We start from the raw sequence: 72,089 nt of genomic DNA, 5'->3' as shown, positions 1-72,089 counted from the left end.
AACTTCACCCCTCAAGGTGCTGAAAACCACATTCAACAAGTTTATTAACCCTTCAGGTGTATCACAGGAATTTTTGCAATGTTTAAAAAAAATGAACATTTAACTTTTTTTCACCAAAAATACTTCAGATCCAATTTATTTTATTTTCCCAGGGGTAACTGTTGTGAATTCTGTTGTCGGGCTCCCTCCTGTGGTCATGAATGGTACTTCGACTGGTTCTGTCCATGGACTTCCTCTGGTGGGTGTTTCTGAGTTTCACAGGTGATGAGGTTAATTCGTTAGCTGCTTCTCTATTTAACTCCACTTAGATCTTTGCTCCATGCCACCTGTCAATGTTCCAGTATTTGTCTAGTTCACTCCTGGATCGTTCTTGTGACCTGTCTTCCCATCAGAAGCTAAGTTCCAGCTTGTATTTCTTTGGTTTGCTATTTTTCTGTCCAGCTTGCTATTTAATTTGTTGTCTTGCTTGCTGGAAGCTCTGGGACGCAGAGGGAGCGCCTCCGCACCGTGAGTCGGTGCGGAGGGTGTTTTTGCGCCCTCTGAGTGGTCTTTTTGTAGGTTTTTGTGCTGACCGCAAAGTAACCTTTCCTATCCTCGGTCTGTTCAGTAAGTCGGGCCTCACTTTGCTAAATCTATTTCATCTCTGTGTTTGTATTTTCATCTTTACTCACAGTCATTATATGTGGGGGGCTGACTTTTCTTTTGGGGAATTTCTCTGAGGCAAGGTAGGCTTTATTTTTCTTTCTTCAGGGCTAGCTAGTTTCTTAGGCTGTGCCGAGTTGCATAGGGAGCGTTAGGCGCAATCCACAGCTATTTCTAGTGTGTTTGATAGGTTTAGGGATTGCGGTCAGCAGAGTTCCCACGTCCCAGAGCTCATCCTTATTATCAGTAACTATCAGGTCATTCCGTGTGCTCTTAACCACCAGGTCCATTATTGTCCTGACCACCAGGTCATAACAGTACAAGTGGCCCAAAGTACAGTACTAATGCATCTCAATAGAGGGATAAGAGAAGTTCTGAGACCATTTTTTTTTTCTTTGCAGTGTGTTTTGTCTCTATTTTCCCCTTTACCTCTGGGTGGTTCAGGACACTGGTGTAAACATGGACATTCAAGGTCTGTCCTCTTGGATGGATAATCTCACTACAAGGATACAAAACATTCAAGATTTTGTGGTTCAGAATCCGATGTCAGAGCCTAGGATTCCAATTCCTGATTTGTTTTTTGGTGATAGATCTAAGTTCTTGAATTTCAAAAATAATTGTAAATTGTTTCTTGCCTTGAAACCTCGCTCCTCAGGTGACCCTGTTCAACAAGTAAAGATCATTATTTCTTTGTTACGTGGTGACCCTCAAGACTGGGCATTTTCCCTTGCGCCAGGAGATCCGGCATTGCGTGATGTTGATGCGTTTTTCCTGGCGCTTGGATTGCTTTATGACGAACCTAATTCAGTGGATCAGGCAGAGAAAATCTTGCTGGCTCTGTGTCAGGGTCAGGATGAAGCGGAGATATATTGTCAGAAGTTTAGAAAGTGGTCTGTGCTCACTCAGTGGAATGAATGTGCCCTGGCAGCAATCTTCAGAAAGGGTCTCTCTGAAGCCCTTAAGGATGTCATGGTGGGGTTTCCCATGCCTGCTGTCTGAATGAGTCTATGTCCTTGGCCATTCAGATCGATCGACGCTTGCATGAGCGTAAAGCTGTGCGCCATTTGGCGGTACTATCTGAGCATGGGCCTGAGCCTATGCAATGTGATAGGACTTTGACCAGAGCTGAACGGCAAGAACACAGACATCGGAATGGGCTATGTTTTTACTGTGGTGATTCCACTCATGCTATCTCCGATTGTCCTAAGCACACTAAGCGGTTCGCTAGGTCTGCCACCATTGGTACGGTACAGTCTAAATTTCTATTGTCTGTTACTCTGATTTGCTCTTTGTCATCCTATTCTGTTATGGCATTTGTGGATTCAGGCGCTGCCCTGAATTTGATGGACTTGGAGTATGCTAGGCGCTGTGGTTTTTTCTTGGAGCCCTTGCAGTATCCTATTCCATTGAGAGGAATTGATGCTACGCCTTTGGCCAAGAATAAGCCTCAGTATTGGACCCAATTGAACATGTGCATGGCTCCTGCACATCAGGAGGATATCCGCTTCCTGGTGTTGCATAATCTGCATGATGTGGTCATTTTGGGGTTGCCATGGCTACAGGTTCATAATCCAGTATTGGACTGGAAATCTATGTCTGTGTCCAGCTGGGGTTGCCAGGGGGTACATGGTGATGTTCCATTTTTGTCTATTTCGTCTTCCACTCCTTCTGAAGTTCCAGAGTTTTTGTCGGATTATCGGGATGTATTTGATGAGCCCAAAGCCAGTGCCCTACCTCCTCATAGGGATTGCGATTGTGCAATTAATTTGATTCCTGGTAGTAAGTTTCCTAAGGGCCGATTGTTCAATTTATCTGTGCCAGAACACGCCGCTATGCGGAGTTATATAAAGGAATCCTTGGAGAAAGGCCATATTCGCCCGTCGTCATCACCTTTAGGAGCAGGGTTCTTTTTGTGGCTAAGAATGATGGTTCTTTGAGACCTTGTATTGATTACCGCCTTCTTAATAAAATTACAGTCAAATTTCAGTATCCTTTGCCGTTGCTGTCTGATTTGTTTGCTCGTATTAAAGGGGCTAGTTGGTTCACCAAGATAGATCTTCGAGGGGCGTATAATCTTGTGCGTATTAAACAAGGCGATGAATGGAAAACAGCATTTAATACGCCCGAGGGCCATTTTGAGTACCTGGTTATGCCATTCGGGCTTTCCAATGCTCCATCAGTATTTCAGTCCTTTATGCATGACATCTTCCGAGAGTACCTGGATAAATTCCTGATTGTGTATTTGGATGATATTTTGGTCTTTTCGGATGATTGGGAGTCTCATGTGAAGCAGGTCAGAATGGTGTTCCAGGTCCTTCGTGCGAATTCCTTGTTTGTGAAGGGGTCAAAGTGTCTCTTTGGAGTTCAGAAGGTTTCATTTTTGGGGTTCATTTTTTCTCCTTCTACTATCGAGATGGACCCTGTTAAAGTCCAGGCCATTTACGATTGGACTCAGCCGACATCTGTGAAGAGCCTGCAAAAGTTCCTGGGCTTTGCTAATTTTTATCGGCGCTTCATCGCTAATTTTTCTACTGTTGCTAAACCGTTGACTGATTTGACCAAGAAGGGTGCTGATGTGGTCAATTGGTCTTCTGCAGCTGTAGAGGCTTTTCAGGAGTTGAAGCGTCCTTTTTCTTCTGCCCCTGTGTTGTGCCAGCCAGATGTTTCGCTTCCGTTTCAGGTTGAGGTTGATGCTTCTGAGATTGGAGCAGGGGCTGTTTTGTCGCAAAGAAGTTCTGATGGCTCGGTGATGAAGCCATGTGCTTTCTTTTCTAGAAAGTTTTCGCCTGCTGAGCGTAACTATGATGTTGGTAATCGTGAATTGTTGGCCATGAAGTGGGCATTCGAGGAGTGGCGACATTGGCTGGAAGGAGCCAAGCATCGCGTGGTGGTCTTGACAGATCACAAGAATTTGACTTATCTTGAGTCTGCCAAACGGTTGAATCCGAGACAGGCTCAATGGTCGTTATTTTTCTCCCGTTTTGATTTTGTGGTTTCGTACCTTCCGGGCTCTAAGAATGTGAAGGCTGATGCCCTGTCAAGGAGTTTTGTGCCTGACTCTCCGGGTGTTCCTGAGCCGGCGGGTATTCTCAAAGAGGGGGTATTTTGTCTGCCATCTCCCCTGATTTGCGGCGGGTGCTGCAAAAATTTCAGGCTGATAGACCTGACCGTTGCCCAGCGGAGAAACTGTTTGTCCCTGATAGATGGACTAGTAGAGTTATCTCTGAGATTCATTGTTCAGTGTTGGCTGGGCATCCTGGAATCTTTGGTACCAGAGATTTGGTGGCTAGATCCTTCTGGTGGCCGTCTTTGTCGCGGGATGTGCGTTCTTTTGTGCAGTCCTGTGGGACTTGTGCTCGGGCTAAGCCCTGCTGTTCTCGTGCCAGTGGGTTGCTTTTGCCCTTGTCGGTCCCGAAGAGGCCCTGGACGCATATTTCTATGGATTTTATTTCGGATCTCCCCGTCTCTCAAAAGATGTCGGTCATTTGGGTGGTTTGTGATCGCTTTTCTAAGATGGTCCATTTGGTACCTTTGTCTAAATTGCCTTCCTCCTCTGATTTGGTGCCATTATTTTTCCAGCATGTGGTTCGTTTACATGGTATCCCGGAGAACATAGTTTCTGACAGAGGTTCCCAGTTTGTTTCAAGGTTTTGGCGAGCCTTTTGTGGTAGGATGGGCATTGATTTGTCTTTTTCCTCGGCTTTCCATCCGCAGACAAATGGCCAAACCGAACGAACTAATCAAACTTTGGAAACCTATCTGAGATGATTTGTTTCTGCTGATCAGGATGATTGGGTGTCTTTTTTGCCGTTGGCTGAGTTCGCCCTTAATAATCGGGCCAGCTCGGCTACTTTGGTTTCGCCGTTTTTCTGCAATTCTGGTTTCCATCCTCGTTTCTCTTCAGGGCAGGTTGAGTCTTCAGACTGTCCTGGTGTAGATACTGTGGTGGATAGGTTACAGCAGATTTGGTCTCATGTGGTGGACAATTTGACATTGTCCCAGGAGAAGGCTCAACGTTTCGCTAACCGCCGGCGCTGTGTGGGTCCCCGACTTCGTGTTGGGGATTTGGTTTGGTTGTCGTCTCGTTATGTTCCTTGTTGTGAATTCTGTGGCAAAGCTCCCTCTTGTGGTCACAAGTGGTACTTCGGCTGATTCTCTCTGGGAGCTTCCGTTTGTGGAGGAAACTGGTACTGCTGCTTCTGAGTTTCCTCCCTCAGGTGATCTGGTGAGGTCGTTAGGTGCTTCTCTACTTAACCCCACCTAATGCTTTGATTCATGCTTCCTGTCAATGTTCCAGTGTTGGACTTGTGTTTCTCTGGATCATTCCTGTGGCCTGCTGCTCTGCATAGCTAAGTGCTTCTTTGCTATTTGTTGCTATTTTTTTTGTCCAGCTTGTCTATTTGTTTTGCTGGAAGCTCTGGGACGCAAAGGGTGTACCTCCGTGCCGTTAGTTCGGTACGGAGGGTCTTTTTGCCCCTTTGCGTGGTTTTCTTTAGGATTTTGTGTAGACCGCAAAGTTATCTTTCCTATCCTCGTTCTGTCTAGAATATCGGGCCTCACTTTGCTGAATCTATTTCATCCCTACGTTTGTCTTTTCATCTTACTCACAGTCATTATATGTGGGGGGCTGCCTTTTCCTTTGGGGTATTTCTCTGAGGCAAGGTAGGCTTATTTTTTCTATCTTCAGGCTAGTTAGTTTCTCAGGCTGTGCCGAGTTGCATAGGTAGCGTTAGGCGCAATCCACGGCTGCCTCTAGTTGTGTTTGGAGAGGATTAGGGATTGCGGTCTGCAGAGTTCCCACGTCTCAGAGCTCGTTCTATTATTTTGGGTTATTGTCAGATCACTGTATGTGCTCTGACCTCCATGTCCATTGTGATACTGAATTGCCTTTCATAACAGTACAGGAAGCCAAAAGTACTAATGATTCTCAATAGAGGGAAAAAAGAAGTTCTGAGACCATTTTTTTTTCTTGGCTTTGTGTTTTGTCTTTTTTTCCCCCTAGACATTTGGGTGGTTCAGTACACAGGCGTAGCGATGGACATTAGAAGTCTGTCTTCATTTGTGGATCAGCTCTCGGCAAGAGTACAAAAGATTCAAGACACTATTGATCAGAAATCTATGTTAGAACCAAGAATTCCTATTCCTGATTTGTTTTTTGGAGATAGAACTAAGTTTCTGAGTTTCAAAAATAATTGTAAGTTATTTCTGGCCTTGAAACCTCGTTCCTCTGGTGATCCAGTTCAACAGGTTTTGATTATTATTTCTTTTTTGCGCGGCGACCCTCAGGACTGGGCATTTTCTCTTGCGCCAGGAGATCCTGCATTGAGTAATATCAATGCGTTTTTCCTGGCACTCGGATTGCTGTACGATGAGCCTAATTCAGTGGATCAGGCAGAAAAGAATTTGCTGGCTCTTTGTCAGGGTCAGGATGAGATAGAGGTATATTGCCAGAAATTTAGAAAATGGTCAGTGCTCACTCAATGGAATGAATCTGCGCTGGCAGCTATGTTCAGAAAGGGTCTCTCTGAAGCCCTTAAGGATGTCATGGTGGGATTTCCTATGCCTGCTGGTTTGAATGAGTCTATGTCTTTGGCTATTCAGATCGGTCGACGCTTGCGTGAGCGTAAATCTGTGCACCATTTGGCGGTATTACCTGAGCTTAAACCTGAGCCTATGCAGTGCGATAGGACTTTGACCAGAGTTGAACGGCAAGAACACAGACGTCTGAAGGGGCTGTGTTTCTACTGTGGTGATTCCACTCATGCCATCTCTGATTGTCCTAAGCGCACTTATCGGTTCGCTAGGTCTGCCACCATTGGTACGGTACAGTCAAAATTTCTTCTGTCCGTTACCTTGATCTGCTCTTTGTCATCATATTCTGTCATGGCGTTTGTGGATTCAGGCGCTGCTCTGAATTTGATGGACTTGGAATATGCTAAGCGTTGTGGGTTTTTCTTGGAGCCCTTGCAGTGTCCTATTCCATTGAGAGGTATTGATGCTACGCTTTTGGCCAAGAATAAGCCTCAATACTGGACCCAGCTGACCATGCGCATGGCTCCTGCACATCAGGAGGATATTTGCTTTCTGGTGTTGCATAATCTGCATGATGTGGTCGTGTTGGGGTTGCCATGGCTACAAGCCCATAATCCAGTATTGGATTGGAAATCCATGTCGGTGTCCAGCTGGGGTTGTCAGGGGGTACATGGTGATGTTCCATTTTTGTCAATTTCGTCATCCACCCCTTCTGATTGGTTTTGTGTAGACCGCAAAGTTATCTTTCCTATCCTCGTTCTGTCTAGAATATCGGGCCTCACTTTGCTGAATCTATTTCATCCCTACGTTTGTCTTTTCATCTTACTCACAGTCATTATATGTGGGGGGCTGCCTTTTCCTTTGGGGTATTTCTCTGAGGCAAGGTAGGCTTATTTTTTCTATCTTCAGGCTAGTTAGTTTCTCAGGCTGTGCCGAGTTGCATAGGTAGCATTAGGCGCAATCCACGGCTGCCTCTAGTTGTGTTTGGAGAGGATTAGGGATTGCGGTCTGCAGAGTTCCCACGTCTCAGAGCTCGTTCTATTATTTTGGGTTATTGTCAGATCACTGTATGTGCTCTGACCTCCATGTCCATTGTGATACTGAATTGCCTTTCATAACAGTTCCTATGAAGGTTTCCTCCCCTAAGTTTAAGCCTCGTTTCATTGGTCCGTATAAGATTTCTGAGGTTATCATTCCTGTGTCATTTCGTTTGGCCCTTCCTGCTTCTTTTGCCATCCATAATGTGTTCCATAGGTCGTTATTGCGGAGATGCGTGGCGCCTGTGTTTCCATCCATTGATCCTCCTGCCCCGGTGTTAGTTGAGGGGGAGTTGGAGTATGTGGTGGAGAAGATTTTGGATTCTCGTATTTCGAGACGGAAACTCCAGTACCTGGTCAAGTGGAAGGGTTATGGTCAGGAAGATAATTCCTGGGTTTTTGCCTCTGATGTTCATGCTGCCGATCTGGTTCGTGCCTTTCATTTGGCTCATCCTGGTCGGCCTGTGGGCTCTGGTGAGGGTTCGGTGACCCCTCCTCAAGGGGGGGTACTGTTGTGAATTCTGTTGTCGGGCTCCCTCCTGTGGTCATGAATGGTACTTCGGCTGGTTCTGTCCATGGACTTCCTCTGGTGGGTGTTTCTGAGTTTCACAGGTGACGAGGTTAATTTGTTAGCTGCTGCTCTATTTAACTCCACTTAGATCTTTGCTCCATGCCACCTGTCAATGTTCCAGTATTTGTCTAGTTCACTCCTGGATCGTTCTTGTGACCTGTCTTTCCATCAGAAGCTAAGTTCCAGCTTGTATTTCTTTGGTTTGCTATTTTTCTGTCCAGCTTGCTATTTAATTTGTTGTCTTGCTTGCTGGAAGCTCTGCGACGCAGAGGGAGCGCCTCCGCACCGTGAGTCGGTGCGGAAGGTCTTTTTGCGCCCTCTGAGTGGTCTTTTTGTAGGTTTTTGTGCTGACCGCAAAGTAACCTTTCCTATCCTCGGTCTGTTCAGTAAGTCGGGCCTCACTTTGCTAAATCTATTTCATCTCTGTGTTTGTATTTTCATCTTTACTCACAGTCATTATATGTGGGGGGCTGCCTTTTATTTTGGGGAATTTCTCAGAGGCAAGGTAGGCTTTATTTTTCTATCTTCAGGGCTAGCTAGTTTCTTAGGCTGTGCCGAGTTGCATAGGGAGTGTTAGGCGCAATCCACGGCTATTTCTAGTGTGTTTGATAGGTTTAGGGATTGCGGTCAGCAGAGTTCCCACGACCCAGAGCTCGTCCTTATTATCAGTAACTATCAGGTCATTCCGTGTGCTCTTAACCACCAGGTCCATTATTGTCCTGACCACCAGGTCATAACAGGTAACAGAAGAAATTGGACCTCAATGGTTGTTGTGCAATTTGTCCTGAGTATGCTTATTCCCCATATGTGGGGGTAAACCTCTGTTTGGGCGCATGGCAGAGCTCAGAAGGGAAAGAGCGCCATTTGACTTTTCACTGCGAAATTAACTGGAATTGAGAATGGATGCCATGTCGCGTATGAAGAGCCCCTGATGTGCCTAAACAGTGGAAAACCCCCACAAGTGACACCATTTTGGAAAGTAGACCCCCCAAGGAACTTATCTAGATGTGTTTTGAGAAATATGAACCCCCAAGTGTTTCACTACAGTTTATAACGCAGAGCCGTAAAAAAAAAATCTTTTTTCCCACAAAAATTATATTTAGCCCCCAGTTTTGCATTTTCCCAAGGGTAACAGGAGAAATTGGACCCCAAAAGTTGTTGTCCAATTTGTCCAGAGTATGCTGATACCTAGTATGTTGGGGAACCACCGTTTGAGCGCATGGCAGAGCTCGGAAGGGAAGGAGCGCTGTTTGGAATGCAGACTAAGATGGAATGGTCTGGGGGCATCACATTGTGTTTGCAGAACCCCTGATGAACCTAAGCAGTAGAAACCGCCACAAGTGACCCCATATTGGAAACTATACCCCCAAGGAATCATGAAAAAAATATTTTTTTCCCCACAAAAATTATGTTTAGTTGGACTCAAAAAATTATTGTCCAATTTGTCCTGAGTACGCTGATATCCCATTTGTTAGGTAAACCCCTGTTTGGGCGTATGGGAGAGCTCGGAAGGGAAGGAGCACTGTTTTACTTTTTCAACGCAGAATTGGCTGGAATTGAGATCTGATGCCATGTCGCATTTGGAGAGTCCCTGATGTGTCTAAACAGTGGAAATCCCCCAATTCTAACTCCAACCCTAACCTGAACACACCCCTAAACCTAATCCCAACCCTAACCATAACCCTAACCACACACCTAACCCAAACATACCCCTAACCCTAATCCCAACCCTAACCACACACCTAACCCCAACAAACCCTTAACCCCAGCACACCCATCACTGATCCCACTCCGTGCTGCTACCAATTTGTCACATACCTGCTCTCAGCATGTGACTTGGGGTTGTCCCTGCAAGGATTAATCTATCTCCCCTCTCTCAGTCCATCATACAATCTCTGTACTATGCTGTAATGGGAGCATAAATCACACACTGACTCAGGCCACACACCTGCTCATACACGCTGCTGCCACTCACTGAACACACGGGCGATGGGTCCCAGAAATTTACTACTACTGTCTGCCACTCATAAGGCTATCACACAGGTTAAGGCTATAGATTCTTTAGAACATACGAGGTTCAACTTGTTAAAGTTTTATGCTTTAATACAAAAAAGGTTCAGTGCTTACAATAAAGAAATAGGTATAAAAATATGGTAATAAAAAGACATACAACTATGCAAAACAGTATAAAATAAACAGGAGAAAACTTTCTGCTCCCTGAGGGTAGGATGAATATAGACTGGATCACATCAGCTCAGCTGCCCCCATTATGTGAACAATTTTGAATGTATACAAGCCAAATTTATAGAGTCACCCTGGAGGTCAGATTTCTAGACCAGCTCCTCAAGTTCATATTCTAATTGCTTGTTTTTGATTGGACCACGGCCACACCCCAAATTAATATATTATTTTCTCTGAGATTCTTTGTGCAAAGCTTCCCACAGATAGATAGTGTCAGGCTATAATTGACATCTCTCTTCCAAAGAGCTGATGGTGTGAAGCGCTTCCTCCCCTTCCTTGTCCTAGGTAGGCCCCCTGGGGAGACTGGAGACAGATGTCTGCTGTCTCAGGATAATACATATTAATACCAGGGTGAGACCTGCAGCCTTCAGGGGACAGATGTTAAATTATTACTAGTCACACAATAAACCTATACATAGTTCACTGCACACATATATATTTATACATATTTCACTACAACCTCTAACTCTATTCCCAACCCAAACCACACCCCTAACTCCAACACACCCCTGACCCTAATCCCAACCATAACTCTAACCACACTCCTAACCCTGACACATCCCTAACTCTAATCCCAACCGTAAATGTAATCCAAACCCTAACCCTAACTTTATCCCCAACCCTAACCCTAGCTTTATCCCCAACCCTAACCCTAACTTTATCCCCAACCCTAACCTAAACTTTAGCCCCAACCCTAACCCTAACTTTAGCCCCAACCCTAACTGTAGCCCCAACCCTAACTGTAGCCCTAACACTAATGACAAAATAGAAATAAATGCATTTTTTAAATTTTATTTTTTTTTCCTAACTAAGGCGGTGATAAAGGAGGGTTTGATTTACTATTTATAGCTGTTTTTATAGTGGGTTTTTATATTTAGCAGCTGTCACACACTAAAAGACGCTTTTTATTCCAAAAAATAGTTTTTGCATCACCACATTTTGAGAGCTACTTTGTTTCCATATTTTGGTCCACAAAGTCATATGAGATCTTGTATTTTGCGGGACGAGTTGACGTTTTTATTAGTACCATTTTCAAGCACGTGACTTTTTTGATCGCTTTTTATTCCAATTTTTGTGAGGCAGAATGAACAAAAAGCAGCAATTCATGAATTTCTTTTGGGGGGGGACGTTTATACCGTTCCGCATTTGGTAAAATTGATAAAGCAGTTTTATTTTTCAGGTCAGTACGATTAGAGCAATATCTCATTTATCTAATTTTTTTATGTTTTGGTGCTCTTATACAATAAAAACTATATTATATAAAAATAATTTTTTTGCATTGATTTATTCCGAGGGCTATCATTTTTTACTTTTTTTGCTGATGATGCTGTGTGGCGGCTCATTTTTTTGTGGGACAAGATGATGTTTTCAGCGGTACCATGTTTATTTATATCCGTCTTTTTTATCGCGTTATTCCACTTATTGTTCGGCAGTATGAAGATAAAGCATTGTTTTGCCTCTTTTTTTTATTTTTTTCTATGGTGGTCACTGAAGGGGTTAACTAGTGGGACAGTTTTATAGATCGGGTCGTTACAGACGCGGCGATACTAAATATGTGTACTTTTATTGGTTTTTTTATTTACATAAAGAAATGTATTTATTGGAACAATATATTTTTTCTTTGTTTAGGATTTTTTTTTAATATTTTTACACAGTGTAATTTTTTTTTTTCTTTGTCCCAGGGTGGAACATCACTCTATAGTGTCAGATCACTGATCTGATACTTTGCAGAGCACTGTGTCAGATCAGCAATCTGACATGCAGTGCAGGAGGCTTGCCGGCACCTGCTCTCAGCAGGCCCTCGCAAGCCACCTCCCTGCAGGACCCGGAAGGACCCCCGTGGCCATCTTGGATCTGGGGCCTGCAGGGAGGAGGACGGAGGAGATGCTTGGAACAACGCAATCACATTGCGTTGTTCTGAGGGTCTCAGGAAAGCACGCAGGGAGCCTCCCCTGCGCGTCACTTCCCTATGCCACCGAAACACTCCAATCATGTTTGATCTGCTGTCTGTGACTGCTCCTGGCACATAGTGCTGGATGTCAGCTGTGATAATCAGCTGACACCAGTCAGCAATCGGGCGCGCTCCCCCCATGAGAGCTGCTGATCGCCTTTGACGTACTATCCCGTCCATGGGAATTAAGTCTCAGGTCATATGGATGGGATAGTGCGTTCAATGGCAGAAAGGGGTTAAGGAGATTCTCAATCCTGGGCCTTTTCATTACTGGCAGACTCATTGTCTCTCCGGTCAGTTTAAGGTTTTTTTGAGGCTTCAGGCCTCATGTATGATGATCTGGATTGTGTGTCCCTTGATGAGTCTAATCTACGTGAGCTCCAGCAGGGAGACCAGCTGGCAAAGGAATTTTGCTCACCGTTCCATAGATGGGCCACTGACACCCAGTGGAACGATCCTGCTTTTAGGAGTTAGTTGACAGGGCCAATCTGAAAGATTAAAAGTCGCACTAGCGCTTTACAAAACTACTGATTCACTGGAGGACACCATGGCTCTGGCTATTCGCATAGATAGATGCCTCAATGACTGACCTGCTGTGAATCAGCCCCCTCCTGGTACTCCCTAAAACTAAGATTCTCCCTGCATGCTCTGAAGAACTGATGCAGCTATAGTCTGAGCATGATTGTGATTTGCCGTAACACGGGGATGTGTTTTTCCTGTGGTCAAAAGGGGTATTTAATTGGGGAATGTCCTCCTTTACTAATGCACAAAAAGCCGCCAGAAAACTTCTAACCCCAGGTTGTGTAGAGGATAACAAACTGGGTGTTTATATTGCCTCCGTATATGTATCTCAGTTTTTCTTACTGACAGAAGTGGGTATTAGTATGAAAACTGACAAAATTATTTATTATTATTATTATTATTATACATTTTTATAGCGCCATTTATTCCATGGCGCTTTACATGTGAATACGGGGCAAATATAGACAAATACATTAAACATGAGCAGATAACAAGGCACACGAGTACATAAGGAGGGAGGACCCTGCCCGCGAGGGCTCACAGTCTGCAGGGGGTGGGTGAGGATACACTAGGAGAGGGAAGAGGCACAAAATGCCTATCCTCTTAGATAGTCAGCCCATATGGTAGATGCTCAGTTCGTACAGTACCTTGGTTTTCCCTGTAGTACTCCAGCGAAGCCCATTCCCATATTTGCAATTGACTCTGCAACTCTCAGGCTGGGAAATTTTGTGCAAGTATTGCATAATGTGAACCTGTGCATAGGTGCTCTTCACAGAGAGCTCCGTTTTTGTTATATCTTGGAAGGTCTCCCTATTCCTATTATGTTAGGTCTTCCCTGGCTAACTATGCATAATCCATTTATTGACTGGCAGACCAGAGAAATAGTCAAATGGAATGATTTCTTCAAGAATAATTGCCTAGGTACCATCATTTCTAAATCATTCCATACCCTCTTTTCTGTCTGATTCTGTGGATGTGCACCCAGAAAAGGGTTTCTAGGAATTGCATCCCCACTGTGTATATGATTGCCCCATAAAACTGCTCCCTGGAGCGAAGTTACCCAAAAACATATTATGCAATCTGTCTGGCAGTGAAATGTAGGCCATGAAGGTCCTTGTTCCCATTTAGTTTATTTCTCCCTGTCCCTATCCTCTTCTCTATTTTGATTGTGCTTTTGTATGATAGTGTTTCCTGTTATTCCTGTTTTGTCTTTGTGTCATGTTTAGTTTACATTTCATTTTTGTCCCATGCCTCATGGGGTGGGGAAGGGGGCAGATAAGGGTTTAGCAGAAGCATAGTAAGATTGGAGACGCAGGTCACTCTTTTCAAAAGTACTCCTGCAACAGAGATAGTTAGGGTCCCAGTTCCAGGGGCAGTTGAGGCTCCCCTTCCTTACCGAAACCAACACAGCTGGACAATTCCCTAGTGGCATTCAGCATGGCAGAACATTCCTCAGACAAGTGTTAATAACCTTACTGATAGTATGCCAAGGTTGTGTAAGTGCATGTATTTTTGCATGGGGTGCTCATACTCGAAGCTGAAATGTTTTTCAAATTTGGTTTCCATTTTCCAATAATTAGCATATCATTAACATGTCTGTCAGTCATGTGATTTCTATTATTTGATGACTATTCCTTCTGAGTGCCGCAATTTTATTGTTGAGGACTCTGAGGAGTATATATCTTAAATGCATATGTGACGCCCGAGAGACCGGGGTACCCAGCACCGGACCAATGGGGTCTGTCTCTTGAGGGGGGATGTCACGGGTGGCTTGACCTGGTGCTGTGGCCTCAGGCAATGCACAGTGTAAAGGGTATCGTGAGGGAACAGGCACTTACTTGATCAGCAGCAGGTTCTCCCAGCGGTGATGATCCCAATCCTGGATAGATGGCTATTGTCCAAATGAAAGACTGAGGCACTGAAACGTTTAACCAGTTTACTTTAACAAAAAAAAGGATTTATAACCAGTCCTGTCACCGGAGTCTGTATGGGAACTCTGAGTTACTTTGACCCTGCCGGGGTCTTCGCCTCTTATTGTACGCAATATCTGTGTAGCCCTGCTGCTGTATGTGAACTGGCTGCCGGCCCAATCTGTCCCCTCTGGGTCCTGGTTCGACGGGCAACCCGAGTCCTTTTATCGGCTTACCCCCTCTGGGAGTACCGCTGAACTCTGTGTCTGTTGCTGCGTCCGACCCTAGTGAAGCTGATATCACCTCACGTTTTTCCGGTTGCTGTATTATATGTAATGAATACAGCCACGGATCCGGTATCCGTCTTTGCGCCTGTTCTGGGTAGTGATTAATGCTACCCGGTTCTCACAATGCCCTTTTTCTCTATCCCTCTTCTCCTCAGGCCGGTGATTTGGGCCTGGAAACCGTCATAGGGCTGTTAGAAATTCAGCTGTATGACCTATCACTTTCGGCTCCTTAGCCCAACTGCCCAACTGCCAGTTCTTCTCTCAGACCAGAATGGATCAAGGGGAGTCTCTGGAGCTCCCCCTTCTGGCCGGAGGAGGTAGTGCAGTCTTGCTATTTTAGTATTTGTATTCAGTGTCAGTAACTATATTTGTGGCAAATACCTCTAGGGGTGCCACATTTACAGCATTCATTGGTGGTGGATGGAGGATTTCAAATTTTTACACAAGATGGTAGGAACAAACAATAATTCCAATTAGTGATTTATTTACTAGGCATTGCATCTTGTCATTTCTAGTCAGTTTGCCCTTGCTGTCACTAGCAGATCACATTACAGTTTAGAGAAATTGCTAATGGCAAATGTGCCCAGTAGACTGTAGAGGAAGAGTGGAGAAGAAGTAAGGTGGTTGTGGTAATTGTAGTTTAGACTGGTCATATAGGAAGGCAGCAAGGATCAATCTAAGCATCAAGACAGTTCCCTGAATACATTGTTGGGTTAATTTAGAGAGGCCATTAGGCTACTGTTAATGTGATAAAATAATGTATTTTGAAATATCCTTTGGCCAGGAGTGCCAGAGCCTTCCATCGCTTTTCACATAGCTGCAGTGACATGTTATTCACAACTTTCTTGTCTATGCTTTTTGTCTACGGCAGTATGGGGAATGTGACAGTGTAAGACCATCTCTTTCGCTATGCTGGTACCTAATCACATATTGTCAAAAGGGATCCAGTTTTATCTGCCTTCAGCCTTATAATATAGCTGTTATCTTTATAATAATCCTGTTTGTAATGATAATAGGATGACCGCTGAAGAGAGATATCTATTATCTACATATATCATACTGACAATTTAGTGACATGGAAAGCTAGCAAAGGAGAAAATAGAAACTTGTTTTAGCCATTATTTTTTATGAATAAAGAAAATTATATCCTTGCAATTTTGTATATATAAAAAAGACAACAGCACAAAAAAAGGTTTTAAAAGATTTAAAAGAAGTGGAATTTATTGCTCAAATGGTGTGGCAACGTTTCGGATGTGATATACTTTCTCAAGCCTTGAGATATATATATATATATATATATATATATATATATATATATATACAGTTAGGTCCATATATATTTGGACAGAGACAACATTTTTCTAATTTTGGTTATAGACATTACCACAATGAATTTTAAGCAAAACAATTCAGATGCCGTTGAAGTTCAGACTTTCAGCTTTCATTTGAGGGTATCCACATTAAAATTGGATGAAGGGTTTAGGAGATTCAGCTCCTTAACATGTGCCACCCTGTTTTTAAAGGGACCAAAAGTAATTGGACAGATTCAATAATTTTAAATAAAATGTTCATTTTTAGTACTTGGTTGAAAACCCTTTGTGGGCAATGACTGCCTGAAGTCTTGGACTCATGGACATCACCAGACGCTGTGTTTCCTCCTTTTTGATGCTCTGCCAGGCCTTCACTGCAGTGGTTTTCAGTTGCTGTTTGTTTGTGGTCCTTTCTGTCTGAAGTTTAGTCTTTAACAAGTGAAATGCTGCTCAATTGGGTTGAGATCAGGTGACTGACTTGGCCATTCAAGAATATTCCACTTCTTTGCTTTAATAAACTCCTGGGTTGCTTTGGCTTTATGTTTTGGGTCATGGTCCATCTGTAGTATGAAACGACGACCAATCAGTTTGGCTGCATTTGGTTGGATCTGGGCACACAGTATGTCTCTGAATACCTCAGTATTCATTCGGCTGCTTCTGTCCTGTGTCACATCATCAATAAACACTAGTGACGCAGTGCCACTGGCAGCCATGCATGCCTAAGCCATCACACTGCCTCTGCCGTGTTTTACAGATGATGTGGTATGTTTTGGATCATGAGCTGTACCACGCCTTCGCCATACTTTTCTCTTTCCATCATTCTGGTAGAGGTTGATCTTGGTTTCATCTGTCCAAAGAATGTTCTTCCAGAACTGTAATGGCTTTTTTAGATGTTTTTTTGTAAAGTTCAGTCTAGCCTTTTTATTCTTGATGCTTATGAGTGGCTTGCACCATGCAGTGAACCCTCTGTATTTACTTTCATGCAGTCTTCTCTTTATGGTAGATTTGGATATTGATACACCTACCTCCTGGAGAGTGTTGTTCACTTGGTTGGCTGTTGTGAAGGGGTTTCTCTTCACCATGCAGATTATTCTGCGATCATACTCCACTGTTGTCTTCTGTGGGGGCGCCCAGGTCTTTTTGCATTGATGAGTTCACCAGTGCTTTCTTTCTTTCTCAGGATGAACCAAACTGTAGATTTTGCCACTCCTAATATTGTAGCAATTTCTCGGATGGGTTTTTTCTGTTTTCGCAGCTTTAAGATGGCTTGTTTCACCTGCATGGAGAGCTCCTTTGACCGCATGTTTACTTCACAGCAAAACCTTCCAAATGCAAGCATCACACCTCAAATCAACTCCAGGCCTTTTATCTGCTTAATTGAGAATGACATAATGAAGGGATTGCCCACACCTGTCCATGAAATAGCCTTGGAGTCAATTGTCCAATTACTTTTGGTCCCTTTAAAAACAGGGTGGCACATGTTAAGGAGCTGAAACTCCTAAACCCTTCATCCAATTTTAATGTGGATACCCTCAAATGAAAGCTGAAAGTCTGAACTTCAACTGCATCTGAATTGTTTTGTATAAAATTCATTGTGGTAATGTCTATAACCAAAATTAGAAAAATGTTGTCTCTGTCCAAATATATATGGACCTAACTGTATATATATATATATACAGTACAGACCAAAAGTTTGGACACACCTTCTCATTTAAAGATTTTTCTGTATTTTTATGACTATGAAAATTGTAAATTCACACTGAAGGCATCAAAACTATGAATTAACACATGTGGAAGTATATACTTAACAAAAAAGTGTGAAACAACTGAAATTATGTCTTATATTCTAGGTTCTTCAAAGTAGCCACCTTTTGCGTTGATGACTGCTTTGCACACTCTTGGCATTCTCTTGATGAGCTTCAAGAGGTAGTCACTGGGAATGGTCTTCCAACAATCTTGAAGGAGTTCCCAGAGATGCTTAGCACTTGTTGGCCTTTTGCTTTCACTCTGCAGTCCAGCTCACCCCAAACCATCTGGCGTAGCACCCCATCACTCTCCTTCTTGGTCAACTAGTGCTTACACAGCCTGGAGGTGTGTTTGGGGTCATTGTGCTGTTGAAAAATCAATGATGGTCCAACTAAACGCAAACCGGATGGAATAGCATGCAGCTGCAAGATGCTGTGGTAGCCATGCTGGTTCAGTATGCCTTCAATTTTGAATAAATCCCCAAGAGTGTCACCAGCAAAGCACCCCCACACCATCACACCTCCTCCCCATGCTTCACGGTGGGAACCAGGCATGTAGAGTCCATCCATTCACCTTTTCTGCGTTGCACAAAGACATGGTGGTTGGAACCAAAGATCTCAAATTTGGACTCATCAGACCAAAGCACAGATTTCCAATGGTCTAATGTCCATTCCTTGTGTTCTTTAGCCCAAACAAGTCTCTTCTGCTTGTTGTCTGTCCTTAGCAGTGGTTTCCTAGCAGCTATTTTACCATGAAGGCCTGCTGCACAAAGTCTCCTCTTAACAGTTGTTGTAGAGATGTGTCTGCTGCTAGAACTCTGTGTGGCATTGATCTGGTCTCTAATCTGAGCTGCTGTTAACCTGCGATTTCTGAGGCTGGTGACTCGGATAAACTTGTCCTCAGAAGCAGAGGTGACTCTTGGTCTTCCTTTCCTGGGGCGGTCCTCATGTGAGCCAGTTTCTTTGTAGCGCTTGATGATTTTTGCCACTGCACTTGGGGACAATTTCAAAGTTTTCCCAATTTTTCGGACTGACTGACCTTGATTTCTTAAAGTAATGATGGCCACTCGTTTTTCTTTACTTAGCTGCTTTTCTCTTGCCATAATACAAATTCTAACAGTCTATTCAGTAGGACTATCAGCTGTGTATCCACCAGACTTCTGCACAACAAAACTGATGGTCCCAATAACATTTATAAGACAAGAAATCCCATGTATTAAACCTGACAGGGCACACCTGTGAAGTGAAAACCATTTCCGGTGACTACCTCTTGAAGCTCATCAAGAGAATGCCAAGAGTGTGCAAAGCAGTCATCAAAGCAAAAGTTGGCTACTTTGAAGAACCTAGAATATAAGACATATTTTCAGTTGTTTCACACTTTTTTGTTAAGTATATAATTTCACATGTGTTAATTCATAGTTTTGATGCCTTCAGTGGGAATTTACAATTTTCATAGTCATGAAAATACAGAAAAATCTTTAAATGAGAAGGTGTGTCCAAACTTTTGGTCTGTACTGTATATATATATATATGTATATACAGTGGGGCAAAAAAGTATTTAGTCAGTCAGCAATAGTGCAAGTTCCACCACTTAAAAAGATGAAAGGCGTCTGTAATTTACATCATAGGTAGACCTCAACTATGGGAGACAAACTGAGAAAAAAAATCCAGAAAATCACATTGTCTGTTTTTTTAACAATATATTTGCATATTATGGTGGAAAATAAGTATTTGGTCAGAAACAAACAATCAAGATTTCTGCCTCTCACAGACCTGTAACTTCTTCTTTAAGAGTCTCCTCTTTCCTCCACTCATTACCTGTAGTAATGGCACCTGTTTAACCCCTTAGTGACAGAGCCAAATTTTTGAAATCTGACCAGTGTCACTTTATGTGGTAATAACTCTGGAACGCTTCAACAAATCCCAGTGATTTTGAGATTGTTTTTCAGTGACACATTATACTTTATGATAATGGTAAATTTAGGTTGATATGCTTTATGTTTATTTATAAAAAATATCAGAAATTTGAAAAAAAATGTTAAAAAATTAGCAATTTGCAAACTTTGAATGATTATCCCTTTAATCCCGATAGTCATACCACAGCAAAACATTAATAAATAACATTTCCCACATGTCAGCTTTACAACAGCACCATTTGCAAAATGTTATTTTATTTTGTTAGCATTTTAGGAGGATTAAAAATGTAGCAACAATTTAAATTGTTTTCAAGGAAATTTACAAAATGTATTTTTTTAGGGACCTATGCATGTTTGAAGTGAATTTGGGGGTCCTATTTATAGGGAAATCCCCACAAGTGATACCATTTTAAAAACAGCACCCCCTGATATATTGAAAACTGCAGTCAGGTCGTTTGTTAACCCTTCGGGTGATTTTCAGGAATTAATGCAAAGTGGCATGAGAAAAATGAAAATGTGTATTTTTATCACCTAAATGTCTCTAACTTCTGAACAGATTACTACAGCCGACAGACTCTAAGGCCGCTATTTGGTCATGAATTGCCATGGCAAACATCAGGACCACACAATTATGATCTGAGACCACCAATTAGGATAAAGAGGAAACCCCCACAGTCTGTTAACCGTTTATAATGATGTAGTCACTATTGACAGCAGCATCTAAGGGGTTAAATAGATTTGGACGGTGCAAACACTGATCGTGGCTGATGCAGCAAGTTGTCAGCTATAGTGGACAGCTGACAGCTACTGGATTGTCACCTGTATGGGGATATAAGTCTCTTATATCTCAGGTCAGTTAAAAGGCGTATTGGTGGTCACTAAGGGGTTAAACTTGTTATCAGTATAAAAAGACACCTGTGCACACCCTCAAACAGTCTGACTCCAAACTCCACTATGGTGAAGACCAAAGAGCTGTCAAAGGACACCAGAAACAAAATTGTAGCCCTGCACCAGGCTGGGAAGACTGAATCTGCAATAGCCAACCAGCTTGGAGTGAAGAAATCAACAGTGGGAGCAATAATTAGAAAATGGAAGACATACAAGACCACTGATAATCTCCCTAGATCTGGGGCTCCACGCAAAATCCCACCCCGTGGGGTCAGAATGATGACAAGAACGGTGAGCAAAAATCCCAGAACCACGCGGGGGGACCTAGTGAATGAACTGCAGAGAGCTGGGACCAATGTAACAAGGCCTACCATAAGTAACACACTACGCCACCATGGACTCAGATCCTGCAGTGCCAGACGTGTCCCACTGCTTAAGCCAGTACATGTCCGGGCCCGTCTGAAGTTTGCTAGAGAGCATTTGGATGATCCAGAGGAGTTTTGGGAGAATGTCCTATGGTCTGATGAAACCAAACTGGAACTGTTTGGTAGAAACACAACTTGTCGTGTTTGGAGGAAAAAGAATACTGAGTTGCATCCATCAAACACCATACCTACTGTAAAGCATGGTGGTGGAAACATCATGCTTTGGGGCTGTTTCTCTGCAAAGGGGCCAGGACGACTGATCCGGGTACATGAAAGAATGAATGGGGCCATGTATCGTGAGATTTTGAGTGCAAACCTCCTTCCATCAGCAAGGGCATTGAAGATGAAACGTGGCTGGGTCTTTCAACATGACAATGATCCAAAGCACACCGCCAGGGCAACGAAGGAGTGGCTTCGTAAGAAGCATTTCAAGGTCCTGGAGTGGCCTAGCCAGTCTCCAGATCTCAACCCTATAGAAAACCTTTGGAGGGAGTTGAAAGTCCGTGTTGCCAAGCGAAAATCCAAAAACATCACTGCTCTAGAGGAGATCTGCATGGAGGAATGGGCCAACATACCAACAACAGTGTGTGGCAACCTTGTGAAGACTTACAGAAAACGTTTGACCTCTGTCATTGCCAACAAAGGATATATTACAAAGTATTGAGATGAAATTTTGTTTCTGACCAAATACTTATTTTCCACCATAATATGCAAATATATTGTTAAAAAAACAGACAATGTTATTTTCTGGATTTTTTTTTCTCAGTTTGTCTCCCATAGTTGAGGTCTACCTATGATGTAAATTACAGACGCCTCTCATCTTTTTAAGAACTTGCACTATTGCTGACTGACTAAATACTTTTTTGCCCCACTATATATATATATATATATATATATATATCTCAAGGCTTGGGGAAGTATATCACATACGAAACGTTGCCACTTCTTTTAAATCTTTTAAAACCTTTTCTTTGTGCTGTTGTCTTTTTGCTTTTATATATATATATATATATATATATATATATATGTATATATATATATATATATATATATATATATATATATATATATATATATATATATTTATACAGTACCTTGCGATGGTATTTGGCCCCCTGAAACTTTTCAACCTTTTCCCACATATCATGCTTCAAACATAAAGATATCAAATGTAAATTTTTGGTGAAGAATCAACAACTAGTGATGAGCGAACGTGCTCACCACTGCTCGTTACTCACCCGAGTATCAGTGTACTTGGTGTACTCTCCGAGCAGCGAGCATTTCCAGGATTATTCGGCAGTAACTGGTATCCTCACCAAGCATTTTTGGCAAACTTTATAGACCCAATCACACTGCAAGGATTGTCTGCCAGGCCATGAAACGCCGCAGCCATCTTTGTTGTGGTCGTGCAGTGATTGGCTGGGCCGCACAGCATCATCCCGAGTATAAGAGGCCTGGTGCCTCCATGCTTGCTGAATTCAGTTCCAGATTCAGCAAGAGTAGGGACAGCTGCTGCCGAGATAGGATCAGAATCGTGGTTTTTATAGTTATTGTAGGTCTGCAACTGTTAAATCCACAACTCCTGAGAAACCAACAGTCCTTTTTAGGGCTAATTTGTGGGTCCCGATATTGCAGCGCTAGGTAGGTAGGGCACAGCATATCCACATCAGTTCAAGGCCTGCAGGCGCTGTGTGTGCTGTGGTGCAGTGACCCACATTACAGCCAGGGGGTGCTGTGTGTGCGCTTCAAGATGCACTTGGAGGCATAATTGTGATGAGACAAAGTCCGGCAGGAGTGTAAATGGCCGGTGTGTGTGTTGCGCTGTCAGTCTGAAGTTAAGTTGGTGTGCTGGGACCTGTAGTCCCACAAGTAATGTGTAGTTCTAATGGGAGATTGGCAGGGCTAGTTATGAGAGATGGGAGGGTCAAACTAGCCACCCACACTCACACTCCCACCCAAGGGAGTGGTTACACCTAGGTAATGTGACCAGGGTGTGGGTCACATGGGTTCAGAGTGTATGGATCTGTTTGGTCCATGTGCAAGGTCCTGGACGGTCGGTGATGGAAGCTCCTGTGAGTGGAGTCTTCCTGGAAGCACCTGAGACCGTGAACCTAGTGGACGGTCAGTGTTGGAGTCTACTGGCATTGGAGAAGTCCTGTAAGCACTGAAGAGTGAGTCCTGCAATAGCCGAGGTGTTGGATTGTCCTGAAGTGGGCTGGAATCCTGGAAGCACTGCTGAGGCTATGGACTGAATGCTCGAGGTGTTGGATTGTCGTGGTATGGACTGGAGTCCTGCAAGCACCTGGTAAGAGTGTGAGTCTTGGAATAGTCAGGGTGTTGGATTGTCCTGGGATGGACTGGAGTCCTGCAAGCACCTGGTAAGATCATGGACTGATGGCCTGTGTGTTGGAAGTGCCTGTGATTGGACTTCCTGGAAGCACATAGAAAGGCTGCATCTACAGAGCCTGAGACGGTTTCTGTGTTGGGGAAGCTACAGTTCCTACTGTGGGTCTGGACTAGCTGAGGTGCCCTGATCCCAAGGACAGAGATCCCAGTGAGGCAGTTTCCCTGTGAAACAGCACTTGCAGGAGTCAGTGTTTGGAGCCGAAGCTCCTGAGAGGTAACCTCTCGTATGGGATAAAAACCTGTAACGTACGGCAGAGATGTGTCTGCCATTGGAACAGAATGCTGGTGGTTAATATGTTCCGTTGATACATGCAATAAACTGTAATGAACTGTGCGCTAACATATGACAGTTGCTGAACTGTGCAGTCACCTGGTGACTGGAGAGATAAGGCGTGACTATTGAATGCTTTATAAAGCCACACGTGTTAAAGTAACAGACTATGTATAAGCTGGTGACATGTAACCTGGCTTACAGTGCGGTTTATGACACTTTAATAAACCGGAATGGACTTAATTAGTGTGAGATATCATGCCTATATGCGTTAGTCCCGTGTAAAGCGAGTGTCCCCCAAGACCCGAAGTAAGGGAAACGCTACAGTGCGTACATTGCTCCCACTGCATCCCTCCCAAAGCTCCAAAACTGTCTGCTGCTGCTGCTGCTGCAGCTTCTTTACTATATACCTAGTTGCATATTTTTTTTCCCAAAAAATTCACCCCCCCAAAAAAAAAATATACAGTCTGTTATGTTAGACTGAGGCCTGTTTAAAAATCATAGTTTGTCAGGGATACGCAGCATAGTTGTGTGTGCTAGCCTTGTGCCACTGCTTTTTTTGTGTGTTTTAAATTCACCAAAAAAGGTCTCATATATCTGCGTGCTCCAAGTTTGGGCATTTTAGGCCATTTTGCTACTGTTTTTTCTGTCTGTTACTCTACTTATATACAGCACTATTTTGCATTTTACAAAACACAGCCAGACATTTGGCAGTTTCGTATTTCCGTGACAGGCCTCATATACCTGCGTGCTCCAAGTTTGGGCATTTTATCCCATTTTGCCACTGTTTTTGCTGTCTGTTACTCTAATAATATACAGCACTATTTTGCATTTAAAAAAAACACAGGCCACATATTGAGCAGTGTGTAATTTCCGTGACAGGCCTCATATATCAGCATGCTCAAAGTTTGAGCATTGTAGGCCGGTTAACCATTTTTTTTTCCTGTCTGTAACTCAACTTATACAGCACTATTTTGCATTAAACTCAAAATACAGGCCACATATTTGGCAGTGTGGTATTTCCGTGACAGGCCATATAAATCTGCGTGCTCCAAGTTTGGGCATTGTAGGCCGGTTTAACACTTTTTTTTCCTGTCTGTTATCCTAATTATATACAGCACTATTTTGCATTTTTTAAAAATAGGCCACATATTTGCCAGTGTGGTATTTTTGTGACAGGCCTCATATATCTGCGTGCTCAAAGTTTGGGCATTGTAGGCCGGTTTCCCACTTTTTTTCCTGCCTGTTGCTCAACTTATATACAGCACTATTTTGCATTTTTTAAAAAAACAGGCCACATATTTGCCAGTGTGGTATTTCCGTGACAGGCCTCATATATCTGTGTGCTCAAAGTTTGGGAATTGTAGGCCGGTTTACCACTTTTTTTTGCTGTCTGTTACTCTACTTATATACAGCACTATTTTGCATTCAGAAAATACAGGCCACATATTTACCAGTGTGATATGTCCGCGACAGGCCTCATATATCTGCGTGCTCCAAGTTTGGGCATTGTAGGCCGGTTTCCCACTTTTTTTTCCTGTCTGATATTCTAATTATATACAGCACTATTTTGCATTTTAAAAAAAATAGGCCACATATTTGCCAATGTGGTATTTTTGTGACAGGCCTCATATATCTGCGTGCTCAAAGTTTGGGCATTGTAGGCCGGTTTCCCACTTTTTTTCCTGCCTGTTGCTCAACTTATATACAACACTATTTTGCATTTTTTTAAAAACAGGCCACATATTTGCCAGTGTGGTATTTCCGTGACAGGCCTCATATATCTGCGTGCTCAAATTTTACATTGTTTGGGCATTGTAGGCCGGTTTACCACTTTTTTTGCTGTCTGTTACTCTACTTATATACAGCACTATTTTGCATTCAGAAAATACAGGCCACATATTTGGCAATGTGATATTTCCGCGACAGGCCTCATATATCTGCGTGCTCAAAGTTTGGGCATTGTAGGCCATTTTGCCACTGTTTTTTGCCATCTGTTACTCTAATTATATACAGCACTATTTTGCACTTAAAAAAACAACAGGCCACATATTTGGCAGTGTGGTATTTCCGTGACAGGCCTCATATATCTGTGTGCTCCAAGTTTGGGCACTTTAGGCCGGTTTTCCACAGCCAATGACTCACATGTCATAATAAAGGATTGGAATTTTATGGACGGTGAGTGCTATTCATTCTTTTCTTTCTGTTTCCACTGTTTTTGCTGTCAGTCACTCTACTTATATACAGCACTATTTTGCATTTAAAAATTACAGGCTACATATTGGCAGTGTGGTATTTCCGTGACAGGCCTCATATATCTGCGTGCTCCAAGTTTGGACATTTTAGGCCAGTTTTCCACTGTTTTTGGTGTCTGTCTCTCTACTTATATACAGCACTATTTTGCATTTAAAAGATACAGGCCATATATTTGACAGTGTGGTATTTCTGTGACAGGCCTCATATATCTGTGTGCTCCAAGATTGGGCATTTTAGGCCGGCTTTCCACTGTTTTGGTGTCTGCTACTCTACTTATATACAGCACTATTTTGCATAAAAAAATACAGGCCACATATGGAACATCATGACTGTCTTAAATGCTCCAACTACTACTACCACCATCATCATCGTCTGCTTAGAGGCAGTCACTGAGAACATAGAAAGTCTGAGGAGCAGAGTGTGAACGCTTGGGTGGTGTTGTACTCTGTCTCTGTATTATTAAGGCGTTTTCTCCCGCCAATAAAAATGGTACTGCCATAAAGCGAGGAGCCATGTGGTCAAAGACCGCCAGAGAGCGAGGCACCGTGCACTCCATGAACATGAGTACAGCGCACGTGCAAAGTAGAGAGAGACAGTTCATGCGCCGTGTTCAGCTTTGCTAAACAATAATTAAAGGGCACAGAGGATGTTGGTACGGTCAGCAAGGTACTCCCTCTGCATTTTTCCAAACTTTGCACTCCTTGTGAGAATCCACCATGCCTCAGGGCCAGGTCGATGAGGGGATATGAGAAAACTCTCCTCGAACTTTGCCAGTGTTCCACTGCCTCTGCTGGATTGGAGTTGTGTCTCTCTCACCTGTACTGCTTACTTGGCCAACGAACTGTGACCCCTTCTGCCAGCGTTTTCAGATGGGACTTTTTTAAATCATTCAGCAAGAAGGGCCCTATTGTCCTACAACATTGTAGTACACCTGTCTGCCTCTGGAATAAGAGATATAAAGTTCTCCTTGTAGCGTGGGTCTAGAAGTGTCAACAATCAGTATTGCCTGTTAACCAAAATTTTGAGAACACGAGGGTAACGGGAAAGGGAGCGTAACATAAACTCTGCCATGCGTGCAAGACTGCAAACAGTCGATGCTTCTGTGTCGTCACCAAGAGGACAACTGACCAAGGTCTCCCCCTCCTTGTCCTCAGGCCTCCACGACTTTCGACAGACCTCAGTAATATCATTGTAAATACATCATTGTAAGTACATTCCCCTGTAGTTTTTTATCTCCCCCACCTCATTGTAGATTGTAAGTTGTCACGAGCAGGATGGTTTTTTTCGGCTTAATTATTTTTATCGTTATTACTTAGTGTAGATTGTAAGCTGTCATGAGCAGGGTAGTTTTATTTCTGATTAATTGATGTATTATTGTTATCGTTGTTACTTAGGACTGTTGTGTTTGAAATTCTAAATATGTTGACGCTATATAAATAACTATAAATATTAATATTAGAACACAGAGAAGCAGGATGGTAGATGTTAATTATGGTGTCATTGCCGCTCACCCTCTTGGTGAATTCCTCAAAGTTTTGGAGGATGGTACATACTGTATGTCTGACATCCATGTCCACTCCTGAGATCTTATTTGTGTAGTCAGAACTGAATACTGATGGCTTTATTGATGCTGATAGTCAACAACTGCCCTCTTCTGCTCACAAATCCTTTCCAAAATATGCAGTGTAGAGTTTCAATGCATGGGGAAGACATCACACACCAGTCGGTGAGCCAGAAGCTGCAAGTGCTGAAGAATGTCAAGGGCGGATGAAGCTCTAGATGACTCTCTAAAATGGGTATGCAGGGCCTCATTTTTCCTAGCAGATCTGGCACCTCTGTGTCATTTTTTAGAAAATCTTGAACAATGAGAATAAGCACATGGGCCAGGCATGGCATGTGTGTGAGTTCACCTTGACACAGAGCAGCCACCAGGTTCCAGTCATTATCACACATGACCATGGCCTGCTGTAGGTTCAGCGGTGTTAGCCTCAGATCTGCCTGCTCTTTCAGAGCTGTCCACAAATCTTCATCATTGTGCGGCTTGTCACCTAAGCATATAAGCTTCTGGACAGCCTGTTGCCGCTTGGCTGAGGCAGTGCTTCCAGCTTGTGACTGATGTGCTACTTGCAGAGATGGAGGCTGAAGAGGAGGATGTGGAGGAGCTGAAGACTGTGGGGGCAACCCAGATTGACGTAGGGCCCGCAATACTCGGGGCTGGTTGGACGTGCACCATCCCAAGGTCAGACTGGGTCCCGGCTTCCATTATGTTAACCCAGTGTGCTGTTAGTGTGATGTACCATCCCTGACCACAAGCACTAGTCCACATGTCTATGGTTAGGTTGACTTCACCAATAACAGCATATTGGAGGGCACAGGTAATGTTTTGGGACACGTGCCTGTGTAATGCCGGGACACCACACCAGTACAAAAAGTCCCGCATGTTCGGGGCCTCAGGGTTATCCTCGACTCTGCCCTCTCTTTCAATATACATATCCAAGCCCTTGCCTCCTCCTGCCCACTACAACTCAAAACCAGTTCTAGGATCTGTATATTCCAAGAAACTGCAAAAATGTTTATGCACGCGCTCATGATCTCCCGCCTCCACTATTGCAACCTTCTACTGTCTGGCCTCCCATCTAGCACTCTTGCACCACTCCAATCTATCTTAAAGTCTGCTGCCCGAGTAATCCAACTGTCCCTCTGTTATTACCCGGCCTATCCTCTCTGCTAGGCCCTTCACTGCCTTAAAATTGCCCAGAGGCTACAGTTTAAAACCCTAACTATGACATGCAAAGCCTTCCACAACCAGTCTCCATACATCTGTAACATGGTCTCCCAATGTCCGACTGGGTCATGGCTTCCCCTACGCTAACCCAGCGTGCCGTCAGCGAGATGTGCTGTCCCTGCCCACAAGCACTTGACCACGTGTCCATGGTTAGGTGCGCTTTCCCTGTAACAGCATTGTTGAGGGCCCAGGTAATGTTGTGGGACATGTCCTTGCTTGAGTAATGTCGTGATGGCAGACCGGGCAAAATTATGGTGGCTGGGTAATGAGTACCTTGTGATGGTCACCGCCATCAGGTTGCTGAAAGCTTAGGTCTCACACGGGCCTAAAATGCAACATTTCGAGCGCAAGCAGATGAGCAATGTGTGAATTTAGTACTGTGGCGTTGGCTGCTTATTTCCACTTGCGTTCAAAGGACTGGGGTATGGACAACTGAACATTGCGCTGGGAAAAGGACATGGACGTGCTTGTTCATGGTGCTAGTTGAGTTTGTGTGCAACTGCAGATGCAGGGCATGAGGCATCTTTGTATGCACCAATGCACCATGGACAGGGGATTGGCTTGCACACACAAGAAGCAGTGGTATCACCCGCAGACATTTGTTCATGGAGCCTTGTGTTCAACCAACAAAGTCGGGTGCTTTGCTGCCACGTGCCTGATCATGCTTTTGGTGGTTAGGATGGAAGTTTTTCTGCCCCTGCTGATGCGGGCATGGCCATTGGTGCAAATGGCCTTTTGTGGGTTATAGGCAGTCTTTAAAAAACAACCAGGGTGTTACGGGGACATTCAGTGTCTCCCTCTCCCACACCACCTCCTCACCTCGACCACTGTCTTTTGGTGTTCCCTAAGGCACAGTTCTAGGACCTCTACTCTTCTCCATGTACACCTTTGGCCTGGGACATCTGATGTAATTACACAGTTTGCAATATCATCAGTACGACGATGACACGCAGATCTACCTATCTGTAAGTGACATCACCTCTTTACTGACCAAAGTCACACGTCTAACCGCTAATTCATCCTTCTTTTCTGCTCGCTTTCAAAAAGTGGACACGGACAAAACAGAATACATCATCTTTCAACCATCTCAGGCTAAATAGACATGAGAGCTGTGTATGCATCATTCGGTACCACTTTAGTAAGAGGGAAAGTTTGCCCAAGTGAAAATGATTTTCCAGACATTCACTGCCTTTTTTGCAAATTTTTTGCAGCTGTGATCTTCATCTTCATGGTGTGGATGTAGTAAATTTCAAAGTGGTCATCAATACCAGCATCATCCATATCTTGTAAAGAGGAAATCTGGTGTTTCCCAGGGTCGTAGTTATCTACATTTAGTGGCGTTTCTTTAACAGTGTTCGTCAGTTACACTAGAAGAAATAATTGTTGACTGTGACATTTGGATATTATTGATAATATGTATGGGTGAAGATGAAGAAGCTTGTGTCACGGGTGTGTTTATAGTTACGGACTGTGCACTGCTCTTTAAACTTTGTTTTTCACAAGCATCCATCATTTAGTTTGGTTTTCCTACAACACTGATCTACTGTTAGGACTGGCGGAACGCACCAAGTTTAAGATGTAATGGTATTAGGTGCGTTCGCAGTCCGAGGTCCACCGTGCAGGTGAAAACCCTGCTGCTAGTAGAGACGGACGATATGGCAGTACAATGTGAATACACACATGGGTTAACTTCACCCTGTGTGAAGGAAGCAAACCCTGCTGCGTCACAGGGCCGTGGTACCGCACCAAGAGCGCAAGCAAGGAGTCTCAGAACTCAATCCCAAGACTCAGGAATTGAGTTCATAAAGACCTCATGCGCTCGACACCGCTACTGGGGTGTCAGAGAGACAGAAATAATATTATTTAAGAAGCACGAGAGTGCGTGCGGTGCCGCACTGGCGGACGCCACTAACCACCCAGGCTTGGGTCAGGAAAGCACAGAGAAAGCGCACGGCGCCGCACTGGTGGTCACAGCAATTAGACGCTGAAATGTGTGTAACGTGCTGATGGCTAAGTCGGGCGCTAGATAGCAATCATCCTCCTTCCGCGAGCAGTCATACAATAGGGAGGGGATTTTAAAGAACGACTTTCACTCACAACACACACGTTTACAAAAGACAATACTAGCGCATGGCCGTGCGGCCATGCGAGCCTTAAATAGTTGCAGCACGTTTAGGACATTCAAAGAAGGACCAATGGAGTTGCTGCAGTACCTGAGCATGTGACCCCAGATCTCCACTGAGAGATTTTGCCCTGGGCATGCTCAGAGTGCAAAGCAGGATTTAGTCCTAGCACCTATAAGGACCTTCCAAGAAGGACCAATGACCTAGCTGCAGTATCTGATCATGTGACCCTCGATCTCCACTGAGAGATCTTACTGGGCTTGCTCAGAATGTGAAAAGCAGGACTTAGTCCCAGAAGCGTCTGCTCGCTGCTGCACAGCACTGACTTCAATGGCAGAAGCAGGAAATGCAGCAGTAACTCTTAGCACAGAGTCAGACTGAGCGAGACGCTGGGATCGACATCTCCGCTGAGCAGGTTCCACTGCAGCCGGAGAAGAATGGGAGACCGCAGCGGAGTTGGCCTGAGATTCCCCCTGTGCAGAGGCAGGAACTCGACCCTTAACATCTACTTTCTCTAATTCAGCATCTCTCGAACATGTTTCACTTTGCCCTTTAGACAGACACGTGCGTCTTAAGCAACATATTTTTGACATGCATTTTTTAGGCCGAGTCTAAACCGCATCTGTTACACAGATCTTCTGACGGGCATGAAACACATTCTGGTAATTGGTGGTCACTAAATAACTAATCATTGTAGGCTTTATCCTGGATCTCATACCTCCCCTAGCCACCGCTGTTATTAATCATGTACGTTCCCACTCCTGTCATCACCATTCCCCTTTTCCTGATCACTTCATCCAACGATTCGCCCATCATATTTTTAGCAAAAACCCTCACCTTCCCAGCAGCAACTGTGTAGGAAACCACTTTACAGTTTTGCAAGCTGTTTATGATGCCCGTTATGATGCCCGTTCACTTTATTTTCCACCACTAGACCACCAGGATTCATGTGCTCCGCGCTGCTACAGACAGTCAAATTTTTGGCATGGGTGTGTATGATGCCCATAGTATGTTTTTAATAAATGTATCCCTCTTGGGGAAATGTTTGTCAGGCTATACACTTAGTGTATGAAACAGGAACACATGGGCTACCTGCACAGTGAACAAGTCTGTAAGAACACGCTCACACACCACCAAGAAACCTGAAGACACAAAAGAGAATGGTAAAACCAAAAACACTCAGTTTGAAAAAATGTTTGCAGTAATCCGCAAGTGCTAGTAAAAGATGTAAATAACAGGGTATTTGGTTGATACGTTTTTTGCAAAAAATGTATACTAAGCTGCTCTACCAATCTTCACGGTATACCCATATCAGAGCAGTCCTAACTAATGTATGCAATCCCTATCTGATGTATTTAAAAACCTGATCATCTGTATATTACCTGTGTGAACAGGGTTCAGAGAGGAAAAATCCATGTGTGCATACAGGGCAGAACAGCCTCTGTGCAGCTAGCCCAAGAGAAGTGGTGGAACTCCCCAGTCTTGTAGACACAAGAGAACAATCATGGAAACAGGAACACATGGGCTACCTGCACAGTGAACAAGTCTGTAAGAACACGCTCACACACCACCAAGAAACCTGAAGACACAAAAGAGAATGGTAAAACCAAAAACACTCAGTTTGAAAAAATGTTTGCAGTAATCCGCAAGTGCTAGTAAAAGATGTAAATAACAGGGTATTTGGTTGATACGTTTTTTGCAAAAAATGTATACTAAGCTGCTCTACCAATCTTCACGGTATACCCATATCAGAGCAGTCCTAACTAATGTATGCAATCCCTATCTGATGTATTTAAAAACCTGATCATCTGTATATTACCTGTGTGAACAGGGTTCAGAGAGGAAAAATCCATGTGTGCATACAGGGCAGAACAGCCTCTGTGCAGCTAGCCCAAGAGGAGTGGTGGAACTCCCCAGTCTTGTAGACACAAGAGAACAATCATGGAAACAGGAACACATGGGCTACCTGCACAGTGAACAAGTCTGTAAGAACACGCTCACACACCACCAAGAAACCTGAAGACACAAAAGAGAATGGTAAAACCAAAAACACTCAGTTTGAAAAAATGTTTGCAGTAATCCGCAAGTGCTAGTAAAAGATGTAAATAACAGGGTATTTGGTTGATACGTTTTTTGCAAAAAATGTATACTAAGCTGCTCTACCAATCTTCACGGTATACCCATATCAGAGCAGTCCTAACTAATGTATGCAATCCCTATCTGATGTATTTAAAAACCTGATCATCTGTATATTACCTGTGTGAACAGGGTTCAGAGAGGAAAAATCCATGTGTGCATACAGGGCAGAACAGCCTCTGTGCAGCTAGCCCAAGATGAGTGGTGGAACTCCCCAGTCTTGTAGACACAAGAGAACAATCATGGAAACAGGAACACATGGGCTACCTGCACAGTGAACAAGTCTGTAAGAACACGCTCACACACCACCAAGAAACCTGAAGACACAAAAGAGAATGGTAAAACCAAAAACACTCAGTTTGAAAAAATGTTTGCAGTAATCCGCAAGTGCTAGTAAAAGATGTAAATAACAGGGTATTTGGTTGATACGTTTTTTGCAAAAAATGTATACTAAGCTGCTCTACCAATCTTCACGGTATACCCATATCAGAGCAGTCCTAACTAATGTATGCAATCCCTATCTGATGTATTTAAAAACCTGATCATCTGTATATTACCTGTGTGAACAGGGTTCAGAGAGGAAAAATCCATGTGTGCATACAGGGAAGAACAGCCTCTGTGCAGCTAGCCCAAGAGGAGTGGTGGAACTCCCCAGTCTTGTAGACACAAGAGAACAATCATGGAAACAGGAACACATGGGCTACCTGCACAGTGAACAAGTCTGTAAGAACACGCTCACACACCACCAAGAAACCTGAAGACACAAAAGAGAATGGTAAAACCAAAAACACTCAGTTTGAAAAAATGTTTGCAGTAATCCGCAAGTGCTAGTAAAAGATGTAAATAACAGGGTATTTGGTTGATACGTTTTTTGCAAAAAATGTATACTAAGCTGCTCTACCAATCTTCACGGTATACCCATATCAGAGCAGTCCTAACTAATGTATGCAATCCCTATCTGATGTATTTAAAAACCTGATCATCTGTATATTACCTGTGTGAACAGGGTTCAGAGAGGAAAAATCCATGTGTGCATACAGGGCAGAACAGCCTCTGTGCAGCTAGCCCAAGAGGAGTGGTGGAACTCCCCAGTCTTGTAGACACAAGAGAACAATCATGGAAACAGGAACACATGGGCTACCTGCACAGTGAACAAGTCTGTAAGAACACGCTCACACACCACCAAGAAACCTGAAGACACAAAAGAGAATGGTAAAACCAAAAACACTCAGTTTGAAAAAATGTTTGCAGTAATCCGCAAGTGCTAGTAAAAGATGTAAATAACAGGGTATTTGGTTGATACGTTTTTTGCAAAAAATGTATACTAAGCTGCTCTACCAATCTTCACGGTATACCCATATCAGAGCAGTCCTAACTAATGTATGCAATCCCTATCTGATGTATTTAAAAACCTGATCATCTGTATATTACCTGTGTGAACAGGGTTCAGAGAGGAAAAATCCATGTGTGCATACAGGGCAGAACAGCCTCTGTGCAGCTAGCCCAAGAGGAGTGGTGGAACTCCCCAGTCTTGTAGACACAAGAGAACAATCATGGAAACAGGAACACATGGGCTACCTGCACAGTGAACAAGTCTGTAAGAACACGCTCACACACCACCAAGAAACCTGAAGACACAAAAGAGAATGGTAAAACCAAAAACACTCAGTTTGAAAAAATGTTTGCAGTAATCCGCAAGTGCTAGTAAAAGATGTAAATAACAGGGTATTTGGTTGATACGTTTTTTGCAAAAAATGTATACTAAGCTGCTCTACCAATCTTCACGGTATACCCATATCAGAGCAGTCCTAACTAATGTATGCAATCCCTATCTGATGTATTTAAAAACCTGATCATCTGTATATTACCTGTGTGAACAGGGTTCAGAGAGGAAAAATCCATGTGTGCATCCAGGGCAGAACAGCCTCTGTGCAGCTAGCCCAAGATGAGTGGTGGAACTCCCCAGTCTTGTAGACACAAGAGAACAATCATGGAAACAGGAACACATGGGCTACCTGCACAGTGAACAAGTCTGTAAGAACACGCTCACACACCACCAAGAAACCTGAAGACACAAAAGAGAATGGTAAAACCAAAAACACTCAGTTTGAAAAAATGTTTGCAGTAATCCGCAAGTGCTAGTAAAAGATGTAAATAACAGGGTATTTGGTTGATACGTTTTTTGCAAAAAATGTATACTAAGCTGCTCTACCAATCTTCACGGTATACCCATATCAGAGCAGTCCTAACTAATGTATGCAATCCCTATCTGATGTATTTAAAAACCTGATCATCTGTATATTACCTGTGTGAACAGGGTTCAGAGAGGAAAAATCCATGTGTGCATACAGGGAAGAACAGCCTCTGTGCAGCTAGCCCAAGAGGAGTGGTGGAACTCCCCAGTCTTGTAGACACAAGAGAACAATCATGGAAACAGGAACACATGGGCTACCTGCACAGTGAACAAGTCTGTAAGAACACGCTCACACACCACCAAGAAACCTGAAGACACAAAAGAGAATGGTAAAACCAAAAACACTCAGTTTGAAAAAATGTTTGCAGTAATCCGCAAGTGCTAGTAAAAGATGTAAATAACAGGGTATTTGGTTGATACGTTTTTTGCAAAAAATGTATACTAAGCTGCTCTACCAATCTTCACGGTATACCCATATCAGAGCAGTCCTAACTAATGTATGCAATCCCTATCTGATGTATTTAAAAACCTGATCATCTGTATATTACCTGTGTGAACAGGGTTCAGAGAGGAAAAATCCATGTGTGCATACAGGGCAGAACAGCCTCTGTGCAGCTAGCCCAAGAGGAGTGGTGGAACTCCCCAGTCTTGTAGACACAAGAGAACAATCATGGAAACAGGAACACATGGGCTACCTGCACAGTGAACAAGTCTGTAAGAACACGCTCACACACCACCAAGAAACCTGAAGACACAAAAGAGAATGGTAAAACCAAAAACACTCAGTTTGAAAAAATGTTTGCAGTAATCCGCAAGTGCTAGTAAAAGATGTAAATAACAGGGTATTTGGTTGATACGTTTTTTGCAAAAAATGTATACTAAGCTGCTCTACCAATCTTCACGGTATACCCATATCAGAGCAGTCCTAACTAATGTATGCAATCCCTATCTGATGTATTTAAAAACCTGATCATCTGTATATTACCTGTGTGAACAGGGTTCAGAGAGGAAAAATCCATGTGTGCATACAGGGCAGAACAGCCTCTGTGCAGCTAGCCCAAGAGCAGTGGTGGAACTCCCCAGTCTTGTAGACACAAGAGAACAATCATGGAAACAGGAACACATGGGCTACCTGCACAGTGAACAAGTCTGTAAGAACACGCTCACACACCACCAAGAAACCTGAAGACACAAAAGAGAATGGTAAAACCAAAAACACTAAGTTTGAAAAAATGTTTGCAGTAATCCGCAAGTGCTAGTAAAAGATGTAAATAACAGGGTATTTGGTTGATACGTTTTTTGCAAAAAATGTATACTAAGCTGCTCTACCAATCTTCACGGTATACCCATATCAGAGCAGTCCTAACTAATGTATGCAATCCCTATCTGATGTATTTAAAAACCTGATCATCTGTATATTACCTGTGTGAACAGGGTTCAGAGAGGAAAAATCCATGTGTGCATACAGGGAAGAACAGCCTCTGTGCAGCTAGCCCAAGAGGAGTGGTGGAACTCCCCAGTCTTGTAGACACAAGAGAACAATCATGGAAACAGGAACACATGGGCTACCTGCACAGTGAACAAGTCTGTAAGAACACGCTCACACACCACCAAGAAACCTGAAGACACAAAAGAGAATGGTAAAACCAAAAACACTCAGTTTGAAAAAATGTTTGCAGTAATCCGCAAGTGCTAGTAAAAGATGTAAATAACAGGGTATTTTGCAAAAAACGTATCAACCAAATACCCTGTTATTTACATCTTTTACTAGCACTTGCGGATTACTGCAAACATTTTTTCAAACTGAGTGTTTTTGGTTTTACCATTCTCTTTTGTGTCTTCAACTTAGTGTATGAGCATTACAAGTATAGGAGACACAATCCTTTACATGGGGCCTAGGTTTTAATGAGGCCTTCAGCAGTGTCTCCTCATTCTCCATGACTAGATCACCAGGGTTCACGTGTTCCGTGCTACAGACAGTCAATTTTTTGGCAAGGGTGTCTATGTTCACCATGAAATATTTTTTTAAAATTACCCCCCCCATGAGCAAATGCTTGTCAGGCCATGCACTCCATTACAAGTCTCAGAGACCCACACCCCTACATTGGGCTTATTTCTTAAGTCTGTCTCCTGCAATGTCTCTTCTACACCTGCCACTAGATGACCAGGGTGAATGTGCTCTGTACTGTTATAGGCCGGTGAATTTTGGGCAAGGGGGCTGTGATGGCACTATTTCATTCATTAATAAAGAACCCCCCATTGGAGAATTGATTGTCAGCTCATGCATGCCACTACGAGTCACAGAGACCCACACCCCTACAATGGGCTTCTTCTTAACTATTTTCCTGCAATGTCTCTTCCTTATCTCTGACTACATGACCTGGGTGAACATTTTCTGTACTGTTATAGGCCACAGAATTTTGGGCAAGGGGGTCTGTGATGGCAATAGTATATTTTTAAAAATGTACCCCCCATTGGTGAAACCACATCCTTGTTGGCAAAGACTTCATAACATTTGTGTACCTTAAAGTTCTCACTAGAAAAGCTCCTTTTTGTGTTGCCTGGTTGCTCACATTGGACACAATACACTTCATATGAATTTGATAAAGCAATGCTGTTAGTTTGGTTCAGTAGTTCATTACAAAATTTTTATCTGTCCACTATATTAGTTTCTCTCCTTGAGAGACATAAATTTGGCTGCATCAAATGTACAACTGGTTAATATACAAATGGCGAGTTGGAATCCAGATTAAAATACTGTATACCGAATGCATTCAGACAATTCCATAGCCGCATTTCTTGTAAAACATTTACAGATGAGACAGACAATGCTCATAGTGACACAATCTTTAGAAATGTTTGTTTATTCACTTCACAAACAGTTCTAAGCCTCTATATGTTTGCTGTTTGCATTGTAAAACATTAAGGTTTACTGAAACTCTTCCTGTGGTGGTTTGATCTAAATCCTTGTGGCTTTTATATTCTAGGGGTTTATGGCCCCTCGTCTGATGACTCAATGATCTCAGTTTCATACAACCTTGAAAAGCTGGCCACTTGAAGGGCTGGGTGAAACTAGAGTTACTACATAGTGTAAATCACTATATAAGACCAGAGAAACATGACTAAGACAGATGCAAAAACTGGGGTACCTGTACATGTAAAGTGTGTTCATACCTGCATAATTGAGGATGCCCATGCAGTGTAGTGAATCTCCCAGGGGTTCTCTGTCTTGGTGTTGCTTCTCTGATATTCCAGACAGATGATGTTCTGTCTTGGTGTTGCTTCTCTGATATTCCAGATGGGTGATGTTTAAAAGCCTCTTGGTGATGATGTAAGTATACTGTATGTAGTTAACGTTAACATATAGTTAATGTTAACATATACAAAAGTGTACGCACTCATACTATTCAATGCTACTATTCCTTGAATTTTGTACTTTTGCAATAAAATTGTGTTGTATTGCAAGTATTAGCCTTTTTTAAAGCCGTATCTGAACTTTAGTGTTAAAAACATGGCAAAAAAATTTCCAAATTTTCCTGTAAATAATTCTACAAAGCCATCATACCATTAAAAAATATGAGTGGATTTTCATGGGCCCATCCAGTAAGCGGGTTCAAAGGCATAATGGGGTGCATATGACTATGCAGCAGGGCTGGCCTTCCTGACAATGTGTAAAAGAAAGGAGTACGGGAGTACAAAATGCATATTGTGAAGTGTTTTTTCATGGGCCCATCCAGTATATGGGTTCCAAGTCGTAATGGGTGCATATGACTATGCAGCAGGGCTTTTCATGGACCCATCCAGTATGTGGGTTCCAAGGCGTAATGGGGTGCATATGACTGACTATGCAGCAGGGCTGGCCTTGCTGCCAATGTGTAAAACAAAGGAGTACGGAGCACAAAATGAATATTGTGAGGTGGATTTGCATGGACCCATTCAGTATGTGGGTTCAAAGGCTTATTGGGGTGCATATGAATTGGTAGCAGGGTAGGCCTTACATTCAATGCAACATTTTGTCAGGAGGCCCTCCTGGACATCTTATGACAGGGGTATTGTGGTGCGTTGTAATTCTTGGCAGCCCATCCACTCACAGCGTAGGCTACAATGGTTTAGGATACTACTGTTTAATAATGGCCCTTTAAGAAGATTAATGCCGCTTGATGCACCAGTAAAAATGCAACATTTTGTCAGGAGGCCCCCCTGGACATCTTATGACAGGGGTATTGTGGTGCGTTGTAATTCTTGGCAGCCCATCCACTCACAGCATAGGCTACAATGGTTTAGGAGACCCAGTGTTTAATAATGGCCCTTTAAGAAGATTAATGCCACCTGATGCACCAGTAAAAATAGGCTCTGTGATTTTAAGAGTTCCTCCTTCATAAATGAAACAAGATGGGTCTGCTTATGTGTCACACACCACATGGCCAGCTAGGGTTGTAAAATGTTACAATGACATTTCCCAATGAATTCATTTGTAGCGGTTGAAAGCAATGTTAAAGTTGAAAAATGCTTCAAAAACGCTGCGTCAGAACTAAGCACAAATGGGGGAGGAACATTTCGGACTGGGGTTAATTATTTGGCCTTACAGGCAAGTCATTAAGGGTACTTTCACACTAGCGTTTTTTGTAAATCCGTCACAATGCGTCGTTTTGCAGAAAAAACGCATCCTGCAAAAGTGCTTGCAGGATGCGTTTTTTCCCCATAGACTTCTATTGGCGACGCATTTGCGACGGATTTGCACACTTCGCATCCGTCTTGCGACGGATGCGTGGTGTTTTGGCGGACCGTCGGGAAAAAAAAACCCTACATGTAACGTTTTTTTCTCCCGATGGACCGCTTTTTCCGACCGCGCATGCGCGGCCGGAACTCCGCCCCCACCTCCCCGCACCTTACAATGGGGCAGCGGATGCGCCGGAGAAATGCATCCGCTGCACCCATTGTGCAAAGCGTTAAACGCTAACGTCGGAATCTCTCCCCGACGCATTGCGACGGCGAGATTCCGACGCTAGTGTGAAAGAAGCCTAACCTGCAAAGGATGTTCCTTAACATATTTCCCAGCAAAATCCATTTTGGTTTCGTTTCACGGTGTTTTTTGCGGCACTGGGAAAAATGGAATGAATCTCTGAAAAAATGGTTAAAGCTGTGAACGGGGAGTCAGGAATGCTTCCAGGGGCGATCCCAATGATGTTCCTGTGTCATTTGAGCAGTGTTTCCATCATTTTCAGACATTTTTAGACCTTAAAAGGACCCCCAGGGGATCGCGGTAAAAATACTCAGGTCTCTCATAGACTTACATTGGGCTCAGTGCTTGGGTTGATTACCTGAGTATACCCGAGCAACGAGCACCCAAGCATTTTAGTGCTCGCTCATCACTAGCAACAAGTGGAACACAATTGTGAAGTTTAAATGAAATTTATTGGTTATTTTAAATTTTTGTGGAAATTCAAAAACTGAAAAGTGGGGCGTGCAATGTTATTCGGCCCCTTTACTTCCAGTGCAGCAAACTCACTCCAGAAGTTCATTGTGGATCTCTGAATGATCCAATGTTGTCCTAAATGCCTGATGATAAATATAATCCACCTGTATGTAATTAAGTCTCTGTATGAATGCACCTACTCTGTGATAGTCTCAGTGTTCTGTGTGAAGCACAGAGAGCATCATGAAGACCAAGGAACACAACAGGCAGGTTCGTGATATTGTTGTGGAGAAGTTTAAACATGGATTTGGATACAAATTGATTTCCAAAACTTTATACATCCCAATGAGTACTGTGCAAGTGATCATATTGAAAAGGAAGTAGTATCATAACACTGCAAATCTACCAAGACTGTTGTGAATTCTGTTGTCGGGCTCCCTCCTGTGGTCATGAATGGTACTTCGGCTGGTTCTGTCCATGGACTTCCTCTGGTGGGTGTTTCTGAGTTTCACAGGTGACGAGGTTAATTCGTTAGCTGCTGCTCTATTTAACTCCTCTTAGATCTTTGCTCCATGCCACCTGTCAATGTTCCAGTATTGGTCTAGTTCTCTCCTGGATCGTTCTTGTGACCTGTCTTCCCATCAGAAGATGGAAGCTTGTATTTCTTTGGTTTGCTATTTTTCTGTCCAGCTTGCTATTTAATTTGTTGTCTTGCTTGCTGGAAGCTCTGGGACGCAGAGGGAGCGCCTCCGCACCGTGACTCGGTGCGGAGGGTCTTTTTGCACCCTCTGCATGGTCTTTTTGTAGGTTTTTGTGCTGACCGCAAAGTAACCTTTCCTATCCTCGGTCTGTTCAGTAAGTCGGGCCTCACTTTGCTAAATCTATTTCATCTCTGTGTTTGTATTTTCATCTTTACTCACAGTCATTATATGTGGGGGCTGCCTTTTCCTTTGGGGAATTTCTCTGAGGCAAGGTAGGCTTTATTTTCCTATCTTCAGGGCTAGCTAGTTTCTTAGGCTGTGCCGAGTTGCATAGGGAGCGTTAGGCGCAATCCACGGCTATTTCTAGTGTGTTTGATAGGTTTAGGGATTGCGGTCAGCAGAGTTCCCACGTCCCAGAGCTCATCCTTATTATCAGTAACTATCAGGTAATTCCGTGTGCTCTTAACCACCAGGTCCATTATTGTCCTGACCACCAGGTCATAACAGTACAGGTGGCCCAAAGTACTAATGCATCTCAATAGAGGGATAAGAGAAGTTCTGAGACCATTTTTTTTTTCTTTGCAGTGTGTTTTGTCTCTATTTTCCCCTTTACTTCTGGGTGGTTCAGGACACTGGTGTAAACATGGACATTCAAGGTCTGTCCTCTTGGATGGATAATCTCACTACAAGGATACAAAACATTCAAGATTTTGTGGTTCAGAATTCGATGTCAGAGCCTAGGATTCCAATTCCTGATTTGTTTTTGGTGATAGATCTAAGTTCTTGAATTTCAAAAATAATTGTAAATTGTTTCTTGCCTTGAAACCTAGCTCCTCAGGTGACCCTGTTCAACAAGTAAAGATCATTATTTCTTTGTTACGTGGTGACCCTCAAGACTGGGCATTTTCCCTTGCGCCAGGAGATTCGGCATTGCGTGATGTTGATGCGTTTTTCCTGGCGCTTGGATTGCTTTATGACAAACCTAATTCAGTGGATCAGGCAGAGAAAATTTTGCTGGCTCTGTGTCAGGGTCAGGATGAAGCGGAGATATATTGTCAGAAGTTTAGAAAGTGGTCTGTGCTCACTCAGTGGAATGAATGTGCCCTGGCAGCAATCTTCAGAAAGGGTCTCTCTGAAGCCCTTAAGGATGTCATGGTGGGGTTTCCTATGCCTGCTGGTCTGAATGAGTCTATGTCCTTGGCCATTCAGATCGATCGACGCTTGCGTGAGCGTAAAGCTGTGCACCATTTGGCGGTACTATCTGAGCATGGGCCTGAGCCTATGCAATGTGATAGGACTTTGACCAGAGCTGAACGGCAAGAACACAGACGTCGGAATGGGCTATGTTTTTACTGTGGTGATTCCACTCATGCTATCTCCAATTGTCCTAAGCGCACTAAGCGGTTCGCTAGATCTGCCACCATTGGTACGGTACAGTCTAAATTTCTATTGTCTGTTACTCTGATTTGCTCTTTGTCATCCTATTCTGTTATGGCATTTGTGGATTCAGGCGCTGCCCTGAATTTGATGGACTTGGAGTATGCTAGGCGCTGTGGTTTTTTCTTGGAGCCCTTGCAGTATCCTATTCCATTGAGAGGAATTGATGCTACGCCTTTGGCCAAGAATAAGCCTCAGTATTGGACCCAATTGACCATGTGCATGGCTCCTGCACATCAGGAGGATATCCGCTTTCTGGTGTTGCATAATCTGCATGATGTGGTCGTTTTGGGGTTGCCATGGCTACAGGTTCATAATCCAGTATTGGACTGGAAATTTATGTCTGTGTCCAGCTGGGGTTGCCAGGGGGTACATGGTGATGTTCCATTTTTGTCTATTTCGTCTTCCACTCCTTCTGAAGTTCCAGAGTTTTTGTCGGATTATCGGGATGTATTTGATGAGCCCAAAGCCAGTGCCCTACCTCCTCATAGGGATTGCGATTGTGCAATTAATTTGATTCCTGGTAGTAAGTTTCCTAAGGGCCGATTGTTCAATTTATCTGTGCCAGAACACGCCGCTATGCGGAGTTATATAAAGGAATCCTTGGAGAAAGGCCATATTCGCCCGTCGTCATCACCGTTAGGAGCAGGGGTTTTTTTTGTGGCCAAGAAGGATGGTTCTTTGAGACCTTGTATTGATTACCGCCTTCTTAATAAAATTACAGTCAAATTTCAGTATCCTTTGCCGTTGCTGTCTGATTCGTTTGTTCGTATTAAAGGGGCTAGTTGGTTCACCAAGATAGATCTTTGAGGGGCGTATAATCTTGTGCGTATTAAACAAGGCGATGAATGGAAAACAGCATTTAATACGCCTGAGGGCCATTTTGAGTACCTGGTTATGCCATTCGGGCTTTCCAATGTTCCATCAATATTTCAGTCCTTTATGTATGACATCTTCCGAGAGTACCTGGATAAATTCCTGATTGTGTATTTGGATGATATTTTGGTCTTTTCGGATGATTGGGAGTCTCATGTGAAGCAGGTCAGAATGGTGTTCCAGGTCCTTCGTGCAAATTCCTTGTTTGTGAAGGGGTCAAAGTGTCTCTTTGGAGTTCAGAATATTTCATTTTTGGGGTTCATTTTTTCCCCTTCTACTATCGAGATGGACCCTGTTAAAGTCCAGGCCATTTACGATTGGACTCAGCCGACATCTGTGAAGAGCCTGCAAAAGTTCCTGGGCTTTGCTAATTTTTATCGGCGCTTCATCGCTAATTTTTCTACTGTTGCTAAACCGTTGACTGATTTGACCAAGAAGGGTGCTGATGTGGTCAATTGGTCTTCTGCAGCTGTAGAGGCTTTTCAGGAGTTGAAGCGTCGTTTTTCTTCTGCCCCTGTGTTGTGCCAGCCAGATGTTTCGCTTCCGTTTCAGGTTGAGGTTGATGCTTCTGAGATTGGAGCAGGGGCTGTTTTGTCGCAAAGAAGTTCTGATGGCTCAGTGATGAAGCCATGTGCTTTCTTTTCTAGAAAGTTTTCGCCTGCTGAGCGTAACTATGATGTTGGTAATCGTGAATTGTTGGCCATGAAGTGGGCATTCGAGGAGTGGCGTCATTGGCTGGAAGGAGCCAAGCATCGCGTGGTGGTCTTGACAGATCACAAGAATTTGACTTATCTTGAGTCTGCCAAACGGTTGAATCCGAGACAGGCTCGATGGGCGTTATTTTTCTCCCGTTTTGATTTTGTGGTTTCATACCTTCCGGGCTCTAAGAATGTGAAGGCTGATGCCCTGTCAAGGAATTTTGTGCCTGACTCTCTGGGTGTTCCTGAGCCGGCGGGTATTCTCAAAGAGGGGGTAATTTTGTCTGCCATCTCCCCTGATTTGCGGCGGGTGCTGCAAAAATTTCAGGCTGATAGACCTGACCGTTGCCCAGCGGAGAAACTGTTTGTCCCTGATAGATGGACTAGTAGAGTTATCTCTGAGATTCATTGTTCAGTGTTGGCTGGGTATCCTGAAATCTTTGGTACCAGAGATTTGGTGGCTAGATCCTTCTGGTGGCCGTCTTTGTCGCGGGATGTGCGTTCTTTTGTGCAGTCCTGTGGGACTTGTGCTCGGGCTAAGCCCTGCTGTTCTCGTGCCAGTGGGTTGCTTTTGCCCTTGCCGGTCCCGAAGAGGCCCTGGACGCATATTTCTATGGATTTTATTTCGGATCTCCCCGTCTCTCAAAAGATGTCGGTCATTTGGGTGGTTTGTGATCGCTTTTTTAAGATGGTCCATTTTGTACCTTTGTCTAAATTGCCTTCCTCCTCTGATTTGGTGCCATTATTTTTCCAGCATGTGGTTCGTTTACATGGTATCCCGGAGAACATCGTTTCTGACAGAGGTTCCCAGTTTGTTTCAAGGTTTTGGCGATCCTTTTGTGCTAGGATGGGCATTGATTTGTCTTTTTCCTCGGCTTTCCATCCTCAGACAAATGGCCAAACCGAACGAAATAATCAAATTTTGGAAACATATCTGAGATGCTTTGTTTCTGCTGATCAGGATGATTGGGTGTCCTTTTTGCCATTGGCTGAGGTCGCCCTTAATAATCGGGCCAGCTCGGCTACTTTGGTTTTGCCGTTTTTCTGCAATTCTGGTTTCCATCCTCGTTTCTCTTCAGGGCAGGTTGAGTCTTCAGACTGTCCTGGTGTAGATACTGTGGTGGATAGGTTGCAGCAGATTTGGACTCATGTGGTGGACAATTTGACATTGTCCCAGGCAAAGGCTCAACCGCCGGCGCTGTGTGGGTCCCTTACTTCGTGTTGGGGATTTGGTTTGGTTGTCGTCTCGTTATGTTCCTATGAAGGTTTCCTCTCCTAAGTTTAAGCCTCGTTTCATTGGTCCGTATAAGATTTCTGAGGTTATCAATCCTGTGTCATTTCGTTTGGCCCTTCCTGCTTCTTTTGCCATCCATAATGTGTTCCATAGGTCGTTATTGCGGAGATACGTGGCGCCTGTGGTTCCATCCGTTGATCCTCCTGCCCCGGTGTTAGTTGAGAGGGAGTTGGAGTATGTGGTGGAGAAGATTTTGGATTCTCGTGTTTCGAGACGGAAACTCCAATACCTGGTCAAGTGGAAGGGTTATGGTCAGGAAGATAATTCCTGGGTTTTTGCCTCTGATGTTCATGCTGCCGATCTGGTTTGTGCCTTTCATTTGGCTCATCCTGGTCGGCCTGGGGGCTCTGGTAAGGGTTCGGTGACCCCTCCTCAAGGGGGGTACTGTTGTGAATTCTGTTGTCGGGCTCCCTCCTGTGGTCATGAATGGTACTTCGGCTTGTTCTGTCCATGGACTTCCTCTGGTGGGTGTTTCTGAGTTTCACAGGTGACGAGGTTAATTCGTTAGCCGCTGCTCTATTTAACTCCTCTTAGATCTTTGCTCCATGCCACCTGTCAATGTTCCAGTATTGGTCTAGTTCTCTCCTGGATCATTCTTGTGACCTGTCTTCCCATCAGAAGCTAAGTTCCAGCTTGTATTTCTTTGGTTTGCTATTTTTCTGTCCAGCTTGCTATTTAATTTGCTGTCTTGCTTGCTGGAAGCTCTGGGACGCAGAGGGAGCGCCTCCGCACCGTGAGTCAGTGCGGAGGGTCTTTTTGCGCCCTCTGCGTGGTCTTTTTGTAGGTTTTTGTGCTGACTGCAAAGTAACCTTTCCTATCCTCGGTCTGTTCAGTAAGTCAGGCCTCACTTTGCTAAATCTATTTCATCTCTGTGTTTGTATTTTCATCTTTACTCATAGTCATTATATGTGGGGGGCTGCCTTTTCCTTTGGGGAATTTCTCTGAGGCAAGGTAGGCTTTATTTTTCTATCTTCAGGGCTAGCTAGTTTCTTAGGCTGTGCCGAGTTGCATAGGGAGCGTTAGGCGCAATCCACGGCTATTTCTAGTGTGTTTGATAGGTTTAGGGATTGCGGTCAGCAGAGTTCCCACGTCCCAGAGCTCGTCCTTATTATCAGTAACTATCAGGTCATTCCGTGTGCTCTTAACCACCAGGTCCATTATTGTCCTGACCACCAGGTCATAACACAAGACCCGGCCATCCCTCTAAACTTTCATCTCAAACAAGGAGAAGACTGATCAGAGATGCAGCCCAGAGGCCCATAATCACTCTGGATGAACTACAGTGATCTACAGCTGAGGTGGGATAGTCTGTCCATATGACAACAATCAGTCATACAGTGCACAAATCTGGCCTTTATGGAAGAGTGGCAAGAAGAATGATATCCATTAAAAGTGTCTTTTAAAGTTTGCAACAAGCCACTTGGGAGTCAAACCAAACATGTGGAAGAAGGTGCTCTGGCCAGATGAAACCAAAATCAAACTTACTGGCTACAATGCCAAACGATATGTTTGGCATAAAGGCAACACAGCTCATCACCCCGAACACACCATCCCCACTGTCAAACATGGTGGTGGCAGCATCATGGTTTGGGCCTGCTTTTCTTTAGCAGGGACAGTGAAGATGGCTAAAATTGATGGGAAGATGGATGGAGCCAAATACAGGACCATTCTTGAAGAAAACTTGTTGGAGTCTGCAAAAGACCTGAGGCTGGGACGGAGATTTGTCTTCCAACAAGACAATGATCCCAAACATACAGCAAAATCTACAATGGAATGGTTCACAAATAAACGTATCCAGTAGTGATGAGCGAACGTGCTCGCCACTATTCGGTACTCGCCCGAGTATCGCTATGCTCGGCGTACTCGGCGAGCAGCGAGCATTTCCGGAATTATTCAACAGTAACTGCAGTCTCTACCCAGCAGTTTTGGATGACTTTAGAGACCCAATCACGCTGCAGGGATTGTCTGCCAGGCCATGAAATGCCGCAGCCATCTTTGTTGTGGTCATGCAGTGATTGGCTTGGCTGTACAGCATCATCACGAGTATAAGAGACCTGGCGCCGCCCTGCTCGCCGTGTTCTGTTCCTGATTCAGCGAGAGTAGGGAGAGCTGGTGCCGAAATAGGGTCAGAATCGTGGTTTTTAAAGGTAGTGTAGGTCTGCAATTCTTACATCCACAACTCCTGAGAAACCAACAGTGCTTTTCAGGGCTAATTTCTGGGTCCCGATATTGCAGCGCTAGGTAGGCAGGGCACAGCATATCCACATCAGTGCAAGGCCTGCAGGCACTGTATGTGCGTCCATTGCTCCAACTGCATCCCTCCCAAAGCTGCATAACTGTCTGCTGCTTCTGCAGCTTATAAACTATAAATCTAGTTGTATTTTTTTTTCCAAAAATGTACCCCCCCAAAACAAATATACAGTCTGTTCTGTCAGACTGAGGCCTGTTGAAAAATCATAGTTTGTCAGGCATACATAGCATAGTTGTGTGTGCTAGCCTTGTGCCACATTTTTTGTGTGTGTTTTAAATTTACAGAAAAAGGCCTCATATATCTGGGTGCTCCAAGTTTGGTCATTGTATTCCAATATATTTATTTTTTGGCTGTCTGATACTCAAATTCTATACAGCACTATTTTGCATATCAAACCAAAAAAAAGGCCACATATTTGCCAGTGTGGTATTTCCGTGACAGCCGTCACATATCTACGTGCTCCAAGTTTTGTCATTGTAGGCCGGTGTACGAGAGTGCATGCGGTGCTGCACTGGCGGACGCCACTAACCACCCAGGCTTGGGTCAGGAAAGCGCTGTGAAAGCGCACGGCGCCGCACTGGCGGTCACAGCAATTAGACGCTGTATGGTGTGTAACGTGTTGGTAGCTAGGTCAGGCGCTAGATAGCAATCACCCAACTTCCGCGAACAGTCATCCAATAGGGAGGGATTTTAATGAACGACTTTCACTCACAACACACACACGTTTACAAATGTACACTAGCGCATGGCCGTGCGGTCATGCGCAGTTTATATAGCTGCAGCACGTTCAGGACCTTCCAATATAGGACCAATGGGAACCGCTGCAGCATCTGAGCATGTGACCCTCGATCTCCAATGGGAGATCTCACCGTGGGCATGCTCAGAAGGGAAAAAGCAGGACTGTTAGATCCCAAAAGCGTCTGCTCGCCGCTGCCCAGCACTAACTTCAATGGCAGATGCAGGCAAAGCAGCAGTAATCCTATGCACAGAGTGAGACTGAGCAAGACGCTGGGAAAGACATCTCCGCTGAGAAGACTCCACTGCGGCTGGAGAAGAATGGGAGACCGCATCAGAGATGGTTCAAGATTCCCCCTGTGCAGAGGCAGGAACTCGACACCTAACATTATCCCTCCTCCTACGGCCCCCCTCCTTGGACAACGCTACGCTCAAAGGCAGCAATGAGCTGTGGAGCTTGAATGTGTTCAGCAGGCTCCCAGGACCTGTCCTCTAGGCCATAACCCTTCCAATCCACCAAATAGAATTTTTTGCCACGTAACACCTTGCACCCCAAAATAGCGTTAACCTCGTAATCGTCCATAGACGAACCCGATGTCCCGGCAGATGACTCGGAAAACCGGGACATGTATACGGGTTTTAAGAGGGACACATGAAAGGTGTCTGTGATACCCAAGCGTGGAGGAAGGGCCAGACGGTAGACCACAGGGTTAACCTGTTCGAGGACCTTGAAGGGACCCAAGTAGTGAGGTGCAAACTTAGTGGACTCAACACGCAGCCTGATGTTACGGGCGGAGAGCCACACTAAGTCGCCAGGAGCAAAGGTCGGAGCGGGGCGCCGATGAGCATCGGCGGAGGACCTCATTCTCTTCTTGGAGGCCCGAATGGCATCCTGAGTGTGGTCCCAAATGTCCCGTGCCTCCACAGCCAAGTCTGCCACCCTGGAATCAGCGGAAGACACAGGCATGGGCACAGGGACACGTGGATGCTGGCCATAATTTAGGAGGAATGGAGTCTGACCGGAGGAGTCGGCTACGGCGTTGTTAATCGCAAACTCTGCCCACAGTAGCAAGGATGCCCAGTCATCCTGCCTGGCAGAGACAAAATGTAAATACGTGACCAAGATCTGGTTGGCCCTCTCTACCAACCCTTTCGTCTCAGGATGATATGCCGAAGAAAGATTCAACTCAATACTGAGTAGACGACAAAGCTCTCTCCAGAATCGAGACGCAAACTGGGGACCCCGGTCACTAACAATTTTGTCTGGCACACCGTGTAGGCGAAAGATGTGTTTGATGAACAACACAGCCAGAGCCCGTGCAGAAGGTAGCCGTGGAAGAGGCACCAAGTGCACCATTTTGGAAAAATGGTCGGTGATCACCCAGATAATGGTGCAGTTACAAGACTTGGGTAAGCCCACTACAAAGTCCATCCCGACCATCTCCCAGGGCCTGTCCGCCACCGGCAGAGGGTAAAGCAAACCAGCTGGCCGTTGCCAAGGGGACTTGTTCTTGGCGCAAGAGACACACGCCCGAACATATTCTGTGACATCACCAGCCATATGCGGCCACCAGTATGTCCTCGCCAGTAACTCAGATGTCCTTTTGGAACCAAAATGTCCACCCTCCCTGGACGAGTGTGCCCAAGAGAGAACCTCTGGTCGCAAACTGGATGCTACAAAAGTCTTGCCCGGAGGCACAGACTCTAGTGAAACCAGGGCCACAGTTCTCAAGCTCTCAGTGGGGACAATAAGCCGGGGCTCCTCTTTCTCCTCCACAGATGACACAATGGAGCGAGAGAGAGCGTCGGCACGAATGTTCTTCTGCCCAGAAAGAAAATGGAGTGTGAAATGAAACCGGGAGAAGAACAAGGACCATCTGGCCTGGCGAGAATTTAACCGCTGGGCTGTCTGCAGGTACACCAAGTTCTTGTGGTCGGTGAACACTTGGAAGGGAAAGCGAGCTCCCTCCAAGAGGTGTCTCCACTCTGAAAAAGCTAACTTCATGGCTAGCAACTCCCTGTCTCCGATGGAATAATTCCTCTCCGCTGGTGTGAAGGTCTTGGAGAAGAATAAGCAAGGATGCTTCCGACCTTGAGCATCCTTTTGGAAAAGGACTGTTCCAGCACCAACGGAAGAGGCATCTACCTCCATGACAAATGGCTTATCTACATCGGGGCGATGTAGGATGGGAACGCTAGCAAAGTGTGACTTAATCGAGAGAAAGGTCTTGGAGACCTCCTCTGACCACAACTTGGGATTTGCTCCCTTCTTGATGAGGGCAACCAAGGGAGCTACCAAAGTTGAGAAGTGTGGGATGAACTGACGATAGTAGTTAATGAACCCCATAAAGCACTGCACCGCTTTAAGTGAATGGGGTTTCTGCCAGTCCATCACAGCCTGTAGTTTGGCAGGATCCATAGCCAATCCCTGGACGGAGATGATATAGCCCAGGAAAGGCAAGGACTCATGCTCAAACACACACTTCTCCAACTTGGCATTGAGGGAGTTTGCCTGTAGGTCGAAGACTTTGCAAACATCTCTCCGGTGGGAGTCAATAGCTGGAGAGTAGATGAGAATATCATCCAGATAGACTACGACTGAGGTGGAGAGCATATACCGGAAGATGTCGTTCACAAAATCTTGGAAGACGGCTGGGGCATTACAAAGCCCGAAGGGCATCACCAGATATTCATAGTGCCCATCCCTGGTGTTAAAAGCCATCTTCCATTCGTCCCCCTCATGGATGCGAATCAGGTTGTAAGCACCCCACAGATCTAATTTAGTAAATACCCTTGCTCCCCGAAGCCTATCGAAGAGCTCAGATATCAAGGGCAAAGGATACTTATTCTTAACGGTGATGGCGTTAAGACCCATGTAGTCTATGCATGGACGCATTTCCCCATTCAGCAGGTGACACTGACTTCCTAATGAATCCTCTTGCCAGATTTACCTGGATGTACTGTGACATTGCCTCCGTCTCCGGGAGAGATAACGGATAGACTCGAACCCGGGGAGGCTCAGCACCAGGCAAGAGATCAATAGGACAGTCATCGGGGCGATGGGGCGGAAGGATCTCCACCGCCTTTTTGGAGAACACGTCTGCATAAGAACAGTATTGCTTGGAGAGAGAGGAAAGATCTGCGGGTACCTCTGTAGTAGCAACCTGAACGCACTCCCTCTGACACCTACCCCCACAAGATTCACCCCATCCCAGAATTCTGCCTGAGGACCACTCGATATGAGGAGAGTGGTACCGTAGCCAAGGTATTCCCAACAGGACCTCATCAATTCCCTCAGGAATGATGAGCAGAGATATAATCTCCTGATGGGATGGCGACATGGACAGAGTAAAAGTGATGGTCTGGTGTGTTATCTGTGAGGGCAGTGTCGACACATTCACCACTCGTACCATTACTGGTTGAGCTAGCATAACCAGGGATATTGCGTGACGTTGGGCGAAGGCAGAAGACATAAAATTGCCCTCCGCCCCAGAATCCATGCAGAGCTCTACCGAGTGGGAGGATGAGCCTATAATAATTGCCCCTTAAAGGACAATTTAATGGCAAACGTCGCCGTGTCTTGTGTACCTCCAGCCACTACCACTAGACGCTGACGTTTCCTCGACCACTGGGGACATCTGGTGGAAAGATGTCCTGACTGCTGTCAAACATGACAGACGTTGAGTGCACAAGCGGTCCAGGACTTAGATGCCGCTAGTGACACTTCCATGGCCTCATGTGACTCAGGAACCTGGACCGGAGATTCCAGAGGTTTGGCGAAGGTAGGAGCCAGCCGAAACCTCTGCCTACACTGGGCTCGTTCTAACCTCCACTCGTTAAAACGGAGGTCAATATGAGTAGAGATAGTTATTAACTCCTCCAGTGTGGCAGGAATCTCCCTAGTGGCCAGAGCGTCCTTCACATGATCAACCAGCCCCTTCCAAAATATGGGGATAAGGGCTTTATCCGACCACTCCAGCTCAGAAGCTAAAGTGCGGAAGTGGATGGCAAAATGGCTGACCAAGGACTCACCCTGAGTTAATGCCATCAGTTGGAGCGCAGTATCATGGGTGACTTGAGGTCCTAAAAAGACCTGTTTCAGAGTGCTCAGAAACAGCGGAGCACTCTGCACCACAAGATCACCACGCTCACACAGCGGCGTAGCCCATTCCAATGCCCTGTCCGACAAGAGAGAGACAATAAATCCTACCTTAGCCCGCTCTGTGGGAAAACGTGCAGCCAGGAGCTCGAGGTGAATAGAGCACTGACTCACGAATCCCCTACAAGATTTGCTATCTCCAGAATATTTTTCTAGCAGCGGGAGGCGAGATAATGTCGGAACAGGGGTGGCAGTGGACAAGGTTGCTGCAGCCACGCTAGCAGCCTGTACAGAAACTGCGGTAACATCCACAGCTAAGGTTGAGCTCTCGAGAGCCGCCAACCTACCCTCCAGCTGCTGGATATACCACAAGGATTGCTGTATGTCCGTCATTACTAGCCAGACTCTGGCGCTAGTGTAATGTTAGGGCTTGCGGAAGGCACCAAATAATAAGATAGATTAAGGTGCATTCGCAGCCCGGGGTCCACCGTGCAGAGATGGAACTTGCTGCCAGGTAATGACGGACTATATGGCGGTACAATGTGAATGCACACACGGGTTAACTTCACCCTGTGTGAAGGAAGCGAACCCTGTTAAGTCACAGGGCCGTGGTACCACACACAAGAGCGCAAGCAAGGAGTCACCAAGCTCAGTCCCAAGACTTGGGATCCGAGTCCGACTAGACTACTTGCGCTTGACACCGCTAAGGGGGTGTCAGCATGACCAAAGTAATAATAACAGATGCACGAGAGTGCATGCGGTGCCGCACTGGCGGACGCCACTAACCACCCAGGCTTGGGTCAGGAAAGCGCTGTGAAAGTGTATGGCGCCGCACTGGCGGTCACAGCAATTAGACGCTGTATGGTGTGTAACGTGCTGGTAGCTAAGTCGGGCGCTAGATAGCAATCACCCACCTTCCGCGAACAGTCATCCAATAGTGAGGGGATTTTAATGAACGACTTTCACTCACAACACACACACGTTTACTAATGTACACTAGCACATGGCCGTGCGGTCATGCGCAGCTTATATAGCTGCATTTTATGATCTGGTGGCCTAGGAGCAGCATGAGACGGACTCTGGAGAAGGTGGTCCCTGTACTGACCGCAAACCCTGAACCTAGCAGCGCAACTAGAAGTAGCCGTGGGGGGTACCTAACACTCCCTAGACCCCTCGACACAGCTTAAGATCTAACTACCCCTAAAGACAGAAACAGGAAACCTATCTTGCCTCAGAGAAAATCCCCAAAGGATAGATAGCCCCCCACAAATATTGACTGTGAGAGGAGGGGGAAATAACATACGCAGATATGAAATCAGATTTTAGCATAGGAGGCCATACTAGCTAAAAAGAAAGAATAGAACAGAGTACTATGCGGTCAGTATAAAAACACTAGAAAATATCCACCGCAGAAAATACAAATGACCACATCTGACTAAAGACATGGGGGGTATATCTGCATCTCCAGAGAAATAGCTAGGCTGCAAAAAATCCTTCACAGACTAAGCTGGACAAGACAAAAACATGAAAATGCACAGAACTATAAGGTCCACTGCAGGTGGACAGCAAAAACAAAGCTATGACTTATCTTTGTAGAAAAAAACTGGAGAGACCAGCAGGGAAGTGAATCCTTCAAGAACAATGGACAACTGGCACTGACTAAAGGATCCTGCAAAGCTTTATATCCCAGTCAGCTTTGCAATTAGTAGATACACCTGTCCACTCCTGCAGTCCAGGCACAACTGCATTACCCTCTACAACCACCGGAAAAGCTGAATTCACAACAGTACCCCCCCCTTGAGGAGGGGTCACCGAACCCTCACCAGAGCCCCCAGGCCGATCAGGATGAGCCCGATGAAAGGCACAAACCAAATCAACGGCATGGACATCAGAGGCAGAAACCCAAGAATTATCCTCCTGGCCATAACCCTTCCACTTGACAAGGTAATGAAGCTTCCGCCTTGAAAAACAGGAATCCAAAATATTCTCAACATATTCCAACTCCCCATCGACCAACACAGGGGCCGGAGGATCAACAGAGGGAACAACGGGCTCCACATATTTCATGTTGTGAATTCTGTTTTCGGGCTCCCTCCTGTGGTCATGAATGGTACTTCGGCTGGTTCTGTCCATGGACTTTCTCTGGTGCCTGTGGGTGTTTCTGAGTTTCCTTCCACAGGTGACGAGGCTAATTCGTTAGTGGGCTGCTCTATTTAACTCCACTTGGATCTTTGCCCCATGCCAGCTGTCAATGTTGTAGCATTGGTCTAGTTCGCTCCTGGATCTTCCTTGTTACCTGTTTCCTCAAGCAGAAGCTAAGTTTCGCTTTGCTTTTTTCTTGTTTGCTATTTTTTCTGTCCAGCATGCTTATGTGAATTTTGCCTTGCTTGCTGGAAGCTCTGGGACGCAGAGGGGCGCCTCCGCTCCGTTAGTCGGTGCGGATGGTATTTTTCCCTGCACTCTCTGTGTGGCTTTTGTAGGGTTTTGTGCTGACTGCAAAGTGACCTTTCCTATCTTCTGTCTGTTTAGTAAGTCGGGCCTCTCTTTGCTAAATCTATTTCATCTCTGTGTTTGTGATTTCATCTTACTCACAGTCAATATATGTGGGGGGCTGCCTTTTCCTTTGGGGAATTTTCTCTGAGGCAAGATAGGCTTATTTTTCCTATCTCTAGGGCTAGCTAGTTCTGAGGCTGTGACGAGGCGCCTAGGTCATGATAGGAGCGCTCCACGGCTATTTCTAGTGTGCGTGATAGGATTAGGGATTGCGGTCAGCAGAGGTTCCACTTCCCAGAGCTTGTCCTGTGTTAATGTACTATCAGGTCTTTCCTGGTGCTCTAACTACCAGGTCCACTATTTGTCCTAACCACCAGATCATAACAGTACAGCTGGCCAAAAGTATTGATGCATCTCAATAGAGGGACAAGTGAAGCTCTGAGACCATTTTTTTTTCTTTGCAGCGTGTTCTGTCTCACTTTTCCCCTTTACCTCTGGGTGGTTCAGAACACAGGTGTAGACATGGACATTCAAGGTCTGTCCTCTTGGATGGATAATCTCACTACAAGGGTACAAAACATTCAAGATTTTTTGGTTCAGAATCCGATGTCAGAGCCTAGGATTCCAATTCCTGATTTATTTTTTGGTGATAGATCTAAGTTCTTGAATTTCAAAAATAATTGTAAATTGTTTCTAGCTTTGAAACCTCGCTCCTCAGGTGATCCTGTTCAACAAGTAAGGATTAGAGTTGAGCGACCTTGACCTTTTTAGAGTCGAGCCGGGTTTCGCGAAACCCGACTATCTCAAAAGTCGGGTCGAGTGAAATCAGCCGATTATGACGTAAAGTCGGGATCGACCGAAACACGAAACCCAATGCAAGTCAATGGGGCAACATAGTCGGCAGTGAGTGGGGGCCAGGAAAACACCTAGAGTGCCCATTTTAATGGCAAAACCATCCATTCTTCTTAATGAAGCTTGTCAAGCGTAATTTACCTTATAATAATTGGAAGGCATTTGAAATTGGGGGTCATTTGGCTAAAGTTGTGGTGGGTAGGGCTGGTTCAAGTAATTAGTGGGCCCAGGAAATCTGGACCACGTCACGGCAGTGGAGCAGGGAGAGGTAAGTATTTCAACTTTGCAAGTGCTGTGATCCTGAGCAAGCAGGGGGGGCCCACTCGTTGGCATTGGCACTGGCACAGGGCCCCTCAAAGTACAGCGGTGTGTTTGCACGGCGGGGGCGCCTCCCACCGGCAGCAACACTTTTGCGTACTATGAGAGGCCCTGTGCCAGTGACGTCGCCAACTAGTATTCCTCCCCCCACCTGATGAAGGAACCTGCACTTTCATCTGCACCTTCCTCTTTGTCCCCGTGTAAGGTGGTATGGTATGCGGGAAGAGCAACCTGACTTTCAGCAGGGTCACAATGTTGTTGTGTAGCGTGCACGGGGAATGTTGCGTTATGGGTCAATGTACCAGCAGACTCATCTATCACTGGCTGGGCAATGGGCAGGATGAGGAGGAAACACAGATATAGGCCCAAATAATAAAGTGGGCTAAATGCAGTTCAAAATTGGTAACACAGGAATAACCAGGGGGCATTGCAGTGGAGGACAACTGGAATGAGAGGCTGACACAGAGAGTAGGCCCAAATCAGTAAGTAGTCGAAATGCAGTTCAAAATTGGCAACCGTAGTAAACAGGCGGCACAGCTTTGTTCAGTGGAGGAGAACAGCAAGGAGTGGCAGACACCGATAGTAGGCCCCAACCCAACTAGTAGGCCAAATGCAGTCTAACATTAACAACTACTTAACGAGCGCCTGAAAACGGAATTTCAGGACAGGATACCAGGAGAACAGCAAGGAGCGGCAGACACTGTTAGTAGGCCCCAAACCAACTAGTACGCCAAATGCAGTTGTTCCATTTAACCACAATTTAACGAGAGCCTGAAGATAGAAGCTCAGGAAAGGCAACCTGGAGAACACCTTGGAGTGGAACACACCATCTCTCTCCACCCCATACCCATTTTGCAGGCCTAATGCTGTGTAGTTTTCTACAACTACTAAACGAGAGTCGGAAGACCGAAGCAATGGCCAGGCAACCTGGGGAACACCTTGGAGTGTAACACACCATCTCTCTCCACCCGATACCCATTTTGTAAGCCTAATGCTGTGTAGTTTTCTACAACTACTAAACGAGAGTCGGAAGATCGAAGCAATGGCGAGGAAACCTGGAGAACACCTTGGAGTGTAACACACCATCTCTCTCCACCCCATACCCATTTTGTAGGCCTAATGCTGTGTAGTTTTCTACAACTACTAAACGAGAGTCGGAAGACCGAAGCAATGGCAAGGCAACCTGGGGAACACCTTGGAGTGTAACACACCATCTCTCTCCACCCAATACCCATTTTGTAGGCCTAATGCAGTGTAGTTTTCTACAACTACTAAACGAGAGTCAGAAGACCGAAGCAATGGCAAGGCAACCTGGGGAACACCTTGGAGTGTAACACACCACCTCTCTCCACCCCATACCCATTTTGTAGGCCTAATGCAGCCTACTTTCCGACAACTACTAAACGAGAGCATGAAGATCGAAGCTCAGGAAAGGCAACCTGGAGAACACCTTGGAGTGGAACACACCATCTCTCTCCACCCCATACCCATTTTGTAGGCCTAATGCTGTGTAGTTTTCTACAACTACTAAACGAGAGTCAGAAGACCGAAGCAATGGCAAGGCAACCTGGGGAACACCTTGGAGTGTAACACACCATCTCTCTCCACCCGATACCCATTTTGTAGGCCTAATGCAGTGTAGTTTTCTAGAACTACTAAACGAGAGTCGGAAGACCGAAGCAATGGCAAGGCAACCTGGGGAACACCTTGGAGTGTAACACACCATCTCTCTCCACCCCATACCCATTTTGTAGGCCTAATGCAGCCTACTTTCCGACAACTACTAAACGAGAGCATGAAGATCGAAGCTCAGGAAAGGCAACCTGGAGAACACCTTGGAGTGGAACACACCATCTCTCTCCACCCCATACCCATTTTGTAGGCCTAATGCAGTGTAGTTTTCTACAACTACTAAACGAGAGTCGGAAGACCGAAGCAATGGCAAGGCAACCTGGGGAACACCTTGGAGTGGAACACACCATCTCTCTCCACCCCATACCCATTTTGTAGGCCTAATGCAGTGTAGTTTTCTACAACTACTAAACGAGAGTCGGAAGACCGAAGCAATGGCAAGGCAACCTGGGGAACACCTTGGAGTGGAACACACCATCTCTCTCCACCCCATACCCACTTTGCAGGCCTAATGCAGTGTAGTTTTCTACAACTACTAAACGAGAGTCGGAAGACCGAAGCAATGGCAAGGCAACCTGGGGAACACCTTGGAGTGTAACACACCATCTCTCTCCACCCCATACCCATTTTGTAGGCCTAATGCAGCCTACTTTCCGACAACTACTAAACGAGAGCATGAAGATCGAAGCTCAGGAAAGGCAACCTGGGGAACACCTTGGAGTGTAACACACCCTCTCTCTACACCACGGAAGGGCTGATTCTTAGGAAGGAAGGCTGTCGGAAAGAAGCAGGGCGCGTCCGAGGGTGATTATATTCTTATTAGGTATATACTCACCCTCGGACGCGCCCTGCTTCTTTATTTGTAATGAATGTTTATTTGCAATGTAGTTTTGACTTACTCTATTTTTTTGGTAAATAATGATTTTATTATTTTCATTGTTTTGCATCTTCTTGGCAATAATATAAAGAAGAACAACACTCGGTGGATGCCATATCTGTGTTTTAAATTGAAAAAAACTTTCAGTTAACTACTTGCAGGAGAAAGTTATTGTAGCTGGTGGCCATTTTTAGTACTGTACCAGATTTTTGTTGCATGTGTTTGTTTTTAATGTTAAAATGTCTGCATTTGATATCTCTCCAGTATTTTCTTTTTTATAAGCAAAATACTTATTTTTATATTTTCTGATGTTGGTTCAAGGGGAACACGGGCGGCAGTAGACAGGTCAGTGGAGGCCTAGTGGAAGGAGGGACCGCAGACAGGCTTCGAAGCCCTAACATAATAAATTGGCCTGGCTGTAGGCAATTTACAATTGGTTCCAGGGGAACACGGGCGGCAGTAGACAGGTCAGTGGAGGCCTAGTGGAAGGAGGGACCGCAGACAGGCTTCGAAGCCCTAACATAATAAATTGGGCTGGCTGTAGGCAATTTAAAATTGGTTCCAGGGGAACCCGGGCAGCAGTAGACAGGTCAGTGGAGGCCTAGTGGAAGGAGGGACCGCAGACAGGCTTCGAAGCCCTAACATAATAAATTGGGCTGGCTGTAGGCAATTTAAAATTGGTTCCAGGGGAACCCGGGCAGCAGTAGACAGGTCAGTGGAGGCCTAGTGGAAGGAGGGACCGCAGACAGGCTTCGAAGCCCTAACATAATAAATTGGGCTGGCTGTAGGCAATTTAAAATTGGTTCCAGGGGAACACGGGCAGCAGTAGACAGGTCAGTGGAGGCCTAGTGGAAGGAGGGACCGCAGACAGGCTTCGAAGCCCTAACATAATAAATTGGCCTGGCTGTAGGCAATTTACAATTGGTTCCAGGGGAACCCGGGCAGCAGTAGACAGGTCAGTGGAGGCCTAGTGGAAGGAGGGACCGCAGACAGGCTTCGAAGCCCTAACATAATAAATTGGGCTGGCTGTAGGCAATTTAAAATTGGTTCCAGGGGAACACGGGCAGCAGTAGACAGGTCAGTGGAGGCCTAGTGGAAGGAGGGACCGCAGACAGGCTTCAAAGCCCTAACATAATAAATTGGCCTGGCTGTAGGCAATTTACAATTGGTTCCAGGGGAACACGGGCGGCAGTAGACAGGTCAGTGGAGGCCTAGTGGAAGGAGGGACCGCAGACAGGCTTCGAAGCCCTAACATAATAAATTGGGCTGGCTGTAGGCAATTTACAATTGGTTCCAGGGGAACCCGGGCAGCAGTAGACAGGTCAGTGGAGGCCTAGTGGAAGGAGGGACCGCAGACAGGCTTCGAAGCCCTAACATAATAAATTGGGCTGGCTGTAGGCAATTTAAAATTGGTTCCAGGGGAACACGGGCAGCAGTAGACAGGTCAGTGGAGGCCTAGTGGAAGGAGGGACCGCAGACAGGCTTCGAAGCCCTAACATAATAAATTGGCCTGACTGTAGGCAATTTACAATTGGTTCCAGGGGAACACGGGCGGCAGTAGACAGGTCAGTGGAGGCCTAGTGGAAGGAGGGACCGCAGACAGGCTTCGAAGCCCTAACATAATAAATTGGGCTGGCTGTAGGCAATTTAAAATTGGTTCCAGGGGAACCCGGGCAGCAGTAGACAGGTCAGTGGAGGCCTAGTGGAAGGAGGGACCGCAGACAGGCTTCGAAGCCCTAACATAATAAATTGGCCTGGCTGTAGGCAATTTACAATTGGTTCCAGGGGAACCCGGGCGGCAGTAGACAGGTCAGTGGAGGCCTAGTGGAAGGAGGGACCGCAGACAGGCTTCGAAGCCCTAACATAATAAATTGGCCTGGCTGTAGGCAATTTACAATTGGTTCCAGGGGAACACGGGCGGCAGTAGACAGGTCAGTGGAGGCCTAGTGGAAGGAGGGACCGCAGACAGGCTTCGAAGCCCTAACATAATAAATTGGGCTGGCTGTAGGCAATGTAAAATTGGTTCCAGGGGAACCCGGGCAGCAGTAGACAGGTCAGTGGAGGCCTAGTGGAAGGAGGGACCGCAGACAGGCTTCGAAGCCCTAACATAATAAATTGGGCTGGCTGTAGGCAATTTAAAATTGGTTCCAGGGGAACCCGGGCAGCAGTAGACAGGTCAGTGGAGGCCTAGTGGAAGGAGGGACCGCAGACAGGCTTCGAAGCCCTAACATAATAAATTGGGCTGGCTGTAGGCAATTTAAAATTGGTTCCAGGGGAACCCGGGCAGCAGTAGACAAGTCAGTGGAGGCCTAGTGGAAGGAGTGACCGCAGACAGGCTTCGAAGGCCTAACATAAGAAAAATGTCAATACAATGGTATTGACAGTGCCAGGCATTGAAGGATGTCAGCGCATAGACTAAACATTGGTGGAGCTGTGAGAGAAAATTTTGCAAGTGGTAGAGCACTGTTTGACCTGGGGGGGGGACTGTCTTGTGGCCGGCGGTACAGGCCCAGGGCCCCTCATATTACAACGGTGTGTCTGATGTTGGGTGCGCACCACCACCGCCAGACACTTTATTGTACTATGAGGGACCTAGTGGCAGTGCCGTCGACCAAAAGCGGGCACACCCACCTCTTCAGACAAACAGTACTCTCACAGGTGCTGGCGCCAAGTGGCGATACCACGGCCCCATGTGGGGACTTTGGCCATTTAGGGAGGTGTTAACATGTCGGATGCTGGACAATCAGGTGCTGCAAATTACGAGATTGGAAAAGTCATTCAGAATAGTCCACAGGCAAGACCTTTACATAGGAAAGCTAGGTGTCAGCCGGGCAAGGTGGGGCAAAAGATTTCGAAATCCAGTTGTGGTTCATTTTAATGAAGGTTAGATCATCTACATTTTGGGTAGCCAGACGAGTCCTTTTTTCTGTTAGTATTGAACCTGCAGCACTGAATACTCTTTCTGATAGGACACTAGCTGCCGGGCAAGCAAGCTCCTGCAATGCATATTCTGCCAATTCTGGCCAGGTGTCTAATTTGGATGCCCAGTAATCAAATGGGAATGACGGTTGAGGGAGAACGTCGATAATGGATGAAAAATAGTTAGTAACCATACTGGACAAATGTTGTCTCCTGTCACTTTGAATTGATGCTGCAGTACCTGTCCTGTCTGCGGTCATAGCAAAATCACTCCACAACCTGGTCAGAAAACCCCTCTGGCCAACGACACTTCTGATTTCTGCCCCTCTAACACCTCTGGTCTGCTGGCCCCTGCAGCTCGTGTTAGAGCGATCACGGGCGCTGTGTGCAGGGAATGCCAGAAGCAAACGGTCAACAAGAGTTGATTGTTTGGTTGCTAATATTAGTTCCAAGTTCTCATGTGGCATTATATTTTGCAATTTGCCTTTATAGCGAGGATCAAGGAGGCAGGCCAACCAGTAATCGTCATCGTTCATCATTTTTGTTATGCGTGTGTCCCTTTTGAGGATACGTAAGGCATAATCCGCCATGTGGGACAAAGTTCCAGTTCTCAAATCTGTGGTTGTGCTTGGTTGAGGGGCAGTTTCAGGCAAATCCACGTCACTTGTGTCCCTCCAAAAACCAGAACCCGGCCTTGCCGCGCCAACAATTTCCACTGGCCCCGGAAAAGCTTCCTCATTAAAAATATAATCATCCCCATCATCCTCTTCGTCCTCCTCCTCCTCTTCGCCCGCTACCTCGTCCTGTACACTGCCCTGGCCAGACAATGGCTGACTGTCATCAAGGCTTTCCTCTTCCTCAGCTGCAGACGCCTGATCCTTTATGTGCGTCAAACTTTGCATCAGCAGACGCATTAGGGGGATGCTCATGCTTATTATGGCGTTGTCTGCACTAACCAGCCGTGTGCATTCCTCAAAACACTGAAGGACTTGACACATGTCTTGAATCTTCGACCACTGCACACCTGACAACTCCATGTCTGCCATCCTACTGCCTGCCCGTGTATGTGTATCCTCCCACAAAAACATAACAGCCCGCCTCTGTTCACACAGTCTCTGAAGCATGTGCAGTGTTGAGTTCCACCTTGTTGCAACGTCTATGATTAGGCGATGCTGGGGAAGGTTCAAAGAACGCTGATAGGTCTGCATACGGCTGGAGTGTACGGGCGAACGGCGGATATGTGAGCAAAGTCCACGCACTTTGAGGAGCAGGTCGGATAACCCCGGATAACTTTTCAGGAAGCACTGCACCACCAGGTTTAAGGTGTGAGCCAGGCAAGGAAAGTGTTTCAGTTGGGAAATGGAGATGGCAGCCATGAAATTCCTTCCGTTATCACTCACTACCTTGCCTGCCTCAAGATCTACAGTGCCCAGCCACGACTGCGTTTCTTTCTGCAAGAACTCGGACAGAACTTCAGCGGTGTGTCTGTTGTTGCCCAAACACTTCATAGCCAATACAGCCTGCTGACGTTTGCCAGTAGCTGCCCCATAATGGGAGACCTGGTGTGCAACAGTGGCAGCTGCGGATGGAGTGGTTGTGCGACTGCGGTCTGTGGACGAGGTCTCGCTTCTGCAGGAGGACGAGGAGGAGGAGGAGGGGGTGCGAATGGCTACAGCCAACTGTTTCCTAGACCGTGGGCTAGGCAGAACTGTCCCAAACTTGCTGTCCCCTGTGGACCCTGCATCCACCACATTTACCCAGTGTGCAATGATGGACACGTAACGTCCCTGGCCATGCCTACTGGTCCATGCATCTGTTGTCAGGTGCACCTTTGTGCTCACAGATTGCCTGAGTGCATGGACGATGCGCTCTTTAACATGCTGGTGGAGGGCTGGGATGGCTTTTCTGGAAAAAAAGTGTCGACTGGGTAGCTCGTAGCGTGGTACAGCGTAGTCCATCAGGGCTTTGAAAGCTTTGCTTTCAACTAACCGGTAGGGCATCATCTCTAACGAGATTAGTCTAGCTATGTGGGCGTTCAAACCCTGTGTACGCGGATGCGAGGCTAAGTACTTCCTTTTTCTAACCATAGTCTCATGTAGGGTGAGCTGGACTGGAGAGCTGGAGATCGTGGAACTAGCGGGGGTGCCGGTGGACATGGCAGACTGAGAGACGGTGGGAGATGGTATTGTTGCCGCCGGTGCCCTAGATGCAGTGTTTCCTACTACGAAACTGGTGATTCCCTGACCCTGACTTCTTTGGCCTGGCAAAGAAACCTGCACAGATACTGCAGGTGGTGCAGAAAATGGTGGCCCTACACTGCCGGAAGGGATGTTGCGTTGATGACTAGCTTCATTGGCCGAGGGTGCTACAACCTTAAGGGACGTTTGGTAGTTAGTCCAAGCTTGCAAATGCATGGTGGTTAAATGTCTATGCATGCAACTTGTATTGAGACTTTTCAGATTCTGCCCTCTGCTTAAGGTAGTTGAACATTTTTGACAGATGACTTTGCGCTGATCAATTGGATGTTGTTTAAAAAAATGCCAGACTGCACTCTTTCTAGCATCGGATACCTTTTCAGGCATTGCAGACTGAGCTTTAACCGGATGGCCACGCTGTCCTCCAACAGGTTTTGACTTTGCCACGCGTTTTGGGCAAGATACGGGCCCGGCAGATGGAACCTGTTGCGATGTTGATGCCTGCTGCGGCCCCTCCTCCTCCGCTTCAGAACTGCTGCCGCCTGCACCCTGTTCCCCCAATGGCTGCCAATCGGGGTCAAGAACTGGGTCATCTATTACCTCTTCTTGTAGCTAATGTGCAACTTCGTCTGTGTCACCTTGTCGGTCGGTGGTATAGCGTTCGTGATGGGGCAACATAGTCTCATCAGGGTCTGATTCTTGATCAGCACCCTGCGAGGGCAATGTTGTGGTCTGAGTCAAAGGACCAGCATAGTAGTCTGGCTGTGGCTGTGCATCAGTGCACTCCAATGTCAGATTCAACTTGTAATGGGCATGGACTGTTAACTGCTTCACTTTCTAAGCCAGGGACGGTATGTGTAAAGAGCTCCATGGAGTAACCCGTTGTGTCGCCTGCTGCATTCTTCTCTGTTGTTGTTTTTGCTGAAGAGGACAAGGAAGCGACTTGTCCCTGACCGTGAACATCCACTAACGACGCGCTGCTTTGACATTTACCAGTTTCACGAGAGGAGGCAAAAGAGCTAGAGGCTGAGTCAGCAAGATAAGCCAAAACTTGCTCTTGCTGCTCCGGCTTTAAAAGCGGTTTTCCTACTCCCAGAAAAGGGAGCGTTCGAGGCCTTGTGTAGCCAGACGACGAACCTGGCTCCACAGCTCCAGACTTAGGTGCAATATTTTTTTTCCCACGACCACCTGATGCTCCACCACTACCACTACCCTCATTACCAGCTGACAATGAACGCCCCCGGCCACGACCTCTTCCACCAGACTTCCTCATTGTTTTAAAAACGTTACCAAACTAACGGTATTTGTTGCTGTCACACAACTTACACGGTGAGCTATAACTTCAGTATGATTTAGCTACCCCTTTACAGGTGGGTGAGACCACAACGAAAATCAGGCACAATGTTACACACTCTGTTGTTGGTGGCAACAAATGAGAGAGATGCCACACACGCAGGACTGTCACTGAAGCGCAAATGTAAATATTAATCTCCCACTGATTTGTGTTTTTTTTTTTAAAAAGGAGACTTTAGAAAAAAAAAAAAAAAAGATTTTTTAAGGAAGAATTTATAAACCAAATAAAATGAAATGATTTTTTCAGGGAGAATTTAGAAAACAAATAAAACATAAAATAGCCTTTCTAGGGCCCAGTGAGTGAGAGAGGACGCACACAGGAGTCAGGAGTGGCACACAAGCCCAAAGGCCAATATTTATCTCCCACTGATTGATTTAGTGATTTTTTTCAGGTAGATTTTGGAACCCAAATCAAGCAAAAAAATTAATAGGCTTTCTATGGCCCACAATTGGAGAGAGAGAGATGGCACACCCAGGAGTCAAGACTGGCACACAAGCAGAAAGGGCAATATTAATCTCCCACTGATTTTTTTTTTTTTTTTTTTTCAGGGAGACTTTAGAAAAAAAAAATACAAAAAAAATGATTTTTTTCAGGAATAATTTAGAAACCAAATAAAATAAAATGATTTTTTCAGGGAGAATTTAGAAAACAAATAAAACAAAAAATAGGCTTTCTAGGGCCCACTGAGTGAGAGAGGACGCACACAGGAGTCAGGAGTGGCACACAAGCCCAAAGGCCAATATTAATCTCCCACTGATTGATTAAGTGATTTTTTTCAGGTAGATTTTGGAACCCAAATCAAGCAAAAAAATTAATAGGCTTTCTATGGCCCACAATTGGAGAGAGAGAGATGGCACACCCAGGAGTCAAGACTGGCACACAAGCCGAAAGGTCAATATTAATCTCCCACTGATTTGTTTTTTTTTTTCTTTTTTTCAGGGAGACTTTAGAAAAAAAAAATACAAAAAAAATGATTTTTTCAGGAATAATTTAGAAACCAAATAAAATAAAATGATTTTTTCAGGGAGAATTTAGAAAACAAATAAAACAAAAAATAGGCTTTCTAGGGCCCACTGAGTGAGAGAGGACGCACACAGGAGTCAGGAGTGGCACACAAGCCCAGAGGCCAATACTTATATCCCACTGATTGATTAAGTGATTTTTTCAGGTAGATTTTGGAACCCAAATCAAGCAAAAAAATTAATAGGCTTTCTATGGCCCACAATTGGAGAGAGAGAGATGGCACACCCAGGAGTCAAGACTGGCACACAAGCAGAAAGGGCAATATTAATCTCCCACTGATTTGTTTTTTTTTGTTTTTTTCAGGGAGACTTTAGAAAAAAAAAATACAAAAAAAATGATTTTTTTCAGGAATAATTTAGAAACCAAATAAAATAAAATGATTTTTTCAGGGAGAATTTAGAAAACAAATAAAACAAAAAATAGGCTTTCTAGGGCCCACTGAGTGAGAGAGGACGCACACAGGAGTCAGGAGTGGCACACAAGCCCAGAGGCCAATATTTATCTCCCACTGATTGATTTAGTGATTTTTTCAGGTAGATTTTGGAACCCAAATCAAGCAAAAAAATTAATAGGCTTTCTATGGCCCACAATTGGAGAGAGAGAGATGGCACACCCAGGAGTCAAGACTGGCACACAAGCAGAAAGGGCAATATTAATCTCCCACTGATTTGATTTTTTTTTTTTTTTCAGGGAGACTTTAGAAAAAAAAATAAAAATGATTTTTTCAGGAATAATTTAGAAACCAAATAAAATAAAATGATTTTTTCTGGGAGAATTTAGAAAACAAATAAAACAAAAAATAGGCTTTGTAGGGCCCACTGAGTGAGAGAGGACGCACACAGGAGTCAGGAGTGGCACACAAGCCAAGAGGCCAATATTTATCTCCCACTGATTGATTTATTGATTTTTTCAGGTAGAATTTAGAACCCAAATCAACCAAAAAAATAAATAAGCTTTCTATGGCCCACTATTTGTGAGAGAGATGGCACGCTCAGGACTGGCACACAAGCCCAGAGGCCAATATTAATCTCCCACTTTTTTTTTTTTTTCCAGGGAAAATTTATAAACCCAATAAAAAAATAATAAATAGGCTTTCTATGGCCCACTATCTAAGAGAGAGAGATGGCACGCTTAGGACTGGCACACAAGCCCAAAGGCCAATATTAATCTCCCACTGATTGATTTATTGATTTTTTCAGGTAGAATTTAAAACCCAAATCAACCAAAAAAATAAATAGGCTTTCTATGGCCCACTATTTGTGAGAGAGATGGCACGCTCAGGACTGGCACACAAGCCCAGAGGCCAATATTAATCTCCCACTTTTTTTTTTTTTTCCAGGGAAAATTTATAAACCCAATAAAAAAAATAATAAATAGGCTTTCTGTGGCCCACTATCTGAGAGAGAGAGATGGCACGCTTAGGACTGGCACACAAGCCCAAAGGCCAATATTAATCTCCCACTGATTGATTTATTGATTTTTTCAGGTAGATTTTGGAACCCAAATCAAGCAAAAAAATAAATAGGCTTTCTATGGCCCACAATTGGAGAGAGAGAGATGGCACACCCAGGAGTCAAGACTGGCACACAAGCAGAAAGGGCAATATTAATCTCCCACTGATTTGATTTTTTTTTTTTTTTCAGGGAGACTTTAGAAAAAAAAAAAATGAATTTTTCAGGAAGAATTTAGAAACAAAATAAAATAAAATGATTGTTTCAGGGAGAATTTAGAAAACAAATGAAAAAAAATAGACTTTGTAGGGCCCACTGAGTGAGAGAGGACGCACACAGGAGTCAGGAGTGGCACACAAGCCCAGAGGCCAATATTTATCTCCCACTGATTGATTTAGTGATTTTTTCAGGTAGATTTTGGAACCCAAATCAAGCAAAAAAATTAATAGGCTTTCTATGGCCCACAATTGGAGAGAGAGAGATGGCACACCCAGGAGTCAAGACTGGCACACAAGCAGAAAGGGCAATATTATTCTCCCACTGATTTTTTTTTTTTTTGTTTTTTTCAGGGAGACTTTAGAAAAAAAAATACAAAAAAATGATTTTTTTCAGGAATAATTTAGAAACCAAATAAAATAAAATGATTTTTTTCAGGGAGAATTTAGAAAACAAATAAAACAAAAAATAGGCTTTGTAGGGCCCACTGAGTGAGAGAGGACGCACACAGGAGTCAGGAGTGGCACACAAGCCCAGAGGCCAATATTTATCTCCCACTGATTGATTTAGTGATTTTTTCTGGTAGATTTTGGAACCCAAATCAAGCAAAAAAATTAATAGGCTTTCTATGGCCCACAATTGGAGAGAGAGAGATGGCACACCCAGGAGTCAAGACTGGCACACAAGCAGAAAGGGCAATATTATTCTCCCACTGATTTGTTTTTTTTTTTTTTTTTCAGGGAGACTTTAGAAAAAAAAAATACAAAAAAAATGATTTTTTTCAGGAATAATTTAGAAACCAAATAAAATAAAATGATTTTTTCAGGGAGAATTTAGAAAACAAATAAAACAAAAAATAGGCTTTGTAGGGCCCACTGAGTGAGAGAGGACGCACACAGGAGTCAGGAGTGGCACACAAGCCCAGAGGCCAATATTTATCTCCCACTGATTGATTTAGTGATTTTTTCAGGTGGATTTTGGAACCCAAATCAAGCAAAAAAATTAATAGGCTTTCTATGGCCCACAATTGGAGAGAGAGAGATGGCACACCCAGGAGTCAAGACTGGCACACAAGCAGAAAGGGCAATATTAATCTCCCACTGATTTGATTTTTTTTTTTTTTCAGGGAGACTTTAGAAAAAAAAAATACAAAAAAAATGATTTTTTTCAGGAATAATTTAGAAACCAAATAAAATAAAATGATTTTTTCAGGGAGAATTTAGAAAACAAATAAAACAAAAAATAGGCTTTGTAGGGCCCACTGAGTGAGAGAGGACGCACACAGGAGTCAGGAGTGGCACACAAGCCCAGAGGCCAATATTTATCTCCCACTGATTGATTTAGTGATTTTTTCAGGTAGATTTTGGAACCCAAATCAAGCAAAAAAATTAATAGGCTTTCTATGGCCCACAATTGGAGAGAGAGAGATGGCACACCCAGGAGTCAAGACTGGCACACAAGCAGAAAGGGCAATATTAATCTCCCACTGATTTGATTTTTTTTTTTTTTTCAGGGAGACTTTAGAAAAAAAAAATAAAAATGATTTTTTCAGGAATAATTTAGAAACCAAATAAAATAAAATGATTTTTTCTGGGAGAATTTAGAAAACAAATAAAACAAAAAATAGGCTTTGTAGGGCCCACTGAGTGAGAGAGGACGCACACAGGAGTCAGGAGTGGCACACAAGCCAAGAGGCCAATATTTATCTCCCACTGATTGATTTATTGATTTTTTCAGGTAGAATTTAGAACCCAAATCAACCAAAAAAATAAATAAGCTTTCTATGGCCCACTATTTGTGAGAGAGATGGCACGCTCAGGACTGGCACACAAGCCCAGAGGCCAATATTAATCTCCCACTTTTTTTTTTTTTCCAGGGAAAATTTATAAACCCAATAAAAAAATAATAAATAGGCTTTCTATGGCCCACTATCTAAGAGAGAGAGATGGCACGCTTAGGACTGGCACACAAGCCCAAAGGCCAATATTAATCTCCCACTGATTGATTTATTGATTTTTTCAGGTAGAATTTAAAACCCAAATCAACCAAAAAAATAAATAGGCTTTCTATGGCCCACTATTTGTGAGAGAGATGGCACGCTCAGGACTGGCACACAAGCCCAGAGGCCAATATTAATCTCCCACTTTTTTTTTTTTTTCCAGGGAAAATTTATAAACCCAATAAAAAAAATAATAAATAGGCTTTCTGTGGCCCACTATCTGAGAGAGAGAGATGGCACGCTTAGGACTGGCACACAAGCCCAAAGGCCAATATTAATCTCCCACTGATTGATTTATTGATTTTTTCAGGTAGATTTTGGAACCCAAATCAAGCAAAAAAATAAATAGGCTTTCTATGGCCCACAATTGGAGAGAGAGAGATGGCACACCCAGGAGTCAAGACTGGCACACAAGCAGAAAGGGCAATATTAATCTCCCACTGATTTGATTTTTTTTTTTTTTTCAGGGAGACTTTAGAAAAAAAAAAATGAATTTTTCAGGAAGAATTTAGAAACAAAATAAAATAAAATGATTGTTTCAGGGAGAATTTAGAAAACAAATGAAAAAAAATAGACTTTGTAGGGCCCACTGAGTGAGAGAGGACGCACACAGGAGTCAGGAGTGGCACACAAGCCCAGAGGCCAATATTTATCTCCCACTGATTGATTTAGTGATTTTTTCAGGTAGATTTTGGAACCCAAATCAAGCAAAAAAATTAATAGGCTTTCTATGGCCCACAATTGGAGAGAGAGAGATGGCACACCCAGGAGTCAAGACTGGCACACAAGCAGAAAGGGCAATATTATTCTCCCACTGATTTTTTTTTTTTTTGTTTTTTTCAGGGAGACTTTAGAAAAAAAAATACAAAAAAATGATTTTTTTCAGGAATAATTTAGAAACCAAATAAAATAAAATGATTTTTTTCAGGGAGAATTTAGAAAACAAATAAAACAAAAAATAGGCTTTGTAGGGCCCACTGAGTGAGAGAGGACGCACACAGGAGTCAGGAGTGGCACACAAGCCCAGAGGCCAATATTTATCTCCCACTGATTGATTTAGTGATTTTTTCTGGTAGATTTTGGAACCCAAATCAAGCAAAAAAATTAATAGGCTTTCTATGGCCCACAATTGGAGAGAGAGAGATGGCACACCCAGGAGTCAAGACTGGCACACAAGCAGAAAGGGCAATATTATTCTCCCACTGATTTGTTGTTTTTTTTTTTTTTCAGGGAGACTTTAGAAAAAAAAAATACAAAAAAAATGATTTTTTTCAGGAATAATTTAGAAACCAAATAAAATAAAATGATTTTTTCAGGGAGAATTTAGAAAACAAATAAAACAAAAAATAGGCTTTGTAGGGCCCACTGAGTGAGAGAGGACGCACACAGGAGTCAGGAGTGGCACACAAGCCCAGAGGCCAATATTTATCTCCCACTGATTGATTTAGTGATTTTTTCAGGTGGATTTTGGAACCCAAAACAAGCAAAAAAATTAATAGGCTTTCTATGGCCCACAATTGGAGAGAGAGAGATGGCACACCCAGGAGTCAAGACTGGCACACAAGCAGAAAGGGCAATATTAATCTCCCACTGATTTGATTTTTTTTTTTTTTTCAGGGAGACTTTAGAAAAAAAAAAAAAAATGATTTTTTCAGGAATAATTTAGAAACCAAATAAAATGAAATGATTTTTTCAGTGAGAATTTAGAAAACAAATAAAACAAAAAATAGGCTTTGTAGGGCCCACTGAGTGAGAGAGGACGCACACAGGAGTCAGGAGTGGCACACAAGCCAAGAGGCCAATATTTATCTCCCACTGATTGATTTATTGATTTTTTCAGGTAGAATTTAGAACCCAAATCAACCAAAAAAATAAATAGGCTTTTTATGGCCCACTATTTGTGAGAGAGATGGCACGCTCAGGACTGGCACACAAGCCCAGAGGCCAATATTAATCTCCCACTTTTTTTTTTTTTTCCAGGGAAAATTTATAAACCCAATAAAAAAATAATAAATAGGCTTTCTATGGCCCACTATCTGAGAGAGAGAGATGGCACGCTTAGGACTGGCACACAAGCCCAAAGGCCAATATTAATCTCCCACTGA

The sequence above is a fragment of the Ranitomeya imitator genome, chromosome 4 (genome assembly GCF_032444005.1).
Source record: "Ranitomeya imitator isolate aRanImi1 chromosome 4, aRanImi1.pri, whole genome shotgun sequence".
NCBI lineage: Eukaryota > Metazoa > Chordata > Amphibia > Anura > Dendrobatidae > Ranitomeya > Ranitomeya imitator.
Note: the sequence above shows the minus strand (reverse complement) of the source record.